Genomic DNA, 72089 nt, shown 5'->3' with positions numbered 1-72089 from the left:
TTCTTGTTGGATAGACCCTTTAAGAATGATATAGTGTCCTTCTGTGTCTCTAACTACAGTCTTTAGTTTAAAATCTAATTTGTCTGATATAAGAATTGCTACCCCAGCTTTCTTTTGAGGTCCGCTGGCATGGAGGATGGATCTCCATCCCTTCACCTTCAGTCTGGATGTATCTTTAGGTTCAAAATGAGTCTCTTGTAGACGGCATATGGATGGGTCCTGTCTTTTTATCCAATCTGCAACCCTGTGCCCTTTTATGGGAGCATTTAAGCCGTTCACGTTGAGAGTGATTATGGAAAGATATGAATTAATTGTCATCATGTTGCCTGTGAAGACCTTGTTTTTAGAGATTGTCCCTGTAAATTTCTTTTCTGTATCACTCTCGGGGTCTTTATCCTTTTATAGAACCCCCCTTAATATTTCTTACAGAGCTCACATATTCTTTCAGTTTCTGCCAGTCTTGGAAGCTCTGCATCTCTCCATCCATTCTAAATGACAGCCTTGCCTGATAAAGTATTCCTGGTTGCATGTTCTTCTCGTCTAGTACCCTGAATATGTCTTGCCAGGCCTTTCTGGCTTGCCAGGTCTCTGTAGATAGGTCTGACTTTATTCTGATGTTCCTCCCTCTGTAGGTAAGGAATCTCTTCCCCCTAACTGCCCTTAAGATAGTTTCCTTGCTTCTAAGATTTGCGAGTTTTACTATTACATGCTGGGGTATTGGCCTGTTTTCCTTGATCTTGAGAGGGGTCTTCTCTGTCTCTAAGACATGAATGTTTGTTTCATTCCCCAGATTAGTGAAGTTCTCAGCTATGATTTGCTCAAATATATCTTCTAGTCCTCTCTCTCTCCACCCCCTCAGGGATTCCTTTCTCAGGGTCCCTTAGTCCCTTACTCCTCCACCATCCTTTACCCCCTCCTGGAGAATATTTTCTTAATTACAATGCATTCTAGCTAGCCATCTCTGGTCTGAAATGGGTGGATTAAAATAAAAAATTTTTTTAAAACCTGAGGAATCTATAAAAATAAGGTCTTCAAGTTTGCTTTTACAAGGTAGAGAGAACCCCAAGAACTATGTCCCATTTTGCAGAATCACTGAAGCTACACAAACATAGACAGTAGCCCAATTTCATAATGGCCACACTTCCCAAGTAGCATTTCCACTTTGTCGGTGACAGAACACACCCACCTTTGCTGGGGAGCAAGATATTTGCTGTGATTTTTTTGAAATCCTCCCGTCTGCTTCTTTCCTTCCCACAACTATCTCCAGGATAATCCCTGCTTGATCTCCCTAGATCTCCCCACTGCTGACTGCCTTCTTCATTCATAGCATCCTCTCAAAACCCTGCACACACCCCGAGCAAAATTCAACCCCCAGATAATGTAGAGAAAGCTTCGTACATTATACCCATGCCTGCTTCCCTGCCAGTCTCCATTTGCTCCAGCAGAGCTGATCTCATCTCCATAAAGTGGGAATTGATTAAATAAGTGGGATAAACCCAGACCACAGAATATCTTGTAGCCATTACTAAAATAACTGAATTATGTTAATTTATAAAACAGGCATGTGGGTTTAAGCACCAAAAGTAGGCTGCAAGCAGTCTAATGCTGTTATGCTGCATACATATGTGTTTAGAAAACTAGGTAACTCTCACATACAGTTCAATCCACCCACTCCGTGGGTGGACTGAAAATGTATTCATTGATTATGTTTCATCTATCATTTATTATTATTTCTGTTTGAATTTTGTACAAGTGTATTCTCTATTCACAAACAGTAGAAAATGAATAAATTTATTTTATAAGAAAAATAACGTTCTGTAATTTGGTAATACAAAAAGGGAATATATCAAAAATAAAAATTAGATTATGAAATTATTTCCTCTAAAAATGGATTCTTTTTTCTGACAACTTAGTCATCAGAATTTATCTTTTAAATTGTGCTTTATGTTGATGCATCTTTATGTGGGCACAGATATAAACTTCTCACTTGAGATCCTAGAAAAAATAATAATAATAATAACAACAATAATGCAAAATCAAAATGTTAGAAGATGCTGTCAGTCCAAACTCTTACCATAGTTAATGTAAAATTTCTCCAAAGCTATTATCTGTCAGTGAACATACCCCACCTACAAAAAAAAAAAAACACTCAGGCCTAAGTCATATAAAATTGCATCTAGTGTTGCTTTTAATGGAAGATCCACCTGTATTTGTGCTTGTTAAGAGGCCCGCACCCCTCTAACCAAGACAGCTCCACTCTCTCTCTTTGGAGGCCAGCACACCCTTCAGCCTCTTCCAGACAAGTATACTTTCTTACACCACTAAGTATCTGCACAGAAGGGCAGGTGGGAGAGCTCTGGGCTTCTGTTCTCTTCAACATTGTTTCATTGTTAAATGATCTTTTTGCATCTTTTGAGTTTTTGGCCCCCTCTTCTGGACAATCTGTTTCACAACGCCAATTTGCTTCCTGAAAGTGGAGCACATACATGACTGAATGTTCTGGGCCAAATGAAATCAAAAACATAATTTCTAACAGTTAGAAGTAATTCTATTTCTAACGCTTGAGGTAAGTTGTTTGCTGAGTTCCTACAGGAATCAGAGAAGGGCTTGTGGGCTTTAACAACAAAAGCATCTGAAATTACAGCATGCTTTTTCAGCCCAGACCTGAGTACCATCAGCTTGAGGCTCTGTGTCTAAGCATTCTGCTCTAAGTAACACAGAGAGACCACAAAGGGGTTGCAAAGGCAGCGTATCAACATAGCTGCTCCTAAGGGACATGAGGCTGGTGAAATCCAAATACATCAGAGCACTATGGACTGTTTAGAGCCCTTACACATGTACTCTGTTATTTTACAATCACACAGGGGCTTCCCAGTAAGCCCAAGCAAAGAGAGGCATTGTGTCTGAAATGCCAGGGTAATGAGGCTTGGGGGAAATGGTTGGGGGTACGGGTGTACCCTGGGTATTGCTGTTAGATCTCTGGTCCCCAGGTCAGAGGGCTTGATTCCCTTTCAGGCTCTGCCACCAACAGGGTGCTAGACCCTGTTGGATCTATGCTTCTTCACGTGTAACCTAAGAGAACAGGGTCAAGAGTGGTACCTTCGGCTGTTGCTGACTCCTACTGTCTACAGGCTGCTCAAGCCGATGACTGAGATAAAACAAGTTCCTCTCTCTGAGAAGCTGGATTATATGAAATGTCTGTCCCATTTTCACATGGCTCCCAGTGACTGGGTTCATCTGTAGGAACAAGCTGAAGCAACGTAGGCAAACACAGGACAGACATCTCACTGCATGATGAAAAGTGTTCACCACCAAACTCTTAGTAAAAAAGATTGGCTTAAATATAGCGTGGGAAAAGCAAGTCTTGTTAACAGGGTAAGGAGGAGGCCAGTCCTATACTTTGGCTCTTCTGATTTTGGCAGATGTTCCCAGACGTCAGAAGTCCAGTGGGGATGTCGTAATGCCAACACCACATTTTCATTAACAGCTTCATTATAAGCAGGCTCAGTGTTCTTGTCAACGGATGATGGCCATTCCAATGGATGTGAAGTGAATCTCATTACGGTTTTCATTTGCATTTCCCTAATGACTAGGGATACCAAGCAACTTTTCATGTACCTGTTGGTGATTCATTGATATTCTTTGGGAAAAATGTCTATTCAGGTCCTTTGCCAATTTTTTAATTTGATTATTTGGGGTTTTTTACTATGTGTTATATGAGTTCTTTATATATTTTGGATATTAATCCCTTATCAGATATATAATCTGCACATTTTTTCCCATTCCATAGGTTGTCTTTTCATTTTGTTCTCTGTTTTGATACCAATGTCATATACTCTTTTGATTAATAAAGCTTTATAATATAGCTTCAAATCAGGAAGTGCAATGCCTCCCACTCTTCTTTCTCAGGATTGCTCTATTTATTCAGGGTCTACTCATGATTCCATATACATTTTAAGATTTTTTTTTTTTTTACTTCTGTAAGATATGCTATTGGAATCTTGATAGTGTTTGCACTGAATCCATAGATGGCTTTTGGTAGTATTGACATTTTAACAATATTAATTCTTCCAATCTATGAATGCAGGATACCTTCCCCTTCATTTGTATCTTCTTCTCTTTTTTTCATCAATATCATACAGTTTGCAGAATAGAGATCTTTTACCTCCTTAATTAAATTTATTCCTGAGTATTTCATTGATTTTGATGCTATTATAAAGGAGATCATTTTCTTTATTTCTTTTTCAGATAATTTGTTGTTAATGTATAGAAATGCTACTAATTTTTGTATGTTAGTTTTGTATCTTACAACTTTACTTAATTAGTTGATTAAATTTAACAGTTTTTTTGGTAGAGTCTTCAGGATTTTCTGTATATAAAATTATGTCATCTGCAAATAGAAAAAATTTTACTTCTTCCTTACCATAATTGGCATCTTTTATTTCTTTTTCTTTTCTGATTGCTCTGGCTAGGACTTTTAGTACTGTGTTTAATACAAGTGGTGAGAATGGGCACCCTTGGCTTGTTCTTAATCTTAGAGGAAAAGCTTTAAACTTTTCGGCACCAAGTATGCTCTTAACTATGTGCTTGTCAAATATGGCCTTCATTATGTCAAGGTATATGCCCTCTATACCCACTTTGTTGAGAGTTTTTATCATGAATGATTGTTGAATTTTGTCAAATAAATTTTTTGTGTATTGGAAATATCCTATGATTTTTTTCTTTCTATTCAGGTGATGTATCATATTGATTGATTTATGTGTGTTGAATCATCCTTGTATTCCAGGTTTAAATCCCACTTGATCATGGTAAATGATCCTTTTATGTGCTGCTGAATTTGGTTTGCTAGTATTTCATTGAAAATTTTTGCATTTATATTCATGAGGGATATTGGCCTATGGTTTATTTTCTGGTGATGTCCTTTTCTGGCTTTGTTATCAAAGTAATATTGGCATCAGAAAATGAATCTGAGAGTTTTCCCTACTCTTAATATTTTTTTTTGAGAATATGAGAAGGATTAACATTAAATCTTCTTTAAATGTTTGGTAAAATTCACCAGTGAGGCCATTTGGTTCTGAGTTTTTCTTTTTGGGGAGATTATTGATTACTGATTCAATCTCCTTACTAGCAATTGTTCCATTCAGATTTTCTATTGCTTCCTGATTCAGTCTTGGTAGGTTGTATGTTTCTAAGAATTTTTCTATTTCTAGATTTTCTATTTTGTAGTTGTACATAGTAGACTTTTATGATCCTTTGTATTTTTGTGATATCTGTTGTAATGTTAGTTTCTCATTTATAACTTTATTGATTTGGAATCCTCTCTTTTTTCCTAGGTTATCTTAGTTAAAGGTTTACCAATTTTGTTCATCTTTTCAAAGAACTAACTCTTGGTTCTCCGATTCATTGGTCATTCAATAGAGTGTTCAATTTCCATGTATTTGTGAATTTTCCAGTTTTACTCTTGTAATTGACATCTAGTGTAATGCCACTGTGGTCACAAAGGATAATAGCTAGATTTTAATTTTCTTGAATTTGTTAAAACTTGTTTCATGGCCTAACATAAGGTCTCTCCTAGGAACTGTTTCATGTGTACTTGAGAAGAATGTGTATTCTATTATTGTCAGAATATTTTGTATGTCTGTTGGGTCCCTTTACTCTATGGTGTTTTTCAAATCTGCTGTTTCCTTATTGATTCTCTATCTAGATGATGTATCCATTTTTGAGAGTGGGGTATTAAAGTCCCCAACTATTATTGTACTGCTGTTTATTTTTCCTTTTTAGTTCTGTTATGTTTTGCTTTATATATTTAGATGCTCCAATTTGGGGTACATAAATATTTGCAACTGTTATATCTTCTTGATGTATTGATCCTTTTATCATTATATAGTAACATTCTGTACCTCTTTATTATTTTATTTTAAAATCTATTTTGTCTTAAGTATAAGCTACCTATACTTTTTTTTTTTTTTTGGTTATTGCCATTTGCTAGAAATACCTTTTTTCATCCTTTCACTCTCAGTCTGTGTGTGTTTTCAAAGCTAAAGTGAGTCTCTTGTAGGCAGCATATATTACATCTTGTTTTTTAAACTTCAGCTGTTCTATGTATTTAAATGGAGAATAACCTGTTTATATTTAAAGTAATTATTAGTAAGGTAAGGACTTACTATTGCCATTTTATTAATTTGTTTTCTGTTTTTTTGTAGATCCATTGTTCTCTGTTCCTTAACCTACTGTCTTTTTGTGTTGTGTTTTGTGTTTTTTTGATATCTTTAGATATCACTATACTTGATATCTTTATCATGTTTTTTTGTGTAATTACTACAGGTTTTTCTTTTTGTAGTTACCCCAAGTCTTACATAAAATATGGTAAAATTATAACACCCTATTTTAAACTAATAACAACTTGTCATTCTGGGATGCATTATTTTCATGTCTTTTGTTCTCTTCAAAATGTTGCAGGTTAAGGAGTGAATCTTAAATATATTGATCACATCAAAATACTGGTTCTTGGAGTAGGGAAGCCAGAGAAGTAGTACTCATTCAAAAACCTGTTAGTTCCAACTTATTTCTGTCTAGGAGGGCAAGACATTACCCTTTCACATATATTAGTTCATTTTGTCCATCCAACCAGGTGATATTGCCCTTCTTTTATGAAAAGAGATATTTAAGCTTACACATAATAATAAAAATTTATTATTCAGCATTTCTCAGACTGAAATGTCACTGGAACATGGATCATCTACTCCTAATTCAGTGGATACAAACAGTGCCTGGAACAGTGTTGAAACAGTGTTGAAACACAGTGCCTGAACACTCTGAAAACATTTGTTAAATATATTAAAAATTAATAAAGTGGACAATTGCTCAACATTAAAAACTAAAATAAAATTTCAAAAAAATAAAAATAAAAGATGAACCAATAACAACTTAACTTCAATAAAATCCCTAAGCTTTACACTTCTACTTCTCCTTCCCCTCACATTTTAGGTTATTGAGTTACAATTTACCTATCTCTTTACTAATAACACTTTATTGCTGTTATAGCTTTTTTTTTTTTTGCTATGTTTGTTTTCTAAGTTTTAAACTGGAGTTACAAGTGAATTACACAACATCATTATCATGTTATAGATTCTAACTTTGCATGTTTACCATTACCAAGGAGTTTTACACTACCTTCTAATGTTTTTATGAAGTTAGTTAGCATCATTTTACTTCCACTCAAAGAACTCCCTTAAGATTTCTTGTAAGGCAGGTCTAGCAGTGTTTAATTCCCTCAGCTTTGGTTTGTTTGAGAAAGTTTTTATCCCTTCTTCATTTCTGAAGGACTGTTTCACTGAGTAGAATTCTTGATTGACAGGTTTTTTGTTTCTGCATTTTGAATATGTCGTCCCATTCTCTCCTGGCTTGAAAAGTTTCTGTTGAAAAATTCATCTACAGCTTCATGAGGATTTCCTTGTATATAACTTCTCTCTTTTCTCTTGTTGCTTTCAAAATTCTTTCTTTGTATTTGACTTTTGAAAATTTAGTTCTAATGTGTATCTGGGTAGCCATATTCAGGTTCAACCTATTTGGGTCTCATGGATTTTCATGTCTGTTTCTCTCCCCAGGTTTGGGAAGTTTAATTGCTTTAAATGCAGTTTCTATCCCTTTATCTTTCTCCTATCTTTCTGGGATTTCCTTAATGCAGATGTTGTTGGTTTAGTTTTATTTTTTGGGTTTTTTTTTTTCATTGTATCTTATAAATCCCATAGGCTTTCGTCACTCTTTTTCATTCTTTTTCTCTCTGTCTGGATACTTTTAAATGTCTTCTTTTCCAGGACATGGATTCAGTCTGCTTTTGAAGCTCTCTGTTGAATTCTTCAGCTTAATCATTGTATTTTTCAGCTCTAGAATTTCTGGGGGTTTTTAATGGTTTCTATTTCTTTGTTGAATTTTTGTTTGTTCATGCATTAATTTCTTCATTTCATTTAGTTGTCTCTCTGTGTTCTTATAGTTCACTAAACTTATTTAAGAGGATTATTCTGAATTCTTTGACAGATCATGGGTCTCCATTTCTGTAGGGTCAGTTATTAGAGCTTTATTAGTTTCATTTGGTAGTGTCATGTTTGTCTAATTTTTTTGTGATCCTTCATTCCTTATGTTGGTATCTGTGCATTTGAGAAAGTGGGCTCCTTTTCCAGAATTTACAGGTTTGCTTTTGCAGAGATAGTTCACCAGTCAGCTCAGTTTGGATATCTGGACATGTCCGCTGGTAATATTCTTGGACAGGTGGGGCCTACTATTAAGGTTTATTTTGGGGTAAGCTCAGTTTAGGGGTGATTGTGCCATTGGCTGACAACAGCTGGATTGGACTGCTGGCTCGGTTGCCGGCCCGCATGAGGCTATAGGATGGCCTTCAAAGTTATCTGGATATGTAGATCAGGACTGGGTACTATATTTAGCAATAAGTGGGGCTATGACTTAACTTCCCAGGTCTGGCAGGGTAGCAGGATAAAACCAGGGCCTACATGACTTGTTGTTTGGGGACCTGAATCAGGAAAGAGTGTGCCTCGAATTCCCTGGTCAGATGAAGCCATGAGTTTTGTTCTGCAGAAAGAGAAAGCCACAAGTTGTGCTCTCTGTTCAAGTGTCACTATAAGCAGGGCTGATGGATGGGCTACACATCTTCTCATATATACTCTGGTTAGGTTCCCTAGGCAGGCAAGCTGAAGGCTATATTCTAGTCAGCAATGGGTTAGTCTACAGATTAGTTTTTCTGCCCATGTGCAGTGAGAGAAGCAGCTTCAAGACTGGTAAGACTCTTTGCTTGTGGTCTTAATTCAAGCTCAACTGTGCCTTCAAGTTCCCTGGCTAAAAAGTGCCACTGACTTTGCTCTGAAGGTGATCAGCTCTGTCCATCCACCTCTTGGCTCAAGCTTTGCTGAGTTACACAGCTTCCAGGTATTTTCAACTGCTCTCCTATTTAGATGGGGACAGGAGCCATGCCCTACAGCAGGTGACTCTATGACACAGATCCCCTACCTGGACATGGGCAGACTCGGTTCCAGGCTAGCAAACTGCTCATTCAAGGACCTGAATCAGGCAGACCTGCACCCAAGGTCACACTGCACTATTGACTGGTTCTTCAGGGGAGCAAAGCCACTGATTGGAAATACTATTTAGGCTCTGCAGGTAGGAGCTCAGTCTGCCAATATCTGAGCGCAAGTTGCTGGAAGCCCCTCCCTCTTCTCTGTCACAGTCAGACTCCCAGTTGTTGACCTGAAGATTCCTCTGCAATTCCTGTGAGGCCAGACCAGAATAGAGGCCCCCACAAAGTGACCACAACACTGGAGGGGCTGGATACCACCCTTGGGCTCTCTTTTCCCACTGGAGGTGTAGGCTCAGAAGAAATCTCCATGGTTGATGCTGTGCCAGCCTTGGGGAGGGGCAATACAATCAGTATGTATCCTTTTCCCTTACCCCTCTAACACAGTCTCTCTTGTTCTCTGTGGTTCAGGGAGTGCTTCAGCCTCACTCCCGTGTTCTAGAATTCTCTCAGTGGCATCTTGTTCATGAATAGTTGTTAGTCATTCTTTTGAGAGGAAGTGAAGTCAGGAATGACTTATATCACCATCTTGGTAACATCACTCTTCTGGTTATGAATTCTCTTTTTTTTTAATGATTTATTTATTTATTTGAGACAGAGACAAAGATAGAGGAGGAAGGAGATAGCAGAGGAGTAGGGGGAGAGAGAAGTGTGGGGCAGAGGGGCAGAGGGAGAGAGAAACTTAAGCAGACTCCACACAGAGTGTGGAGCCCAATGTGGCTCTCAATCTCATGACCCTGAGATCATGACCTGAGCAGAAACCAAGAGTCAGATGCTTAACCAGCTGAGACACTCAGGCACCCCTGGTTATGAATTCTTAATGGAAATTGCTTTTCTTCTTATTTAGCACCAAATTGAGGATATACATGTTTCAATCTGTCTCCTTCTGTGCAGTAAATTTAATTATTGTTCACATTAAAGTTTCCTTTTTTATGTGGGGTTATCATTTTAGACTCCCCACATTTACTGTGCCCTAGATTTTATATTTTTGTATTTCCCATATAAAGAAGTCTTCAATAACTACCATGTTTGCATTGATTCAACAGAGCCTTTAGGAAGAAATCCATGTATACTACTTGCATATATCTCAGAGACCTCACCTTCACTCATCTTTGGTCTCTCTCTGCACTTCCACCACCTGAGCAGTATAATGTTTAAATATCACAATTTTTTAAAAGATTTATTTATTTATTTATTTATTTGAGAAAGAGAGAGCATGAACAGGGAGAGGAACAGAGGGAGAGGGAGAGACTCTCCAGCAGACTCTCCACTGAGTGAAGAGCCCAACTTGGGGCTCAATCCCATGACCCTGAAATCATGACCCAAGCCAAAACCAAGAGTCAGAACTCAACCAACTGAGCCACCCAGGCGCCCCTTAATGCTACAGTTTTTTCAGCAGTAGAACTATTTTTATTTTACTAAGAAGATTATTCAGAGGCCCTGGTCTGTTAACCCAGGTCAGTTAAACATCTGCCTTCGGTTCAGGTCATGATCCCAGGGTCCCGGGATCAAGTCCCGCATCGGGCTTCCTGGTCAGCAAGGAGTGTGCTTCTCCCTCTCCTTCTGCCTGCAGCTCCCCCTGCTTGTTCTTTCTCTCTCCCTCTCTCTCTCTCTGTCAAATAAATGAATAAAATCTTTAAAAAAAAAAAGATTATTCAGACTGTAAGTCTGACTTTAACATGTTTATTTAGGCATATTAAACACATTTTTTCTACATGATATTCCCATTATCTACAGTTCCAATAGTGGAATATCTGTTTTAATTCTACTATTATTTTCATCTTGTAATTTTCATCACAAAGGTTTGTTTCATGGTATGTTTTGTAGAATTTGACTGTTAAAACAGATTCCTTAGAATTTTATCTATGAAAATTCTTTCAGTATTGATTTTAAATTAAATTATTGTGCAAAGGAATTCCATTCATTTTTATCAAGCTCCTGGTGAACAGATTTGGGGTTTGTTGTTTGGCACCATGTATGTTGTGTGAATTATACTCATATGTACATATAATAGTGGGTTTGTGGTTTGGAAAGCTGTTTGAGACAAACTAGGCTGAAATATTCTATGTTTGTACTATGTGGGAGAAGATATTTTTCCATTTCTCAATTGCTAAAGCTATTTTCTTAAAGAGAGGTATTGAATTTATAAAGAATCTCATATTGAATGGCTCACCATTTTGGAGCACCACCAGGCTTCATCTCTGTCTTCCTCAAACATATGCCCCATAAACTTCAAACTCTAGTACACCAGACACGTGCAAATTCTGCAAATAGTGAGAGTGGCTTCAAAGCTTATGAACGTTCCTATACTCATTCTTTATAATGTCAGAATTTCAATTAATTTACTGCTAGTTTATACATAAACTTAGGAGTAAATTTTGTTTTATCTAAATTTTTTATGTGTTCTGCATTTGGAGAATGTTTCTGAACACATAAATTGTCATAATGTGGGGAATAGAATCCAAAGTCGTATTTTAGATTTTAAAACATGTTCATCAAAAAATTATCCATTTGTACATGCTTTTTAATTTCTTGGCATACCATTTTCTGCATTATTCTGTTATTCTACATTATTCTGTTTTTAGTTTTGAATCTGTAGTGATCATAAAATTTTATCACTGTATGTTATTAATATTGTTTGTTCTTTTTCTACTTTTCCTAGTCTTATAAAACACTGTCTTACTCAATTACATTTTATTGGCAAACACTCTGATTTTTTTTGTTTGTTTTATCCTTTATAATTGTTTATTCAAATTTCATCACAGCCTACCATTTATATTCTTTGGTTGACTCTGTTCTTTTTAACTCCTTATCTTCAAATGTTTATCTTATTTAACACATTTTGTTTTTAAATATGAAACATTATAGATATGAATTTTCCCCTAGATTCTATTTTAGTGTCAGTTTAAATATAAGTGTCAAATTTCTAGTTGCCCAATATATAGCACAGTACATTTACTGACTGAGTTTTTAGAATTAATTTATAATTTTATCACATTACATTCATGTAACATATTCTTATAGTACAGATTACTTGAATTTTGAGACTTTATTTGTATATTATTTTACAGATATTAAGTAAAAATGTAATTATTCATTGCAGGTATCTGCAATTATTTTGATTATCATATATTTTTCTTTAATATTTCACATATTATTTGCTTTATTTATTCATAAGACAGTTTTCTGGTGCAGCCACTAGAAATCAGTATGCAGGTTCCTCAAAAAGTTAAAAATAGAAAGGTTTATTAATATCACCATAAATATGTTTGGGAATTTTTTATTTCTTTACTATTTTTTAACATATTTTGAGTGCACAGTCTCAAGTCCATAGACATTTTGGGTAACTATTGCTTCTTTGAAAATTGAGAGCTTTACTGTGAATTGACCTCTGTGTTATTTCCAATTTGGGGCTATTATGAAAAATGCTGCTAAGAAAATTCTTGAGCATTTCTTAGGTAGACATATGTCTGCATTTATGTTGTGTATATGCTTTCACATCTGTGCTCTGAGCCCTTTGCCTGGGAAATTAGACTTCCAAGGCTTTCTGGTTAGGATTACTTATAACTAGCACACCTTCAACAATTTCAAGGCCTTTCCAGTTTTACTAACAATTATTGCTTGTGGGGAACTGAGAAATTAGATGGATTAGATGGTCTGAGACAGTATCTTCCTCTTCCTTGCTTTTCACATTCCAGAGTCTCCTCTCAGCATAACTCACCTTAGAAAGGCAATCACTTCTCACCTACCTACTCACCTCCCCTTATTGCTCCATATCCATTATGAGAGTGAAATCTTAGCGATTCACAGAGGAATTGATTTTCTCCAGAAAGAGGATGCACCAGGAGTTTTGATCCTTCAGAATCTTGCCAGATAATAAAGACAAGTGTCGTGTGGCACATTTGAGAGTGGATTCTATAGTAATCATGTTATTTAGTAATCATGTTATGTAGTAATCATATTATTTAATCTGATAGCAATGCTATTCATGGTTATGATTCCAGATGTGGTATCTTCAGACAAGTTGGCATTGTACCTGCAAGCTACTCCTTAGCAAGTGTTTATTCCTCTGTCTTTATCAATATAGAAAACCAGAAGCTCTTTTGCTTTTATAAAGGACAACTGAGCTTGATCACTGTCTTAAGCAGGTCTATAACCCACTCTCCTGCTTTATTGTAATACAATCTGGAGGGACCTTGATCCCCTTGATATTCCAGAGAATGTTACACTGTCTATAATAGATGACATTATGTTAATTAGAAAACTGGTGAACAGGAAATAGAAGCCCATTAGATTTCTAAGCAAAAAGCATTCATAACAGCCAGTGGAAAGTAGGATTTAAAAGTAAAAATGAGGGGGGCGGAGCAAGATGGCAGAGGAGTAGGAGACCTAGATTTCGTCTGGTCTCAGGAATTCAGCTGAATAGGGATCAAACCATTCTGAACACCTACGAACTCAACAGGAGATTGAAGAGGAGAGTAGCGACAACTCTCTGAACAGAAAAGCGACGACTCTCTGGAAGGTAGGACGTGCGGAGAAGTGAACCCAAGGCGATATTCGGGAGGATAGACGGCGGGGGAGGGGGCCTCCATCAGCCGCTTCTGGCAAGTGCTAGAGCCGCGGAGCACAAAATCGGAAATTTTAGAAGCCAGCTCCGCGGAGGGACGTCGCTGCAGTGGCTAAGCGGGGGGTGGAACCCTCACGGGACAGTGTGGTCTCAGGACCCTCGGGGTCACAGAAAGACCGGGGGAGCCTGAGTGCGCCAGAGCTCCCAGGGATCGGAGCGGGGAAGCCGGCTGCAGAGACGGAGCCGAGGCGCGGGTTCTCAGCTCGGGGTTCCCATAAACTGTGATCCGCGGCCCAGTCGGGCCACTGCTCCTCCAGCAGGGACCCAACAAGCGGCAGAGCCGGGGAGACTCCCCTCCCTCCCCCGGGAGGAGTGGCGCGGGAGCGCACCGCAGGGATCTGCTGGGTTTGGAGACGCCACACGGGGTCGGGTGCCAGAGATAGAAACGCTCGGTCACAGGCCAGGTGAGCACGGAGTGCGGCCGGAGACCGGGGACACGGGAGGGGCTGCTTTTCTCTGGGGGCGCACTGAGGAGCAGGGCCCCGAGTTCTTGCCACCTCTGGGGCTGAGATTGGGAGGCCGCCATTTTCACTGTCCTCCTCCAAAGCTGCACGGAAAGCTTGCAGGGAACAAAAGCTCCTGAGAGCAAACCCGGGCAGCTTGCTTAGCCGGGACCGACAAGGGCGGGGCAATTCCGCCTCCGGCAAAGACATTTGGGAACCACGGCAACAGGCCCCTCCCCCAGAAGATCAGCACGAACAGCCAGCAAGCCAAGACCAAGTTTACCGATCAAGGAGAACGGGAGAACTCCAGCCCTAGGGGAATATTGCACATAGAATTCATGGCCTTTTTTACCATGATTCATTAGTTTTTCAAAGTTAATTTTTTTAACTGTTTTTTTTTAATTTCTCTTTTTCCCTTATTCAACCAAAATTTTATCAATCCCTTTTTTTAAAAAATATTATTTATTTTTCATTTTTAGAGTCATATTTTATCCCTTCATACTAGTTACCCTTATTTTTGGCATATATATATATATATATATAAGTTGTTCTCTCTTTAAAATTTTGAGATACAGTTTCTTCTAACAGATCAAAATGTACCCTAAATCACAAGTGTATGGCTTTGTTCTAGTCTCCTGCCTGATCACATTCTCTCCCTTTTTTTTTTAAACTCTTCTTCTTTCTTTTTTCAAACAACTTCTTATCGTATCAATTCCTTTTATAAAATCTTTTATAATTTTCACCTTTACAGTCATCTTCCATCCCTTCATTGTATCAACCCTTATTTTATACATATATAAGTCTTTCTTCCTTTAAAATTTTAGGAGGAACTTTATTTCTAACAGACCAAAATACACCCAAATTCTAGGGTGTGGCACTGATCTATGCACTAGCCTGATCATATTTGATCATATTCGGGTTTTTTTGTATTGTTCTGTTTTTGTTTTTAATCTTTTTCTTTTTGTTTTTTTTTTCTTTCTTTCTTTTCTCTTTCTTTTTTCTTTCTTTCCCTTTCTTTTCCCCTGGTTTGAGGTCTTTTCTGATTTGTATAGACTATATTTGCTGGAGACATTGTTAACCTGTTGGCATTTTGTTCTCTCATTCATCTATTCTCCTCTGGACAAAATGACAAGATGAAAAAAATCACCTCAGCAAAAAGAACAAGAGATAGTACCGTTAGCCAGGGACCTACTCAATACGGACATTAGTACGATGTCGGACCTAGAGTTCAGAATCATGACTTTAAAGATACTAGCTGGGCTTGAAAAAAGCGTGGAAGTTATTAGAGAAACCCTTTCTGGAGAAATAAAAGAACTAAAATCTAACCCAGTCGAAATCAAAAAGGCTATTAATGAGGTGCAATTAAAAATGGGGGCACTAACTGCTAGGATAAATGAGGCGGAAGACAGAATCAGCAATATAGAAGACCAAATGATGGAAAATAAAGAGGCTGAGAAAAAGAGAGATAAACAACTACAGGATCATGAGGGCAGAATTCGAGAGATAAGCGATATGATAAGATGAAACAACATTAGAATAATTGGGATCCCAGAAGAAGAAGAAAGAGAGAGAGGGGCAGAAGGAATATTGGAGCAAATTATAGCAGAGAACTTCCCTAATGTGAGGAAGGAAACAGGCATCAAAACCCAGGAGGCACAGAGAACCCCTCTCAAAATCAATAAAAATAGGTCAACACCCCGACATCTAATAGTAAAACTTACGAGTCTCAGAGACAAAGAGAAAATCCTGAAAGCAGCTTGAGAGAAGAGATATGTAACCTACAATGGTAGAAACATTAGATTGGCAACAGGCCTATCCACAGAGACCTGGCAGGCCAGAAAGGACTGGAATGATATCTTCAGAGCACTAAACGAGAAAAATATGCAGCCAAGAATACTATATCCACCTAGGCTCTCATTGAACATTGAAGGAGAGATAAAAAGCTTCCATGACAAACAAAAACTAAAGGAATTTGCAAACACGAAACCAGCCCTCCAGGAAATATTGAAAGGGGCCCTCTAAGCAAAGAGAGAGCCTAAAAGCAGCACCGATCAGAAAGGAACAGAGAAAATATACAGTAACAGTCGCCTTACAGGCCATAAAATGGCACTAAATTCATACCTTTCAATAGTTACCCTGAATGTAAATGGGCTAAATGCCCCAATCAAAAGACACAGGCTATCAGATTGGATTAAAAAACAAGACCCATCGATATGCTGTCTGCAAGAGACTCATTTTAGACCCAAAGACACACCCACATTGAAAGTGAGGGGGTAGAAAATCATTTACCATGCTAATGGACACCAAAAGAAAGCTGGGGTGGCAATCCTTATATCAGACAAATTAGATTTTAAAACAAAGACTGTAATATGAGATGAGGAAGGACACTATATCCTAATTAAAGGTTCTGTCCAACAAGAAGATCTAACAATTGTAAATATCTATGCCCCTAACATGGGAGCAGCCAATTATATAAGGCAATTAATAACAAAAAGCAAAGAAACACATTGACAGCAATACCATAATAGTGGGGGACTTTAACAACCCCCTGACTGAAATGGACAGACATTCTAAGCGAAAGATCAACAAGGAAATAAAGACTTTAAATGACACACTGGACCAAATGGACTTCACAGACATATTCAGAACATTCCATCCCAGAGCAACGGAATACACATTCTTCTCTAGTGCCCATGGAACATTCTCCAGAACTGATCACATCCTAGGTCACAAATCAGGTCCCAACCGGTACCAAAAGATTGGGATTATTCCCTGCATATTTTCAGACCACATGCTTTGAAACTAGAACTCAATCACAAAAGGAAAGTTGGAAAGAACTCAAATGCATGGAGGCTAAAGAGCATCCTACTCAGGAATGAAGGGGTCAAGCAAGAAATTAAAGAAGACTTAAAAAAATTCATGGAAACCAATGAAATGAAAACACAACTGTTCAAAATCCTTGGGATACAGCAAAGGCAGTCCTAAGAGGAAAGTATATAGCAATACAAGCTTTTCTCAAGAAACAAGAAAGGTCTCAAATACACAACCTAACCCTACACCTAAAGGAGCTGGAGAAAGAACAGCAAAGAAAGCCAAAACCCAGCAAGAGAAGAGAAATCATAAAGATCAGAGCAGTTTTCAATGAAATAAAAACCAAAAGAACAGTAGAACAGATCAACGAAACTAGGAGCTAGCTCTTTGAAAGAATTCACAAGATTGATAAACCCCTGGCCAGTCTTATCAAAAAGAAAGAGAAATGACCCAAATCAACAAAATCATGAATGAAAGAGGAGAGATCACAACCAACACCAAAGAAATACAAACAATTATAAGAACATATTATGAGCAACTCTATGCCAGCAAATTAGATAACCTGGAAGAAATGGATGCATTCCTAGAGATGTATCGACTACCAAAATTGAACCAGGAAGAAATAGAAAACCTGAACAGACCTATAACCACTAAGGAAATTGAAGCAGTCATCAAAAATCTCCCAAAAAACAAAAGCCCAGGGCCAGATGGCTTCCCAGGGGAATTCTATCAGACATTTAAAGAAGAATTAATTCCTATTCTCTTGAAACTGTTCCAAAAAATAGAAATGGAAGGAAAACTTCCAAACTTAGTTTATGAGGCTAGAACTACCTTGATCCCCAAACCAGACAAAGACCCCATCAAAAAGGAGAATTACAGACCAATATCCTTGATGAACATGGATGCAAAAATTCTCACCAAAATACTAGCCAATAGGATCCAACAGTACATTAAAAGGATTATTCACCATGACCAAGTGGGATTTATCCCTGGGCTACAAGGCTGGTTCAACATCCACAAATCAATCAACGTGATACAATACATTAACAAAAAAAAGAACAAGAATCACATGATCCTCTCAATGGATGCAGAAAAAGCATTTGACAAAGTACAGCATCCTTTCTTGATCAAAACTCTTCAGAGTATAGGGATAGAGGGTACATACCTCAATATCATAAAAGCCATCTATGAAAAACCTACAGCCAATATCATTCTCAATGGGGAAAAGCTGAGAGCTTTTCCCCTAAGGTCAGGAACCTGGCAGGGATGTCCACTGTCACCACTGCTATTCAACATAGTATTAGAAGTCCTAGCCACAGCAATAAGACAACAGAAAGAAATCAAAGGCATCCAAATCAGCAAAGAGGAAGTCAAACTCTCACTCTTTGCAGATGATGTGATACTGTATGTGGAAAACCCAAAAGACTCCACCCCAAAACTGCTAGAACTCATACAGGAATTCAGTCAAGTGGCAGGATATAAAATCAATGCACAGAAATCAGTGGCATTGCTATACACAACCACCAAGACAGAAGAGAGACAAATCAAGGAGTCGATCCCATTTACAATTGCTCCCAAAACCATAAGATACCTAGGAATAAATTTAACCAAAGAGGCAAAGGATCTGTACTCAGAAAACTATAAAATACTCATGAAAGAAATTGAAGAAGACACAAAGAAACGGAAAAACGTTCCATGCTCATGGATTGGAAGAACCAACATTGTGAAGATGTCAATGCTACCTAGAGCAATCTACACTTTCAATGCAATCCCCATCAAAATACCATCCACTTTTTTCAAAGAAATGGAACAAATAATCCTAAAATTTGTATGGAACCAGAAGAGACCCCGAATAGCCAGAGGAATGTTGAAAAAGAAAAGCAGCTGGCGGCATCACAATTCCGGACTTCCAGCTCTATTACGAAGCTGTCATCATCAAGACAGTATGGTACTGGCACAAAAACAGACACATAGATCAATGGAACAGAATCGAGAGCCCAGAAATGGACCCTCAACTCTATGGTCAACTCATCCTTGACAAAGCAGGAAAGAATGTCCAATGGCAAAAAGACAGTCTCTTCAACAAATGGTGTTGGGAAAATTGGACAGCCACATGCAGAAGAATGAAACTGGACCATTTCCTTACACCACACACAAAATAGTCTCCAAATGGTTAAAAGACCTAAACGTGAGACAGGAGTCCATCAACATCCTAAAGGAGAACACAGGCAGCAACCTCTTCGACCTCAGCTGCAGCAACTTCTTCCTGGAAACATCGCCAAAGGCAAGGGAAGCAAGGGCAAAAATGAACTATCGGGATTTCATCAAGATCAAAAGCTTTTGCACAGCAAAAGAAACAGTCCACACAACCAAAAGACAACCGACAGAATGGGAGAAAATATTTGCAAATGACATATCAGATAAAGGGCTAGTATCCAAAATCTATAAAGAACTTAACAAACTCAACACCCAAAGAACAAATAATCCAATCAAGAAATGGGCAGAAGACACGAGCAGACATTTTTCCAAAGAAGACATCCAAATGGCCAACAGACACATGAAAAAGTGCTCAACCTCGCTCGGCATCAGGGAAATCCAAATCAAAGCCTCAATGAGATACCACCTCACACCAGTCAGAATGGCTGAAATTAACAAGTCAGGAAACGAAAGATGCTGGCGGGGATGTGGAGAAAGGGAAACCCTCCTACACTGTTGGTGGGAATGCAAGCTGGTGCAGCCACTCTGGAAAACAGTATGGAGGTTCCTCAAACAGTTGAAAATAGAGCTACCATATGATCCAACAATTGCACTACTGGGTATTTACCACAAAGATACAAATGTAGGGATCTGAAGGGGTACGTGCACCCCAATGTTCATAGCAGCAATGTCCACAATAGCCAAACTGTGGAAAGAGCCAGGATGTCCATTGACAGATGAATGGATAAAGAAGAGGTGGTATATATACACAATGGAATATTATGCAGCCATCAAAAGGAATGAGATCTTGCCATTTGCAACGACATGGATGGAACTGGAGGGTGTTATGCTGAGTGAACTAAGTCAATCAGAGAAAGACATGTATCATATGGCCTCACTGATATGAGGAATTCTTAATCTCAGGAAACAAACTGAGTGTTGCTGAGTGGTGGGGGGTGGGAGGGATGGGGTGGCTGGGTGATAGACATTGGGGAGGGTATGTGCTATGGTGAGTGCTGTGAATTGCGCAAGACTGTTGAATCACAGATCTGTACCTCTGAAACAAATAATGCAAGATATGTTAAGAAAAAAGAAAAAGAAGAGGAGAGCAGGAGGGGAAGAATGAAGGGGAGTAAATCGGAGGGGGAGACGAACCATGAGAGACGATGGACTCTGAAAAACAAACTGAGGGTTCTAGAGGGGAGGGGGGTGGGGGGATGGGTTAGCCTGGTGATGGGTATTAAAGAGGGCATGTTCTGCGTGGAGCACTGGGTGTTATGCACAAACAATGAATCATGGAACACTATATCAAGAACTAATGATGTAATGTATGGTGATTAACATAACAATAAAAAATTTTAAAAAAATAAATAAATAAAAGTAAAAATGAAGTCTCTAGAGGTTCAGTAGTCTAGAATACATTTGAATAGCTCCTCAAAAGTGAGAAACAATTTGTTGCATTTTTGCTATCCACCACGTAGATGATGCAAATGCTTGAAGGAGATTGTTAAATTCTGGAGGCAAGTTAAAACATTTTTAGACAAACTACTCTGACCTATTTGTTGGTTAACCCATAATGCTGTCATTTTTTAGTGGGGTTTGGAGCAACAGAAAATTCTGCAGGTAGTCTAGAACATGATGCAAACTGTGTTATCCTGTGAGCCTTATGACCCACTAGACCCAATGGCATTGTAAAGGTCTTTGTAGTCTGAGATCAACTGTAGAACCTCTAGTAATGCCCACAGAAGGAACACCGTCCAGACTCCTAGAGTTTTGAAGTAAGGCGTGCTTTCTGCTGCTAAGTATTCTCCATTGAAACAAGCAGCTTCTACTTTGATACTTTGATATACTTTGATAATTTGGTAAATTACTGATTATGAGATGGTGAAAGACTATGTGACAAAAATTGACCATCATTAACTGCTATAATCTCTGTGTGATGCTAGTACTCTGTTAAAACGAATGGTAAATACAAGACTGACCAAAACAGGAGCAGAAGATGTAAGTAAACTGCACAAGCGAATGGTGTACATTTGAGTGGTAACTACTTCTACTCCTCAACTCCTTGTCTGTCAACTCTCCTTATGGCTCTATGGGGAGTTCACTATACTGAGTTCACAAAGGAGGGAAAAACTGGCTTCTAGATGTGTCTGCAAGATATGGTGACATCAGCTATAAGTGAAGTCCTGCTACCTTACAGCCACACTTAGGGGTCACCCTGAAAGTGTATGGTGAAGGCAAATCCTCCCAGTGCACAGAGTTTGGTGAGGTATTTTGGCTGCCTATATTTGCTGAAGAAGGAATGTCTTAACTTTAGATTAATGCTGATTTATGGTCAATGGCTCGTTATTCAATGGCAATAGAGAACTAGGAAAGAAAAGACTGGAAATTTGATGATAAGGAGGTCTAGAGTAAAGGTGTGTTGATAGACATCTAGGAAGAGGCACAGAATGGAGAGAGAGAAATATGCATAAAGGAATAGATTAGGAGATGGATGAGGATCAGATTTGCTCCGGCCTCTCCCTGTGCTAAGCCCCCGGCTAGCCATGCAGAGCTCTACAATGTAAGATCATTGCTCTGGACGGGGTTGCTTTTACTGCCAGTTTCTGTTAATATTCCCTCCTTTCTTTCAGGGGGTGGTAATGTCTTCCTCTTGTCGCCATTTAGTGCTTCACTGTCCCCTCTTGGTTTCCCTTAACCCTTTCTATGCTTTGTCAAGAGTGACTTTGTTAGATTTTCTCAATTATCCTATATAAGGATAATATTTAATTGTTGCTCAGATCCTGATTAATAGATTCCCTTCACCAACTACAATAATAAATTCCATTGAAGTAGATCTTTATTTTATTCACCCCCCCCATTACTCTGGCATGTAGGATGATGTGTGTCATATAGCAGATTTCCAATAAATATGTTGAATGAATGTATGTATTGACCACTTTCCATTAGTGATCTGTATGTTAGCTCTATTATGACTAATTTACATAGTCCCACCAGCCTTTCTGTGCTTAACTATTTTTAATTCATTAAAGAATGACAAATAATCATAAATATTGGGGGGAAAGCATGCAAATTTTTCATTATGAGCATGAAATCCAAGATAACTAGTAGAGAGTCTGGTGAAACAATAGAGTTCTGCAAGAAATAATGTTAAAGAAAAATAAACAGCTTTCCTATATGTAAATAAGTATTCTTGTTAGAAACTATTTGAAAATTTCCATTTGTAATCATATCAAAAATCAGACAGAAAATATATGAACACCCATATTAACATTTATAAGAAAAGTTACTCATGTTAAGAGATTTAGGGAAGATAAAAAATTATATTAATCTCAGATTGGACGGTGTCATTGCAATTATGGAAATATCATATCCAACCAATTAAGTCATAAATGTAGTTTGTTGCTAATTAAAATCTCAACATAAGTTTTTTTAAAGGTTTGACCCTAAAAAATTTTGTTAAAGTTTAGATGAATAGCATGTGAGAACAGTTAGGAAAATTCTGAAAAGTACTAGTCATGAGAGGGGATTAGCTTTACTTAATATTAAAAGTCATAATAAAGCTACAATAATTCACACAGTGTGATATATGGTACAATGATAGACCAGGGAATAGAACATAAAATCCATAGACAGATCTGAGTAAGTAATGAGTTACAAGTAAAAAAATACAAAAATACAAATGTAAAAATTAATACATTTCACATTTATATGGAAACGTTGAATTATTAAATTATGTCACACTTTGGATCATAATCAATTCAGGGGATAAATCTGCATCTTTCTTTCAACTTTCATCTCAGAGATTTAGATACAAAAATATATGAAATACTTGAAAAGAAAATTAAGTTGGGACAACCTTTCAAAACTTGACACAAGTCCCAAAGGCCAAAAAATAAGGCTGATAAATCTGACTATGTAAAACTTAATATTACTTTATGGGCAAAAACAAGGGTTTGATGGGGCCTCTGGCTGCTGAGCATCAGGGTGTGGGTGGATGATGAGCATTTTCTGAGAAAGGCGCTGAGGTTACATATGTGTGTGTGTGTGTGTGTGTGTGTGTGTGTGTGTGTGTGTGTGTGTGTAAAACATTTCCATGAAGAACTTTGAAATTTTCTTTAAACGTTCATATTTTGAATTCCTATAAAAGTTTTTGGTGATGTCTGAGCTACAGATGTAGCTTTCCTTTTATGTCAGATGCCTAATGCCAAGTTCTAAGGAGGTTAATTGAATATTCCACTCTTCTCCATTGCTTTGCAACACCCTTTCTACCACAATAAAGTTCTTAAGTTCCCTTGTTTTATGCCTGTACATGTATCCTGCAAAGTCCTTTCTAAAAGATGCATGATTTGCATCTCCCTGAACATTTGCTTGATTATTTTATTTTGCTTTGTCATTTTTTTATGCATTAATTACTTTTGAAAAGTGTGCCTGCACTTCTCCTACTTTTTTCTTTCCTTTGGTTAAAAGATTTTTTACTTTTACTTTTACTGGATTTCTATTTTCTAGTAACATATAAATGACACAACCTTAATCCTAAGAGATATTTTTATGTCCCTTGACTTCTCTTAGCCACTTAGAGTTCAATAGGCACACAGGTGAAGAAGATCCCATTTAAAATTTTGTTTTCTACTTTGCACTACTTTCCACACAGAAAATTAGAATAAAGCAAAATAAGCATCCATTCTTCGATTTTAAGTTTTCCTTGCCATATATGTCTTTTCTTTTAAAAGGTAAAGCCAATTTACAAATGTATAATTTCAATCTTAAATACTTAACTATTTGTGCCGTTAAATAAATTACTATATTTCCTATGTGATTCCCATATTAGTTTCACACCAAACAAGAGTAATCGTGTGTTCCTTAATATTCCTAATTCCCAGCCCATATTTAAATTTCCCAAATTATCTCCATAGTCTGTGGTAGCTGCTGTCTTTTCAGTCGGGATCTGATCGAGGGGCAAGCATAGCATTGGATTGTAAAGGTCACATTAAAACTAGAACATCTGGGGGCACTAAAAGAACGTGGGCAGAAAGATGGTCACCGACAATATTTTACCAAATGTCTCAAAAAGCGGAAAATACCGCGAAGTCAAGAAGCGAGCGCAGAGGACAATGGGAAATGTAGTCGACTCCAGAGGGATCACCGCGCAGCACTCTGGAAACTGGTCCTCTGGCTTTCTTCTGCGCATGTGCTGTCCCAGCCCCGCCTCTTCCTCTCTGATCTCCGCCCGAGGAGGAGGTGCGCACGTGGAGCGAGAGCGCTGAGTGGCGGGGCCCAGCGCGTTTGGGGAGCCAGCGTGGAGGACTGGGCTTGTGCGGGGGCGCTGAGTAACACCTGGGAGCAGCTAGGGCGGTGGGGACTTCCCGAGCCCGGGACGCGCGCCAGGCCCGCGATCAGCGTGGGCAGGTGGAGCTGAGCCCAGTCGGAAGCAGGTGCTCGGTGCGGGCTAGGCTGTGCCGGGACCGTGAGCCCGACCCTGCGGGCAGCTCAACCGGGGAAAACCCTTCCCCGCAGCGGGAGGGGAAAGCGCGTTCCTGACGTTGACAGCTAACGTGCTGGAAAGCGAGGGAAGCTGGTCTGCGGTGGAGCCCGAGTGGGGGAGCCGCAAAGACCAGGTAAATTTCAAGTCCGCCACCTGTAACCGGGGAAAGAGTCACTCTTCTGGAAATGAGGATAATAATAAGGTCTGCTTCTTGGCGCTTCTCTGAGTTAGGTAAGGGGTCACCTGTGAAGCCTGTAGCTTGGTGCCGGGTCCACGTAGTAGCACACGCTTTGTCCCTGTGGGAAATCTAAGTCTCAGATTAGTGAGATATTAGAGTCTGAGGGCCAGCAGGGTGTCCGCTGTCCTGTCCCGTTTACTTTGCTCTCTGAGTTCTCTAACGCAAGGAGTAAAATGATATTCCTAGGACAGTGGATAAAGATGGAGCCTGAGTCTTTTTTCTATGTTAATTTTAATGAAAGAGCAGTGCTTTGTCCTTTCCTATACTCGAATCATTTGTTGTTGTTTTTTCTATTATTTTTTTTAAGTTGATTAAAAAAAAGTGTAGTAACCTGCAGGTTTATGTCCCCGTAATCACTTCAGGGACTCATGTGGACAGTTTTTGTTGGCTCTGCATGGTCATTCCATGTCTTTTCAAGGGCCCAAACGCCCTATCCCTGTAGGGAGCCTGCGCCCCATCTGGGATGCTAAGACTTTGTGGAACCGGATGTAGGAGCTGTGAGGCATGCCAGACCTCTTGACTCCCTCCTCTTTCTTTCCACCCAGCTGAGTCTTAAAATCTCCCAAGAGGTGCAGAAAATGAACACATCTCAGGTGAGCATTTTACTCATTCCTCACTTTGTATTAGGATGGATATAAGAAGTTTATAAAGAGTCCATACATTCAGAAAAGTAGAAATAGATTTAGATCAAGTTAAGCTTTACTTTTTTACACTGTTTTACACTGTTTACCATTAATCCTGATTTTTAATGTTAGGATGCGAGTAGGCACCCTTTATCAGTATAAGCAGAGTCCTTCCTATGACAGTTTGCTAAGATGTTGTTTTAGTCATAAACATGCAAAACTTATGTTCTAGTTGGCCCAAATGTGGAACTAGAATTTCAAGGTCTGAGGGTGGGCTCAGATTTTATGTTGACAGTGTCCCCGTGAGTTAAGGGAACATATGCCCAGTGTTTTGGTCCTTCTGCTTCTGCATATCCAGCTGTCAATTTTTTTTAAATTTTGGATAGTGTATTCATATGGCCCAGGATACATACTGAGAAGCCCTACTCCTGCTAGCATCCCTGTTCCTATCTATATGATGTCCTCTACTATTTTCGTTGGAACCAACAGTTATGCATACCATATATTCTTGCTTTATAGTTTTTTCGTAAATATAATTTGGACTTTTTTCCATATTGATAATTAAAAAACATCTTCATTTTTTATATAGCTGCATAGTATTCCATTATGTAAAATAGTGATTATTTAGCCAGCCTTCTATTGAAAGAGGCATTTGGGTGGTTGATAATTTTATATGTTTGTATGGGTGAAACTATAGGCTAAAATGGTCAGAGGTTAAATGCCGCTTCATTTTGTTAAGTACTGTAGAATTGTCTCCATAGTGGTGGTTATATTTGTTTTGCTGCATGTGAAGCGTTTATTCAGAATTGGTATATTGATAGCAACAATGTCCACAACAGCCAAAGTACAGAAAGAGCCCCGTTGCCCATCGACAGATGAATGGATAAAGACGTGGTATATAATATATACAATGGAATATTACTCAGCCATCAGAAAATTGAAATCTTGCCATTTGCAACGACATGGATGGAACTAGAGTATATTAGGCAAAGTGAAATAAGTCAATCAGAAAAAGACAATTATATGGTTTTACTCATATGTGGAATTTAAGAAACAAATCAAAGGATCATAGGGAAAGGAGGGAAAATAAAATAAGATGAAACCAGAGAGGGAGACAGACCATAAGAGACTCTTAACTCTAGGAAATAAACTGAGGGTTGCTGGAGGGGATGTGGCTGGGGAGATGGGGTAACTGGGGGATGGGCATTAAGGAGGGCATGTGATGGAATGAGCCCTGGGTGTTATATGCAACTGATGAGTCACCAAACTCTACATCTGAAACTAATAATATACTATATGTTAATTGAATTTAAATAAAATTTAATTTAATTTTTAAAAATTGGTATATTGAGCACCTACAGTGCCGCCTGCACTATGGTAGTTACTGTGTAAACAGCTGACAAAGATGTGTGCCCTCATGTAGCTTACATTCAGGTGATGGGAAGTCGTAAACAAAGACTTTGTGTTTTGATAATTGATATAGAAGAAATAAAATAAGGGACATGTTGTGAGGACCAGTTTTAATTTTAAATAAGTTGATCAGATAGATTTCTCTGAGAAAATACTTGAAAAAACATTTGACAGTTGTGAGGAAGGAAGACTTTTGGGTATCTACAGAAGAACACTGGAAGCCAAGCGAGCTGCCAGTGCAAGTGCTCTCGGACAGCGTGGACCAGAGGTCTACAACCAGCAAAAACAGCAGTAGGCCAGGGTGGCTGCGCCATGACTGAAGAGGTAAAAGAGTGCAGATCATGTGCGGAATTGAAGGCTATCGCGCTTTTCACCCACATAACACAGTGGAGACCCATCCATGCTGTTGCATCTTTCCATAGTGTGTCCTGTTTTCCAATGATTGGATCTATCACAATTTGTTAATCCATTTACCAGTTGATGGACATCTGTGTTGTTCCCACCTTTTGGCTTTGTGAATAAAGCCACAGTAAGTGTTCATTCTTCAGTCTTTTGTATGGACACGAATCTTCATTCCTCTTGAGAAAATGATTAAGGGAGCATGTGGGATACTGGGTTTTGTAATAAGTGCATGTTTAACATCATAAGATGCTGCCATACTGTTTTTCAGAGTGGCCGTGCCATTGAGATTTCTAGATGCTCTGAATCCTTGCCAGCATTTGGTATTGTCAGTTTGGGATGAGGAAGCAGTGTTGGGTTTTTTTGTTTTTGTTTTTTGGGTTTGTTTTTTTGTTTTTTGGTGTTTGTTGTTGTTGTTTTTCAATTTAAGCCACTCCGCTAGGTATGTACAGGTATTTCATTTTGTTTTTAGTTTAATCTGATGTCTGATGATGTTGAACATCATTTCGTTTGTGTATTTGCCATCTGTACCTCCTCCAAGGTGAAATACCAAATCTTTTGTCAGTTTTTTCTCATTGAGTTTTTCTTATTCCCAAATTTTGAGAGTTGTTTAGATATTCTGATACAGGTCCTTTAATGGGAATGTTTTATGGATGTGTTCTAATCCATGACTTATCTTTTCATTTGTTTAATGCTGTCTTCCAAGAACAGACATTTTTAATTGATCAATTTAAAATTTATCAAAATATCAGACTTTATGGGTTGTTTGTTTTTTCTTTTCTTTTTTTTTTTTTCTGGTCCCATCTAAGGTATCTTTGCCTAATCTGGGTCACAAATATATTCCTATGTTATCTGTTAAAAGTTTATAGTTACGGATTTTACATTTATGATCATTTTAAGTTTTTCTTTAATTTTTTATCTGATTTTTTATCTGATTTACAGTTTATCTGATTTTTTTATTTTTAATTTTGTTTATGATACAAGTTGTAGCTGTTCAAGGAAAGTTTTTGTTTTTTTTTTTTTCCCCGTCTTATGGAGCTTTATTACTTCCAGTACCATTTGTTAAGAAGAAGGTACTTTATCTGCATTGAATTGCTTCAGCATCTCTGTTGGAAGTCATTTGACTATGTGTCCCTCTATTTCTGGACTCTGTTCTGTTGTTTTGTGTATCATTTTGCCTTTATCACACTGTCTTGATTATTGTTTTAATTAATATGTAATTGATTAATTGATTAATTACATATCTTGAAATGTAATGTGAGTTCTTCAACTTTGTTCTCTTCAGAATTACTTTGGATAATTCTAGGTCATATCCTTTTCCTTTTAGAATCATTCTATCTCCTAAAAGTTTCCTGGGATTTTTGCCTGTCATCATATGAGATCTATAGATCAACTTGGAGAGAACTAACAGAACTGACATTGGAACATACTGAGCCTCTCAATCCCTGAACACACTATAGCTTTTCATTTAGTGATAAGGTGGGTTAGGAACTATGAAAGTACATGATCTGTTTTACATTTTAGAAGAATCAGTTGCTCCTGTTTAAGAATTGACTCTAGTGGGGCACTGGTTGAAGCAGTGACAATTTAGGAAGCTATTCAAGTGATTCAAGTAAGAATCCATGGTATTAAGTTAGCACTGAGGAGTAGCTTTGCAAATAGAGTGTGCTACCAAAGGTAGGATTTTTGACAATGGGATAAAAACCTGTTTTGTTTTACATCTCAGTTTAGTTTGATGAACATTTTTTTTTTATGATTTGGGTCCATTTCACTCCCTTTCTTTGAATTCTATATTCTTTATCCTGATTCTATTTTGCATTTTGATCTATTCCTTATATTTTGAGATTCACCTTTGCCTGTGGTGTGGATTGCAAATTTTTCTCTAATATGTTATATTTTGGCCCTGCTTATAATTTCTATCTTTGCCATAAAGAAATTTAATTATTATTGTCATCAACTTTAGCAGCCTTTTCTTTTATGAATTCTGAATTTTGAGTCCTATTTAGGTATTTTCCACTTTCCCCACCAGTCCTAAGATATGATTGATATGTGATATTGCGTTAGTTTAGGATATGCACCAAAAATGATTTCATATAGGTATATATTGCGAATTGATTGTCACAGTAAGTTTAGTTAACATCCATCACTTCACATAGTTAGAATTTCTTCCTTGTGATGAAAACTTTTAGAATTCATTCTCTTAGCAACTTTCAAATATACATGCAGTCCTGTTAACTATAGTCGCCATGCTGTATGTTACATGCCCGGAACTTACTTATCTTGTACCTGGAAGTTTGTACCTTTGACTGCCTTCACACAATTCCCCCAGTTACCACTACCCCCCACACCCCGCCTCTGGCAACACCAGTCTATTTTCTGTTTCTATGAGTTTGGCTTTTTTAGATTTTCACATGTAAGTGAGATCGTACAGTGTTTGTCTTTTTTTTTTTTTAAATGCTTTATTTATTTATTCATGAGAGTCTCAGAGAGAGAGAGAGGCAGAGGCAGAGGGAGAAGCAGGCTCCCCTGATGCAGGGCTCGATCCCAGGACCCCGGGATGATGACCTGAGCCGAAGGCAGATGCTTAACCATCTGAGCCACCCAGGCGCCCCAGTGTTTGTCTTTCTATATGTGACTTATGTTACTTAGTACAAGGCCCTCAGTGGCCATCTGTGTTGTTGTGAATGGCAGGATTTGTTTCTTTTTTATGGCTGAATAATTACATACATATATATTATACATATGATATAAATGAGATATATATATGATGTTTGTATTATGTATATTACATATATATATTATGTCCCCTTTTTTTTAAATCCACTCATCCATTGATGGATGCCTACATTATTTACATGTCCTGGCTATTGTAAATAATGCTGCAGTGAATAGGGGGTGCAGGTTCCTCCTTGAAATAGTTATTTCACTTCCTTTAGATATATATATATATATATCTCCAGCTACTGCTGGGTCATATGGTAGTTCTATTTTTAATTTTTTGAGTAACTTCCATATTGTTTTCCATAGTAGCTGCACCAATTTACTTTCCCACTCACAGTGGACAAGGGTTCTCCTTTCTCTATATCCTCACCAACACTTGTTGTCTCTTGTCTTTTATATGATAGCCGTTCTAACAGGTGTGAGATGGTATCTCATTGTGGTTTTGATACGCATTTCCCTGATGATTAGTGGTGTAGAGCATCTTTTCATATACCTGCAGCCCATTTAGATTTCTTCCTTGGAAAAATGTCTATTCAGTTCCTCTGTCCATTTTTTTTTTATCAGAATGGAGGTTTTTTGCTACTGAGTTGTATGAGTTCTTATATAAAGAGTTTTGGTTATTAACCCCATATGAGTTTTTCATTTGCAAATATTTTTTCCCATTTAAAAGGTTACCTTTTCATTCTGGTGATTTTTTTTTTTTTTTTTTTTTTTGCAATACAGAAGCTTTTTAGTTTGATGTAGGCCCCCTTGTTTATTTGTGCTTTGGTATAAATCCAGAAGTCATCACCAAGACCAATGTCAAAAGCTTAACTCTACATTTTATACTAGGAGTTTTATGGCTGCAGGTCTTACATTCAAGTGTTTAATCCACTTTGATTTGATTTTTGTGTATGGTGTAAGAAAGTGGTCCAGTTTAATTTTTTGCCTGTGGCTGTCCAGTTTTCCCAACACTTTAATTGAAGTGACTATCCTTTTACCACTGTATAGTCTTGTCTTTTTTGTCATAAATTAATTGGCCATATTTGTTCATTTATTTTTGGGCTCTCTGTTCTGTTCCATTGGTCAGTGTGCCTGTTTTTATGCCAGTACCATACTGTTTTGATTACTGTAGCTTTGTAATATCATTTGAAATCAGGGAGTGTGATGTCTCCAGCTTTGTTCTTTCACAAGATTGGCTTGCACTACTTGGGATCTTTTGTGGTTCCATACAAATTTTAGGATTCTTTTTAACAATATTAATTTTCCCAGTACATGAGCATGGAATATCTTTCCACTTATTCATGTCCTTTCACCAATGTCTTATAATTTTTATTGTATAGATCTTTTCCCTCCTTGGTTACATTTATTCCTAGATTTTTATTCTTTCTGATGGAATTATAAATGGGATTGTATTAATTTCCCTTTCTTATAGTTCACTGTGGTGTAGAGAAACTATTGATTTTTGAATATTGATTTTTACATACTGCAACTTTACTGAATTTATTAGTTCTGGCAGTTTTAGTGGACTCTTTAGAGTTTTCTATATCTAACATTATGTCACCTGTAAATAGAAACAGTTTTACTTTTTCCTTTACCATTTGGATTCCTTTTTTTTTTTCTTTTTCTTTTTCTTACCTAATTGCTCTGCTAGGACTTCCAGTACTATGTTGAATAAAAATGTCAAGAGGGGACATCCTTGCTTTGTTCCTGATCTCAGAGGCAAAGTTTTCAACTTTCCCTCATTGAGTATGATGTTAGCTATGGGTTTGTTATATATAACCTTTATTATGTTGAGGTATATTCTCTTTCTACCCACTTTGTTGAGAGTTTTTAGCATGAATGGATATTGGATTTTGTCAGGTGCTTTTTCTGCATCTATTGAAATGATCATATGATTTTTATTCATTTTGTTACCCTGGTGTATCACATGGATTGATTTGTGGGTGTTGAGCCATCTTTGCATACCTGAAATAAGTTCCACTTGATCATGGGATATGATCCTTTTAATGTATTACTGAGCTAGGTTTGCCAATTTTGTGGAGAATTTTGCATCTGTGTTCATCAGGGATATTGGCCTGTAATTTTCTTAGAGTGTCCTTGTCCAGTCTTGGTATCAGGAATACTGGCTTCATAAAATTAGTTTCAAAGTGTTTCCTCCTCGTGTTATTTTTTGGAAGAGTTTGAGATGGTTTGGTATTCTTCTTTAAATGATTAGTAGAATTCAGCAGTGAAGCCATCTGGTCCTGGGCTTTTGCTTATTGGGAGGTTTTGATTACTGATTCAGTCTTCTTGCTAGTAATCAGTCTGTTCAGGTTTTCTAGATTATCCAGTTTGTTGGTATATAATTGTTCATAGTAGTCTCTTGTGAACCTTTGCATTATTTCGTGTTATCAGTGGTAATGTCTCCTCTTTCATTTCTTTTTTTTTTTAGATTTATTGATTTATTTTAGAGAGAGAGTGTATAAGCAGGGGGGAGGGGCAGAGGGCAAGGAAGAGAGAGAATCCTCAAGCAGACTCCACACTAAGCACAGATTCTGATGTGGGGCTCCATCCTAGGACCCTGATATCATGACCTGAGCCAAAATCAAGAGTTGACACTTAACTGCCTGAGCCACCTAGGTACCCTTCTCCTCTTTCATTTCTAAATTTGTTTATTTATTTGCATCCTCTTTCTTAGTTTCCTGGTGAGTCTAGCTACAGGTTTGTCTATTTTGTTTGTCTTTGGAAAGACTAGCTCTTAGTTTCCTTGGTCTTTTCTATTGTCTTTTTAGTTTCTCTTTCATTTACTTCCACTCTGGTCTTTTTTATTACCTTAAAGTGTAAAGTAAGATTGCTTATTTGAAATCTTTGTTTATTAATGTAGGCATTTATCACCATGAATTCCCCTCTTAAAACAGCTTTTGCCATGTCTCATAAGTTTTAGTATGTTGTATTTCCATTTTCATTTGTCTCAAAAATATTTTGATTTCTCATTTTATTTCTTCGTTGACCCATTGGTTGGTTGGTAGCATGTCGTTTAATATCCACATATTTGTGCATTGTCTGTGGAGTAATTGCAGTTTTTTTCTAGTTTTATACCATTGTAGTCAGAGAAGATGCTTGATTAGATTTCAGTCTTCTTAAATTTATTAAGATTTGTTTTGTGGCCTAACATATGATGTATCCTGGAGAATGTTTCCAAGTGCACCCGAAAAGAATGTGTATTTTCCTGCTTTTAGATGGAATGTTTCTAAATGTCTGTTAAGTCCATTTGGTATAACATGTAGTTTGTCTTATCCTTCCTTATTGATTTTCTTCCTGGATGATCTATCCATTGTTGCAGGTAGTATATTGCAGTCCCAACCTATTACTGTATCCCTGTCTATTTCTACCTTCAGATCTATTAATTTCTGTATAATATTAGGTCTTCCTATGTTGGGCATAAATATTTACAAAGGTTACATCCTGTTGTTGGATTGATCCCTTATCATTATATAATTGCCTTCTTTGTTTCTTGTTATAGTCTTTGTCTTAAAGTATGTTTTCTTTGATGTGAATATAGCTATCCTTATTTGCTTTTTAATTCCATTGGCATGCAATATCTTTTTACATCTCTTCACTCTCATTCTGTGTGTCCTTAAAGCCGAAGTGAGTCTTTTGTAGGCGGCACGTAGTTGTAACCTTAAAAAAAAAAAAAAATCTATTTGGTCACTTTCTTTTGATTAGAGAACTTAGTCCATTTATATTAAAATAATTATTTATAGTTATGTCCTTTCTGTTGCCATTTGTTCATTGGTTTTCTGGTTTTTGGTAATTCCTTTGTTCCTTTCTTCTCTTTGTCCAATCCTTGTGATTTGGTGATTTGGTGTAGTGGTATGCTTTGATTTATCTTTTGGTTTTCTAAAGGTTTTTGCTTGTGGTTACCATGAGGGTTATGTGAAACATGTTACATTTATAACAGTCTGTTTCAAGCTGATAACCAATTAATTTTGAATGCATACCTCAGCTCTGCATTCTTATTCTGACCCCGACATTATGTTTTTGATGTCACCATTACATCTTTTTACTTTGTTTATCAGTAACAAATTAGCATGGTCATAGTTATTACTATTGTCTTTTAACCTTTGTTGTAGATTTATAAGTGATTCACCCACTACCATTACATTATTTCTTTGAATAAGCTTTCTGCTCCTTTCCACTTTTCTTCTCCTTCTGGGACCCCCCTATAATGCAAATATAGTCTACTTGAAGGTTTCCTGTAATTCCTTTAAGCTATTTTTGTTCCTTTTCATTCTTTTTCCTGTACTGCTTCTTAATTGTTGAATTCCACTGCCCTGTTACTGAGTTCACTGATCCTTCTGCTTGATCTAGGCTACTGTTAAACCCCTCTATTGAAGTTTTTAGTTCAGTTACTGTATTCTTCAGCTCTTTTTCTGTTAATTTCTCATATTTTCTATCTCTTGCTTGGAATTTTCACTTTATTTATGCATTGTTTTCCTGACCTTAGTGAGAATCCTAATGACCATTACTTTGAGCTCTATCAGGTACCTCACTAATCTTCTTTTTTTAATTATTACTATGTTCAGTTAGCCACTGTATAATACGTCATTAGTTTTTGATGTAGTGTTCAGTGATTCATTAGTTGTGTGTAACACCCAGTACTCATCACAACATGTACCCTCCTTAATGCCCATCACCCTTTTACCTCTCCCCGCCAGCTCCTCCCTTCTGAAACCCTCAGTTTGTTTCTCAGGGTCCATAGTCTCTCATGGTTCATCTCCCTCTCTGATTTCTCCCCCTTCAGATTTCCCTCCCTTCCTCTGTGGTCCTCCAAGCTATTGCTCATGTTCCACATAGGAGTGAAACCATATGATAATTGTCTTCCTCTGCTTGACTTACTTCACTTAGCATAATCCCCTCCAGTTCCATCCATGTTGATGCAAATGGTGGGTATTCATCCGTTCTGATGGCTGAATAATATTCCATTGTGTATATGTACCAAATCTTTATCCATTCGTCTGTTGAAGGGCATCTCGGCTCCTTCCATTGTTTGGCTATTGTGGATATGACTGCTATGAACACTGGGTGCATGTGCCCCTTCTTTTCACTACATCTGTATCTTTGGGGTAAATACCCAGTAGTGCAATTGCTGGGTCATAGGGTAGCTCTATTTTTAACATCTTGAGGAAGCTCCATACTGTTTTCCAGAGTGACTGTACCAGCTTGCATTCCCACCAACAGTGTAAGAGGGTTCCCCTTTCTCCACATCCTTGTGAACATCTGTTGTTTCCTGACTTGTTAATTTTAGCCATTCTGACTGGTTTGAGGTGGTATCTCATTGTGGTTCTGATTTGTATTTCCCTGATGGCTAGTGATGTTGAGCATTCTTTCATGCGTCTGTTAGCCATTTGCATGTCTTCTTTGGAGAAGTGTCTGTTCATGTCTTCTGCCCATTTTTTGACGGGGTTATTTGTTTTTTGGGTGTTGAGTTTGAGAAGTTCTTTATAGATCTTGAATATCAGCCCTTTATCTGTAATATCATTTGCAAATATCTTCTCCCATTCGGTGCAATTCAGCAGTGTGGCAAGATACAAAATCAATGCACAGAAATTAGTTGCTTTTTTATATACTAACAATGTAACTGTAGAAAGAGAAATTAAGGAATCGACTCCATTTGCAATAGCAACAAAAAACATAAGATACCTAGGAATAAACCTAACCAAAGAGGTAAAGGATCTATACTCTAGAAACTACAGAACACTTATGAAAGAAATTGAGGAAGACACAAAAAGATGGAAAAACATCCCATGCTCATGGATCAGAAAAATAAACATTGTTAAAATGTCTATCCTATGTGGAGAAAGTTTGTGGAAATGCAAGCTGGTGCAGCCAGTCTGGAAAACAGTATGGAGGTTCCTCAAAAAGTTGAAAATAGAGCTACCCTATGACCCAGCAATTGCACTACTAGGTATTTACCCCAAAGATACAAATGTAGTGAACCGAAGGGGCATGTGCACCACAACGTTTATAGCAGCACTGTCCACAATAGCCAAACTATGGAAACAGCCTAGATGTCCATCAACAGATGAATGGATAAAGAAGAAGTGGTGTATATATGTGATGGAATATTATGCAGCCATCAAAAAATGAAATCTTGCCATTTGCGACGATGTGGATGGAACTAGAGGGTATTACGCTAAGTGAAATAAGTCTATCAGAGAAAGACAGTTATCATATGATCTCACTGATATGAGGAATTTGAGAAACAAGATAGAGAATCATAGGGGAAAGGAGGGAAAAATGAAACAAGACGAAATCAGAGAGGGAGACAACCATAAGAGACCCTTAATCTCAGGAAACAAACTAAGGGTTGCTCGGGGGGAGAGGGGTGGGAGTAATGGGGTGGCTGGGTGATGGACATTGGAGAGGGTATGTGCTATGGTGAGCGCTGTGAATTGTGTAAGACTGATGAATCACAGACCTGTACCCCTAAAACACATAATACATTATATGTTAATAAAAAAAAAATGTCTATCCTGCCCAGAGCAATCTACACTTTCAATGCCATCCCAATTAAAATACCATTGGCATTTTTCAAAGAGCTGGAACAAACAATCCTAAAATTCGTATGGAACCAGAAAAGACTCTGAATCGCCAAAGGAATGTTGAAAAAGAAAAACAAAGCTGAGGGCATCACGTTGCCACCTGATTTCAAGCTCTATTACAAAGCTGTGATCACCAAGACAGCATTTTATTGGCACAAAAACAGATACATAGATCAATGGAACAGAATAGAGAGCTCAGGGGCACCTGGGTGGCTCAGTTGTTAAGCGTCTGCCTTAAGCTCAGGTCATGATCCCAGGGTCCTGGGAATGAGCCCTGCATCGGGCTCCCTGCTCGGCAGGAAGCCTGCTTCTCCCTCTGCCACTCCCCGTACTTGTGTCCCCTCTCTCACTGTGTCTCTCTCTATCAAATAAATAAATAGATAATCTTAAAAAAAAAAAAATAGAGCCCAGAAATGGACCCTCAACTCTATGGTCAACTAATCTTTGACAAAGCAGGAAAAAATATGCAATGGAAAAAGGACAGTCTCTTCAATAAATGGTGCTGGGAAAATTTTACAGCCACATGCAGAAGAATGAAACTGGACCATTCTCTTACACCACACACAAAGATAAGCTCAAATTGGATGAAAGGCCTCAATGTGAGACAGGAATCCATCAAAATCCTAGAGGAGAGCATAGGCAGTAACCTCTTAGACATCAGCCACAGCAACTCCTTTCAAGACAGGTCTCCAAAGCAAGGGAAACAAAAGCAAAAATAAACTTTTGGGACTTCATCAAGATAAAAAGCTTCTGCACAGCAAAGAAAACAGTCAACTAATCTTCTTTTCATTAAGGACATTTTTGAGGTTTTATCTTGTTCTTTCATTTGGACCATATTCCTGTTTCTTCATTTTCCTTCTCTTTCTGTGTTGGTTTGTGCGTATTAGAAAAAACAGCCACTTCTTCCAGTCTTGACAGTGGCCTAGTGTGGAAGATGGACCTTATCATTCAGCCCAGCCCACACCCTTGGTTGTCTCTCAAATCTTTGTGATGGTCCAACCTGTTTCCTTTGTTCTTAGTGGTTCCCAGTAGCTGAGGGTGTACCAAGATCCATTGTGATGTGGATATTTTCTTATTCACTCAATATATAGGAGTTGCTCAGCTGTTCTCTTGATTTCTTTCTGAGGAAACTGCTCCATGTGTAGCTGTAGATTTGGTGTGTCTGTGGGAGGAGGTGAGACAGGAACTTTCTATGTCACCAACTTGACCAGAACCCTTCATTTCCCAGTCTTACTGTAATAGAAACTTTCCATGTTGTGTTCTAGAACTTGATTAATTTTATTTTTTACATTTATATGTTTGGTCCATTCTAATTTTACCTTGTTCAGTGGTATGATGTATAGATCTAACTTTCTTACCCCTCACTCCTATTTAATTATCCCTATGACATTTTTGAAACTTTGTATTTTTTCCAAAAATAAAAGATGCCATCCTTTTTCACCTTCAAAAATCACCTATATTTTAGTCATTTTTAACTTTCTCTTCTGCTCCATGGTCATTCAAGCTCAACATCTATTAAAACTTGACAAAGTTTGAATATCAAGTACAACAAATACAACATCATTATTCTTAAACATTTTTGGCTATATATGCTTTTTTAGCTTTCCATATGAATATTCAAGCCAAGATAAGTAAGCTGTATGTGTGTATGGTTAGTAAATAATGAAGAAGATACATTTATTTGAAATTCTAGTTTGAATTAACAATTTGAAAAATCAACATAATTCATTAATTTTATGAGAAAGCATGATCATACTATTGGATGTAGGAAATAAATTTTAGAATATTAAAATTTCCAGAGCGACTGGGTGGCTCAGTCAGTTTAGCGTATGACTGTTGATTTGGGGTCAGCTCATGATCTCAGGGTCACGGGATCGAGTCCTGCATCAGGCTCCCTGCTCAGCATAGAGTCTGCTTATTCTTCTCCCTCTGCTCTTCCCCTTGCTCACACACTCACACACTCTCTCTCTCTTTCTCTCAAATAAATGAAATCTTTTTAAAAAGAATATTAAAATTTCTAGTATTCTAGGAATGAAAGAATCTTCCTTATTTTTATAAGCTATATCTATCAAAAACTTTTAAAAAAGATTTGTAATTCATAGTTCACTAGGAAAACTTTTCCTGGGAAGAAAAATGTTGGAAGTCTTAGCCAGTGAAATAAGGCAAAAAAAAAAAAAAAAAAAAAAATTCAAAGGTCGGAAAGCAAGAAATAATTTCCCCAGTGTTTATAGATGATATGATCGCTGATGTAGAAAATCTACATGTATCTATAGGTAAACTGTTAGAATTAATGATGCTAGATACAAGGTCAGTATGAAAAATTAGGAATTTGTGCAGATAAAAATTTATATCTGTGTCATCAAGAAACACTTAGAAAATGAAATTTCTAAATTTGATGTCTTTAAATATCAAATGCCAGAATAGCTCTCTTTTCCCTTTGACTGCCTTATCTACACTGATAGCTTCTGAATTATTTCTCCTGCCTGATGTAGATTTTCTTCATATAGTCTGCTCAAAACACAAATCGAGCATCTCCAATATTGTCTCATTCTTCTTCGATGAATTGCTCTGCCAGTTGTTCACCCCGGCATCCTGATGATTCTAAGTGTTGCCGAATTTGACACTGGTCATTTCTCTGAGTCTCCTTTGTCCATTTTCTCTTACCACCAATAATAAATTTTTCCCCTGCCTTCTTGGTTTATTCTTCTTCTGGTAAATATTGGTATTCTCTCAAATTCAGTTTTGTATCTTTTCCCCCCTCAATTTATATGTCCTGTCTGAGCCAGCAGATTCTGTATTATGATTTCAGTTATCACCTTAGTGACTAATGTCCATTACAATTCTTATCTTTATTGTAGATTTCATATGCTACAAAATCACGTAAGCAGCTCTGCAGTGGATAACTTTTCTGTGTGTCCTCACATATTTTGAGTACAACATAAACAAGAGGTGATCCTCTACCCAACCCTCTTTACCTCTTTTTCAAGTTTCAGTATATAGCATCAGCATCCGCCCCTTTGTTTATGCTGCTTCTCTGTGGAACTGACCAAGAAATCAGTGTTTCTTTCTCTTGGAGAATTAGTTTCCTATGTTTCTTTCCCATTGCTTTGCCTTAATATAGGTGGGTTGCTCTTAAATTGATCTCTTCTGTTTTGCTGCTTAAAACACTCCACTCTTCCCCTAGATCACTTCTAAAATAAATACGTAGTTATGTATGGATATATCCAAGGCTTACATTAGCCCCTTCATTGATTCCCCATTACCCTAGCAGAAGACTTTGAGTGGGAGTGTTGTATACCCTAGAGAGGCTTAGGACAAAACATTGGTATAGGATAAAATATTAGAAAGGTCTTTTTTTTAGTAACTTTATCTAAACAAAAAATCCCACTAAACATTATAAGTATCAAGTTAACAGATGGTGCATGTATATAATTTATAAGTAATTGCAAATGAATGAGGGCATGAGAATATTTGTATTCATTATGTATCCCCAAAATGGAAGACAGAGTTAAGGCTATGACAGGCATCCTTTGTAACATGTTGTTTTACACTCTACAGTAAACATGATAGAATTAGTTCCAAAGGTATTTTCCATGTCCCCTGTTCAGATTGAACAGAAATGTGCTATTACAGGCATCCGTGTCATTCAAGGATGTGACTGTGGAGTTCACCCAGGCAGAATGGCAGAAAATAGGCCCCACTCAGTGGACTCTGTACAGAGATGTGATGCTGGAGATCTACAGCCACCTCGTCTCCGTGGGTGTTTACCTTATGTGTCTGACTCTCAAATGCAACCTGATTCTTTTTTTTCATCACTTTATTGGAGTGTAATTAACCAAAAATTAGATGCAGCAGTTCTCTAGATATAATTTGATAAGTTTTGAGGAATGTATTCAGTTGATTTTCACCACCCACATTGTGATATAGACTACTTCCACCACCCTAAAATATTTTGTTTCCTGTTCCAGCCATTTCCCTCCTTCTGCTTTCACCACTTAAACTACTGATCTGCTCTCCGTCGTAATAGTTTTGCCTTTTCTAGAGATTTATACAAATGGAATCATACAGCACATACTCTTTTTCCTTTACTTCTTTCACCAAAAATAATTATTTTAAGATTCATGCATGTTTTGTGTATCAGTTTATTCTTTATACTAGTAGCATCCTTTTGAATAGATACTGTCATTTTCAGATTTGGTCCTATATGAGTAAGGCTTCTACAAACATTCCAATACAAGTTTTTGTGCAGACATATTTTCATTTCTCTTGTGCAAAGACATAGGAACGGTTTTCCTGGGTCTTGCAGTAAAGGTATTTGTAACTTTTTATAAGTAACTGCCAAATGTTTCCGAAGTGACTACGCTATTTTCATGCCCATCAGCATGAGCCACATTCTCACCTACACCTTAGGTATTATAATTTCATCCACTTCAGTTGGTGTCAGGTTATATCTTACTGGATTTTAATTTACAATTCCGTGGTGAAAAATGATGATGGGCATCTTTTCATGTGTATTTTGGCTATTTGCATATCTTTTGTGAAGTATCTCTTCAAATCTTTAACTCACATCTTTTTCTATCTTTTTGGGGGGGGTCTTAACTGGGTTGAAAGAATTCTTTATGTAATAGAGGTGACCATTATAAGATAAATGTTTTCTGAACTTTTATTTCCCCGTCTGTGGCTCACCTTTTTCTTAACAGTGTCTCTTGAAAGACAAAAGATTTTCATCTTGTCATATTATTTTGTGTTCTTCTACGTCTTATGCTGTTTTCCCTCCTTTTTAAGACACCTTTGCCTAACAAAAGGTCGGTGAGATTTTTTTCTGCTATGTTAAGTTTTATGTTTTCCACTTAGGTTTTCTATATGGTGTTAAGTACGATTGTGCTACTTTTGTGCATCTCATGGTCCACTCTAACAGCACTGTTTGCCGCAGAGATTACCCTTCCCCTGTTCAATTGCCTTGGTAGTTTTTCCAAATTAAATTGACCATATGTACACGTATTTATTTCTGGAATACATTCTATTTCATTGAACCTACTGTCTATCTTTATGGTAACACCACACGCTTTTTGTTAATATACCTGTGTGTTAACTATTGAAATAAGTTAAGGTGAGTCTAACTCTTAACTTTTTTTCAAAATTATATTAGTAGTTACCTGTTCTTTGCCTTTCCACATAAATTTTAGAAGCACTTAACATTTTTTTTTCTTAAAAATTGCTGAGATTATGATCAGGATTGCCCTGAATCTATAGATCTCTCCTTTCATTTGGCTTTTTAAGTTTTCCTTCCCATTATTTGTTTTCATCTTACACTTACACTTTATACTTCATGATTAGAAATATCAATAGCTTTCATGATTTTAATATTTTAAGTGATATCTTTAATTTCAATTACTAATTTTGGGGAAAATGTCAAAATACAAGTAATTTATTTGTATTAACGTCATATTTCTTAATATTATCAACCTCATTATTTGTAGTACATGTTTTGAAAATCCATGATATGTTTTATGTATATAACAATGTCATCTGTGAATAAAGATGTTTTCCAGTCTTTATGCTACTTATTTCTCTTTATGAAACTTGTTAAGACTTGCAATATAATGTATACTGAATATAAATGATGAGAGAGGACAACTTTGTCTTGTTCCTAATCTGAAGGGCAAAACATTCGATCATTTACAAAGTTTTCTTTTATTATGCTTTCTTTTCTTTTTTGTTCCCCAATCACTTTAGTTTTTTTTAATTTTTCAAATATTTAATACTCCCTTCACCCATTTTCCCCAACCCCCATCCACTACCACTGACAACCACCAATCTGTTCTTTGTATCTACGAACTTGGTTTTCTGTTTGCTGGGATTTTGTTTTGTTTTGTTTTTAAGATTCCACATATATGTGAGATTGTATGGTATTTGTCTTTTTCTGATTGCCTAATTTTACTTAGCATAATGCCCTCGAGATCCAGCCATTTGTTTCAAGTGGCAAGATTTCATTTGTTTTTCTGGCTGAATAATATTCTGGTGTGTATATACATCATGATTTCTTTAACCATTAATCCATCAATGGACACTCAGGTTATTTTCATATCTTAACTATTGTAAAATAATTCCTCGAAGAAAAATGGGGTGCACGTATGTTTTTCAGTTAGTGTTCTTGTTTTTTTCGTATAAATACCCAGGAGCAGAATTGCTAGATCATATGATAGTTGTATTTTCAATTTTTTGAGAAACTCCATACAATTTTCCCCAGTGGCTGCACTAATTTACATTCCAACCAACAGTGCACAAATGTTCCCTTTCTCAGTATCCTCACTAACATTTATTATTTCTTATCTTTTTGATACTAGCCCTTCTAACAGGTGTGAAGTGATATCTCATTGTGGTTTTGATTTACACTTCCCTGATGATTAATGATATTGAGCATCTTTTCATGTGTCTGTTAGTTATCTGTAAGTCTTCTTGGAAAAATAACTGTTCAGATCTTCTGCCCATTTTTAAATTGGATTGTTCAGTTTTTTGCTATTGAGTTGTATGAGTTCCTTATGTATTTTGGATATTAACCCTGTATCAGATATATGATTTGCAGATACCTTCTCCCATTCAGTACATGGCCTTTTCATTCTGCTGATGGTTTCCTTTGTTGTGCAGAAATTTTTTAGTTTGATATAATTCCACTCTATTTCTGTTTTTGTTGCCTTCGCTTTTGGTGTCGTATTAAAGAAAATCTTCACCAAGCTCTGTGTCAGGCAGCTTACTGAGTATGTTTTCTTCAAGGAGTTTTTTGATTTTGGGTCTTACATTAAATCTTTATTCCATTTAGTGTTAATTTCTGTGTATGGTGTTAAGATTGTGGTTTGGTTTCATTCTTTTGCATGTGACTGTCCCGTTTTCCCACAGGTGAGCCACAGATGGGGAAATAAAAGTTCAGACCCAATATAATATTGAAGAGACTGTTCTTTTCCTTTTGTATATACCTGGCTGCTTTATCTTAAATTAACTGACCAAATATGTGTGGGTTTATTTCTAGGATCTCTGTTCTGTTCCATTTCTCTGTGAGTCTGTTTTTATGCCAATATCATACTATTTTGACTACTACAGCTTTGGGATACAGTTTCAAGAAAAGGAGTGTTATGCCTTCAGTTTCGTTTTTCTTCCTCTAGATTGCTTAGGCTATTTGACATCTTCTGTGGTTTCATACAAATTTTAGGATTGTTTGTCATATCTCTTTGAAGAATGCCATGGGACGCATGTAAAACTCCCCACCGGGAGACACAAGCGCTCTGGAGAATGGCAGAGGGGCCATGAGATCGTGTCTGCCCCCCGAGCTTTCTGAAAGGGAGTAGAGTCAGCCTTCGATATGTGTTTCATGAAGAGCCGACTCTCATGTCACAGCCGTGATGATTAGCTAATAAGCCCCTTTCACAGAAGGATTGAGCTCTGGGTGTGTTGCCTCATGCTGTGCCCAGGGGTGGTGACTGTTTAAGAAATCTTTGGTGGTGACAGTCCTGTGGGACCCATGGGTTTAAGCCGCACCACACCTGGGCCCGGAGATGTGAGGTGACCCAGGCAGCAGCCACACAGTTTGGTGGGCCAGCAATGGTGTGAGCTCCCTTCTGGGTGGCACCAGTTCTTACATCCCCATGGGACCAGGAATGCAAGCTTCTCTGGTCTGCAGAGCCCTGTGATCAGGAGGGATCCCCTGTGTGGCAGCTGTAAAAATTAGGGCACCAGATGCATATAAAAGTTCCATCCTGGGAGATGCTGGTGCTCTGGAGCACCGTATAGGGAGAATGCAGAGGTGGTGTCTATCAGTCTCCATTCCCAGAGAGTTACAGCAGGCTCCTAGATGTGTGTGCTCAATTAGGTGCCTGTCCATCAGGACAGTGCCTTGCTATAAGTAGGTGAGCCTCCTTCACTTGAAGTCTGGGCGCCATCGACTGCCTCTGTGCTGGGCCCTGGGGTGGATGAATCCAAGCACAAGAGCCTTTTCTAAAGAGCCATTTCTCAGGTCACCAGATCTGTGGGTCTCAGGACACAATCCCCCATTGATTTTCAAAGTTCTGTGTATCAAGGGCTCATCTCTCTGGTGCACATCTTAAAAGTCAGAGTTCCTCATGTAGGATTTGAACTGTTTGCTTCACAGGAAGAAGCTCTAGGTTTTGAGTTCCCTCACACTTGAGGGTCACCAAAGTGGTGGTGGGGTTTATGACCAGATTGTGCCCCAGCCTCTCCTCCCTGCTTTGATGTGGTTTTCTTCTCTTTGCACCATTTGTATTCATCACTCAGCCAGCCCTTAGGTTTTTTTTTTTAAGAGGATAGTGTTCTATATGTAGCTGTAGACTCAGTGTGTCCTTAGGAGGAGGTGAGCAGGATCTTCCTACCGCACTGTCTTGGACTGGAACCCATAAAGTACTATGTTCCTCTAGGTTTTTCATATCTGTCCTTTATCGGATTAAGGAAGTTCCCCTCCCTCGTTTTTAATTTAATCAATAGGTGTTAAATTTTTCAAACTCTTTCTTTATAGTGACATCATCTTATGATTTTTCTTTTTCAGTTAATATTGTGAACTCTATTTCTTTTGGAATCTTAACCTTGCATTCCTAGGATGAATCCCACTTGGTCATCCTTTTTACCTATTGCTAGATTTACTTAATAACATTTTCTTAAAAATTACATATTTGTAAAATATTTTTTTAAAGAGATTTCTTTTCTCATAGTGTAGTAAAGCTTGCTTCATGAAATGTGTTCTTCTGTTTTCTAGAAGAGCTTGTGTGTGCTCACTATCACTTGGTACTTAGTTATGTAGTAGTTTTTATCATAGAAAACCTTGTTTCCTTTGCATTTCCACCAGCAGTATCTGAGAGTTCTTGTTGCTGCACATCTGTACCAGCATTTGGTGTTGCCAGTGTTTTGGATTTTGGCCATTCTGATAGGTGTGTGATGGTGATCTCATTGTTCTTTTAATTGCAACTTCCTAATGACATAGGATGTTGAACATCTTTTCATATGCTTATTTGCTATCTGTGTATCTTATTTGGTGAGGTCTATTAAGGTCTTTTGCCCATTTTTAAATAGGGTTGTTTATTCTCTTACTGTTGAGTTTTAAGAGTTCTTTGTATATTTTGGATAATAGCCACATATCAGGTGTATCTTTTGCAAGTATTTTTCTCTCAATCTATGGCTTATCTTACTCTGTTAATCTTGTCTTTTGCAGACCAGACATACTTAATTGTAATGAAGTCCAATTTATCTTTTTCTTCTTTTTCTTTTTTTCTTTCCTTTTCTTTCTTTTTTTTTTTTTTTTTTTTTTTGCAGATTGTTCCTTGATGTTGTATCTAAAAAGCCATCACCGCACCCAAGGTCAATTGGGGTCTCTTCTCTGTTACCTTCTAGTTTTATAGGTTTTCCTTTTACATTAGGGTCTAATCCATCTCGAATAAATTTTCTTTTCATTTTGAATAAACTTTTATGAAGGCTGTATGCATGTCTGTGTCTAGATTCACTTTTTTGCACGTGGGCATCCAGTTGTTCCAGCACCAGGTTTTGAAAAGACTGTCTTCACTATATTGCCTTTGCGCCTCTGTCAAAGATCAGTTGACTGTGTGTTTGTGGGTCTGTTTTGGGCTCTTAATATTGTTCTGCTGATCTCTTTGCCCCACTGCTCCCCGCATCACACTGTTGAGATTACTGTAAGGTTATACTAAGTCTTAAAGTTGGGTAGTGTCAGTCCGACCTTTTTCTTCTTCAGTTTTATGTTGGGTATCCTGTGTCTTTTGCGTCTCCATATAAGCAGGTTCACTTGGTAGATATCCATAACTTGCTGAGATTTTGACTGGAATTGCATTGAATCTATAGATCAAATTGTGAAGAACGGACATCTTGACAATATTAGTCTTCTGAACCATGAACATGGAATAGTTCTCCATTATTTAGTTCTTTATTACCTTTCATCAGAGTTTTACAGAATTTCTCTCTCATAGTTCTTGCGCATATTTTGTTAGACTTATACCTAATTATTTCATTTTGGGAATGCCAGGTAAATGACATTATGTTTTTAATTTTAAATTCCATTTGTTCGTTACTGGTATATAGGAAAGCAATTAATTTTTTTGTATATTATTCTCATATCCTACAATTCTGCTATAATTGCCTATTTGTTCCAGTCTTTTGGTCTGTCTCTTTGGATTTTCTGCATAAATGATCATGTCGTCTGTGAGCAAAAACAGTTTTTTTTCTTTCTTCCCAATCTGTATGCCCTTTATGTCCGTTGTCTTATTATATTAACTAAAACTTCCAGTATAATGTCGAAAAACAATGGTGAGAAAAGACATTTTGCCTTATTTCTGCTCTTAGCAGGAAAATTTCAAGTTTCTCACTGTTAAGTGTGATGTTGGCTATAAGTTATGATAGATATTTTTATCAAGTTGAGAAAGTTCCCTTTTTTCCTATTTTACTGAGAGTGTTTGTCATGAATTGTTGAATTTTATCAAATGCTTTTTCTGCATCTGTTGCTATGACTGTGTGAATTTTTTTCCTCTTTACCTTCTTGATGTGATAGATTACATTAATTGATTTTTGAATGTGAACCAACCTTGCATACCTAGGATAATACCACTTGGTCATGATGTGTAATTTTTTTATATACACTGTGAATTTTATATATTTTTTTAAAGATTTTATTTATTTATTTGACAGAGGGAGGGCGCACAAGCAGGCAGAGCAGCAGGCAGAGGGAGATGACTGAACCACCCAAGGGCCCCTGATTTGCTCATATTTTGCTAAGGATTTTTGCATGTATGTTAATGAGTGATACTATTGCTTTGTTACCTTTTCTTATACTGTCTTTTTCTGGTTTGGGTATTAGGGGATGCTGTTCTCATAGAGTGAGCTAGGGAGTATTACCTCTGCTTCTGTCTTCTGGAAGAGATTGTAGAGAATTGGTATAATTTCCTTCTTAAATGTTTGGTAGAATTCACTGGTGAACCCTTCTGGGCATGATGACTTCTGTTTTGAAAGGTGGTTATTTCTTGATTGAATTTCTTTCATACATATAGGCCTATTGGTACTATTTTCTTCTTGTGTGAGATTTGGCATATGCTGTCTTTCAAGGAATCATCTAGATTATAGAATTTGTGGGCATAGAGTTGTTGATAGTATTCTTTTTTTATATTTTAATATCCACAGGATCTGTTGTGATGTCCCCTCTTTCATTTCTGATGAAACAGGGAGATAATCTTCTCTGTCCTTTTTATTTGGCCTGGTTAGAGGCTTGTTGATTATATTGATCTTTTCAAAGATTCAACTTTTGGTTTCATCAATTTATACATTAATTTCTTGTTTTCAATTTCATTGATTTCTGCTCTAATTTTTAAATTTATTTTCTTCTCTTTACTTTGGATTTAATATCTTTTTTCTAGTTTCCTATAGTATAATCTGAGATTATTGATTTTAGATCTTTCTTCTTTTTAATTTAGGCATTCACTGCTATAAATTTCCCTCTAAGTAGTGCTTTCACTTATCCCACGATTTTGAATAATCTGTATTTTCATTTCAGTGAAAATATTTCCTAATTTGTCTTAAGATTTTCTTCTTTGGCCATGTGTTATTTAGAAGTGTGTGTTTAATTTCCAAGTACTTTGGTTTTTTTCCATCTGTCTTTTCATTGAATTCTAGTTGAATTCCATTATGGTCTGAGAGCATACATTGTATGATTTCTATTTTTGTAAATATTTGTTAAGGTGTGCTTTATTGCCCAGAGTGTGGTCTGTCTTAGAGAATGTTCCATATAAACTTGAGAAGAATGTGTAATTTGCTGTTGTTGGATCACGTAGTCTATAGGTGTCATTTATATCCAATTGATTGATGGTGCTCTTGGATTCAGCTGTGCCCCTGTTGACTTTCTACCTGGTGGGTCCATCCATTTTTGATAAAGGGGTGTTGAAATCCCCAACTAAAATAAATAATAGATCTATCTATTTTCTCATTACAGTTCTGTCAGTGTTTGTCTTATGTATTTTGACATTCAATTATTTGGCACATACACGTTAAAATTGTTGCATGTTTTTGGACAATTGACCCCTTTATCATTACATAATTCCTTTCTTTATCCGTGATAAATTTCCTTGTTCTGAAAGTTAATATAACTGCTCCCTTTTTTTTTTTTGATTTGTATTAGTGTAGTGTATCTTTATTCACCTCTGAACTTTTAATCTATATGTGTCTGTATATTTAAAGTGGATTTCTTGAAGGCAACATCTGTTTGGGTCTTGTTTTTTGATTCATCTTGACAATCTGTCTTTTAATTAATATATTTAGACCATTGACATTCAAAGTGATTTTTTATGTAGTTGGAGCAATACCTACCACGTTTGTTGCTGTTTTCTATTTTTTGCCCTTGTCCTTTGTTTCTGTTTTTGTTTTAAAAGTAATCCAAGTCTGCTTCAAATCACCTTCTACAGTTTCTCAGGTAGTATATGTAGGTACCCTAACAAAATATTCCTAATTTTTCTCTTCCACTCGTTTTAACATGACTGTCATTAATTTTACTTGTATGCATACAGGCATACATAATAGTATATATTATTTAGAGCATACTTTTTCTGTTACATTGATTCAGAGTAAGAAAAATAAAAGCTTTTATTTTACCCTCACTTATACATTCTCCAGCATTCTTCCTTTCTTTGTGTAGATCTGAGTTTGAGCTATACCATTTTCCTTTTTTATTTTAAAGATTGTATTCATTTGTTTATTTGAGAGAGAGAGAGTAATAAGCAAGTGAGCACAGAGGGGGAGGGAGAAGCAGACTCCCCATTGAACAGAGAGCCTGATGCAAGGCTCGAACCCAGGTTCCCAGGATCATGACCTGAGCTGAAGGCAGATGTTTAACCAACTGACCCACCTAGGCGCCCCTGTACCATTTTCCTTTTTTATGAGGAACTTCTTTTAACACTTCTTGCAAGACAGGTCTACTAATAACAAATTGCCTCAATTTCTATTTTTCTGAGAAGGTATTTCTTCTTCACTTTTGAAGGATAATTTTGCAAAGTACAGAATTCAAAATTGGTGGATTTTTTTTCTCCCAATACTCTAAATATTTTATTTCACTCTTCTCCTTACTACATGGTTTCTGAGAAAGAAAAACTGGATCTAATTCTTACCTTTGCTCCTCTCTGGGTAAGATTTTTTTTTTCCTTTGGCTTCTTTCAAGATTTTTTTCTTGGGGTTGCCTGAGTGGCTCAGTTGGTTAAGCATCCAGCTCTTGGATTTGGCTCAGGTCTGATCTAAGGGTCATGAGATCAAGCCCTATGTGAGGCTCCACACTGAGCATGGAGTCTGCTTGAGTTTCTGTCTCTCCCCCTCCCTCGATCCCTCCCCCCCAAATAAATCTTTGAAAAAAAGTTTTTTTCTTGACTTGATATTCTGAAGTTTGAATACAATATTCCTAAGTGTAGTTTTGTTTTTTGCATTTGTTGTACTTGGCGTTCTCTGTGCTTCCCAGATCTATGGTTTTGTGTCTGACATCAATTTGAAGGAAATTCTCAGCTTCAAATATTGCTTTGAATGTTCCCCTCTCTCTTTCTCCTCTTTCTAGTATTCCTATATGTATGTTACATTTTTGTAGTTGCCCCACCATTCTTGGATATTCTGGGTTTTTTTCAAAAGTCTTTTTTCTTTGTTTTTCAATTCTGAAAATTTCAATGTCAGATTCTCGAGTGCAGTGATTCCCTCAGCCGTGTGTAGTCTGCTGATGTGTTCATCAAAGGCATTCTTCATTTGTTCGTGTTTTTTTTATCTCTAGCATTTCTTTTTGCTTTTTTGTTATACTTTCTAACTCTTCTCTTACATTATCCACTTGTTCTTGTGTATTATGTACTGTTCTAAAAAGCCTATAGCATATTGACCATAGTTAAAAAAAAAATCCTAATCTGATAATTCCAGCATTCTTACCCCCTCTAACTCTGATTCTGGTGTTTGTTCCATCCTTTCAAACCGCGTTTCTTGCCTTTTGTCATGTCTTGTAATTTTTTGTTGTAAGGTGAATGTGATGTGCTGGGTAAAAAGATCTGCAGGGACAGGGCTTTAGTAATTTAACGGTTAGCTGTAAGGCAAGAGAAATGTTAACAGTCCTGTAATTAGGTCAGTCTTTTGGTGGGCCTGTGCCCCTAGACCCTGAACTTCACTAGTGCTTTTAAATTTTTTAAGATGTATAAAAAACAGGGCGCCTGGGTGGCTCAGTCGGTTAAGCGTCTGCCTTCAGCTCAGGTCACGATCCCAGGGTCCTGGGCTCGAGCCCCACGTTGGGCTCGCTGCTCAGCGGGGAGCCTGCTTCTCCCTCTGCCCTTCCCCCTGCTTGTGTGTGCACATGCACTCTCTCGCCCTCTCTGACAAATAAATAAAATCTTGAAAAAAGATGTGTAAAGAGCTAGCTAAGGTGGGACAGGATGGCTAGAGGGACATCTTTTAGGGTTTGTGGACCCATTTCCAATATGGGGAGTTCCCTGCCACACAATACCAAGCAATTTTCTGACATCCATAGGGTGTCTGGGAATTTAACTCAATTTTGATACTATCTACCTGGAGATAGCATTGGATTCCAGAGGTTAAGGGCTCAGTCCTACCACACTGCCGCCCTTCACTTCACACGCCAGTCACAAGGCCCAGGCTGTTGCTTGTGCTTCTGACCAACCGGCTACAGATTGGAGCTTCCAAAGGCGACCTCCTTAGGTTTGATGAACTCAGGGAAACCTGTAGGTTTACCCCTTTATTAAAGGATATGAATCCATAGTGAGATGAAGAGTGACATAGAGTGACGTCCCGAACAAAAGAGCTTCTGACCTTGTGGCACTTGGGGCCTGGCTCAGTGGCACATGGAAGCCCATTCCCCATGTGGAAGATGAGAGAGAACTGGAGTCAATATTCCCTTTCCCCCAGTTTGGCTAGGCTCTGATCAACCCTCAGCAGGTTAGGCTCTGGTTCAGTAATTCCTTTTGAGAGCACACTTTGTTAAGAATAGAAAACTCTGGCCTATTTCAAATCGTTTCTTTTCTTCAGCCAGAGACTCCAAGCGACCCTCCTGCAGATGCCAGTGGGTCTCTGTCAGTCATCTCTGTCTCCAGTATTTTACACCACAGATGGTAGTTACGCTTGATCGCCGAATTTCTGGTCTGTCTCCTCAACTTACTGAGACCTCCAGGTTCTGCTCTGGTTCTGCTATGTGGCCTGAAACTCCATTTTTCCTTTTTCCTGGGATCCTGGTCCTACAGTGCCTGCCATCTGCTGCTGCTTCATCATGGCATAAAGTGGAAAGCCCATGCAGTCCCTTTGTAAAGCCTAAAGCATGTAGATCCCTGTTGAGTTCAGTGTTGTGTGTGCTTGTGATTTAGCTCAAGGAGTTTAATACTTTTGAGCATCAGAAAATAAATGTTTTTGTTGTCAACTCTGCAAAGAAAGCTTTAAATGAGCATCTTTGTTGTGCCGTCCCTGAAAATGTGTCTTCTTTCACGTTCAGAATCCTAGAAGCCCATGCAGCAGGCCCAAGTCTTAAATTATTTCCCATTTACAGGGTATTGCTATACAAAACCAGAAGTGATCTTCAGGTTGGAGCAAGCAAAAGATCCATGCTTGTTAGAGAAAGAATTTCTAATCAGGAGATTCTCAGGTGAGTTATTAAGTACTGGTAGAAAGTATTCAGGGTAAATTAGATCCAGAGTGGTCAGTTAGAGATGTCTACGGTGAAATAATTTCAACACTCTCTTATAGAGCCCCTATCCATGTGGATGTTGAGAAAGACTATATCGTATCCAGTAGTATATGGAAGGGGAAGGTCTAACACAAGGGATGGATGCAATCTTGATCATTTTCTCATCTTTAACAGCTGGGAGCCTAAGTGTATATCATTTAAAATTGACAAATCAAGTAATAGAGTTATACTGAACAGTAAAAAAAAAAAAAAGATAAAAACTAAGAAATGAAAGCATATAAGACTGGAGGTTAATGAATGGGAAGAGAGAGAAGAAACTAATGTTATTATTGATTATGTGTTAGGGAATTACTAGATACTATCTTACTAGATAGATGATTAAGGAACTATGTAAGATTATAAAGATAACCATGAGGGGCAAAATACACCCTTCATAATTATTAGAAGGAAAATTCCCTTAATAAAACAAACATGCCTATTACTGAATGTGTTTTTTTTATAAAGGCTTTGTTAAGCACACTGTACAACATGAAGTAAGAGAAACCTACCTGCCATAGCAAGTAATGAAAATGGGTTAAAGCCAACTGTTGTGAGAATGTATTATCAGATTTTATCAGAGATAGACCTGAAGGATAATTTGGAAAGTTTGATATTAACAAATGGTAAAATGCTTTGCCAAAACAAAAAGCATATGCTGGGATCATTTATCTTAATTTTGGTCAAGATTGAATTCAGGTTAAAAACCATGAAATGAGGAAAAAGGTACTTTTATCATGTTAAAGAAGACAATAAAGAAGGAGCTATGAGAGTTTTAATATCTGTGTTCTAAAGAGATTATCAAGATTCACTCAAAACAAAACAAAACTAAGAACTATAAAGTGATACTGAAACACATTAGACAGGTGCCTGGGTGGCTAGTCAGTTAGCATCTGACTCTTGATTTCAGCTCAGGGCATGATCTCTGAGTCATGGGATCGAGCCCTGCGTTGGGCTCTGCTCTTAGCGAAGAGTCTGAGTGAGATTCTCTGATTCTCCCTCTCTCTTTGCCCTTCCCCCACTCATGCTCAGACAGGTGTACTGCACCTCTCTCTCTATTATAATAGTAATAATAATGAAACACATTAGACATGGTAGCCACAGTGTATCCTCTGATTTGTTACAGATCCACTGCAAAACAGCTGGGGCTGTGGAACATAGAAATAATACATTTTACAAGAAACAAAGATACAATTATAAACGTTTTTCAGACTCTGAAAACAAAGAATAAACCCTTTAATTGCCAGTGGAAGAGTCACAAAATATGAAAAAACATTAGGTAAAAAGGAAACATCATTAAATTTCAAAACAACAGAAAAACCAAAGTTCAACAAAACTAGAAATTGCAAACAATATAGGGAAATTGAAACCTCCTTCTGGAACTTAAGAACCTGTTGGCATGAGATCTGCAATTTCAGTATATCCAGAAAACTGTAACAATGAAAAGCATGGTATCAGAACCTCTGGGCTTTGGGTAAAGCACTGCTTACAGGAAAATTTGTATTCTGACATACTTATTTTAAAAAACAAAAAAGACTAAGCAGGGTGCCTGGGTGGCTCAGTTGGTTAAGCGTCTGCCTTCGGCTCAGGTCATGATCTCAGGGTCCTGGGATGAGTCCCGTATGGGTCTCCCTGGTCAGTGGGAAGTCTGCTTCTCCCTCTGCCTACCGCTATCCCCACTTGTGCTCGCTCACTCTCAAATAAATATTAAAAAAAAAAAAAGACTAAGCAAAGCAGAAGAAATAATTTAATGAAGATAAAAGTAGAAACCAGTGAGTTGGAAAAGTACAGAGGTGTAAATAATAACTAGCCAAAAGGTGTTTCTCAGTCCTTTCTAAGAAGTAACTATGCCTACATACCTAGCAATAGAGTAGGGTGGACATTTAGAAATATGTGTAAGACAGGTAGACAGAAACTTGAAAAACTATGAGCGATATTGAATAGACTTTAATTAGAGAGAGAATTCCGTGTTCACAGATTGGGTAAACAATTTTAAAACTCTCAATAATACTCTTAGTATATGTAAAGATGGAGTATAATACCAAGTGATCTCATTTCGTTTCTGTTTGTTTTTCTAAAACTTGGCAAGCTGATTCTAAAATGTATATGGAAATAAAATAAATACATACATACATAAGTAAAAATAAAATTTATATAGGAATAACAAAGGCCCAGTAATAATTTAAAACATCTTTGAGAAACAATGTTATGGAACTTTCTCTGCCTGGTATTGAATGAAACTCTTGTCAATACAATTAATTGTACTCATGTAACTATAATTAAGTCATTGAAATATAATAGCCCAGGAATACACACATTTTAAACACTTGACTTCTTGTACCCCTACTTTATACATTCAGCAGAAATCAATTTGGGGTGGAATTGTATAAGGTGAAACAAAATATTTGAGAAAATCATATAGGAGAGAATCTTTCTCACTGTGGGTCGAGAAAAACATAAGACCAAAATCACTTAGCCATGCAGGAAAAATTTGATAAATTTGACTGCGTTAAAGTCCTGAGAGGAAAGTATATAGCAATACAAGCCTTTCTCAAGAAACAAGAAAGGTCTCAAATACACAACCTAACCCTACACCTAGAGAAGCTGGAGAAAGAACAGCAAATAAAGCCTAAACCCAACAGGAGAAGAGAAATAATCAAGATCAGAGCAGAAATCAATGAACTAGAAACCAAAAGAACAGTAGAACAGATCAACGAAACTAGGAGCTGGTTCTTTGAAAGAATTCACAAGATTGATAAACCCCTGGCCAGTCTTATCAAAAAGAAAAGAGAAGTGACCCAAATCAACAAAATCATGAATGAAAGAGGAGAGATCACAACCAACACCAAAGAAATACAAACAATTATAAGAACATATTATGAGCAACTCTATGCCATCAAATTAGATAACCTGGAAGAAATGGATGCATTCCTAGAGATGTATCAACTACCAAAAGTGACCCAGGAAGAAATAGAAAACCTGAACAGACCTATAACCACTAAGGAAAATGAAGCAGTCATCAAAAATCTCCCAACAAACAAAAGCACAGGGCCAGATGGCTTCCCAGGGGAATTCTATCAGACATTTAAAGAAGAATCAATACCTATTTTCCTGAAACTGTTCCAAAAAATAGAAATGGAAGGAAAACTTCCAAACTCATTTTATGAGGCCAGCATTACCTTGATCCCAAAACCAGACAAAGACCCCATCAAAAAGGAGAATTACAGACCAATATCCTTGATGAACATGGATGCAAAAATTCTCACCAAAATACTAGCCAATAGGATCCAACAGTACATTAAAAGGATTATTCACCACGACAAAATGGGATTTAGCCCTGGGCTGCAAGGCTGGTTCAACATCCACAAATCAATCAATGTGATACAATACATTAACAAAAGAAAGAACAAGAATCCTATGATCCTCTCAATAGATGCAGAAAAAGCATTTGACAAAGTACAGCATCCTTTCTTGATAAAACTCTTCAGAGTATAGGGACAGAGGGTACATACCTCAATATCATAAAAGCCATCTATGAAAAACCTCCAGCCAATATCATTCTCAATGGGGAAAAGCTGAGAGCTTTTCCCCTAAGGTCAGGAACGCGGCAGAGATGTTCACTCTCACCACTGCTATTCAACATAGTATTAGAAGTCCTAGCCACAGCAATCAGACAACAAAAAGAAATGAAAGGCATCCAAATCGGCAAAGAGGAAGTCAAACTCTCACTCTTTGCAGATGATGTGATACTGTATGTGGAAAACCCAAAAGACTCCACCCCAAAACTGCTAGAACTCATACAGGAATTCAGTCAAGTGGCAGGATATAAAATCAATGCACAGAAATCAGTGGCATTCCTATACACCAACAGCAAGACAGAAGAGAGACAAATCAAGGAGTCAATCCCGTTTACAATTGCACCCAAAACCATAAGATACCTAGGAATAAATTTAACCAAAGAGACAAAGGATCTGTACTCAGAAAACTATGAAATACTCATGAAAGAAATTGCAGAAGACACAAAGAAATGGAAAAACGTTCCATGCTCATGGATTCGAAGAACTAACATTGTGAAGATGTCAATGCTACCTAGAGCAATCTACACATTCACTGCAATCCCCACCAAAATACCATCCACTTTTTTCAAAGAAATGGAAGAAATAATCCTAAAATTTGTATGGAATCAGAAGAGACCCTGAATAGCCAGAGGAATATTGAAAAAGAAAAGCAAAGCTGGCGGCATCACAATTCCGGACTTCCAGCTCTATTACAAAGCTGTCATCATCAAGACAGTATGGTACTGGCACAAAAACAGACACATAGATCAATGGAACAGAATAGAGAGCCCAGAAATGGACGCTCAACCCTATGGTCAACTCATCTTTGACAAAGCAGGAAAGAATGTCTAATGGCAAAAAGACAGTCTCTTCAACAAATGGTGTTGGGAAAATTGGACAGCCACATGCAGAAGAATGAAACTAGACCATTTCCTTACACTCGACACAAAAATAGACTCCAGATGGTTGAAAGACCTAAATGTGAGACAGGAGTCCATCAAAATCCTAAAGGAGAACACAGGCAGCAACCTCTTCGACCTCAGCCGCAGCAACTTCTTTCTAGAAACATCGCCAAAGGCAAGGGAAGCAAGGGCAAAAATGAACTATTGGGATTTCATCAAGATCAAAAGCTTTTGCATAGCAAAAGAAACAGTCCACAAAACCAAAAGACAACCGACAGAATGGGAGAAAGTATTTGCAAATGACATATCAGATAAAGGGCTAGTATCCAAAATCTATAAAGAACTTATCAAACTCAACACCCAAAGAACAAATAATCCCATCAAGAAATGGCCAGAAAACATGAACAGACGTTTTTCCAAAGAAGACATCCAAATGGCCAACAGACACATGAAAAAGTGCTCAACATCGCTCGGCATCAGGGAAATCCAAATCAAAACCTCAATGAGATACCACCTCACACCAGTCAGAATGGCTGAAATTAACAAGTCAGGAAACGACAGATGTTGGCGGGGATGTGGAGAAAGGGGAACCCTCCTACACTGTTGGTGGGAATGCAAGCTGGTGCAACCCCTCTGGAAAACAGTATGGAGGTTCCTCAAACAGTTGAAAATAGAGCTACCACACGATCCAGCAATTGCACTACTGGGTATTTACCCCAAAGATACAAATGTAGGGATCCGAAGGGGTACGTGCACCCCGATGTTTATAGCAGCAATGTCCCCAATAGCCAAACTGTGGAAAGAGCCAAGATGTCCATCGACAGATGAATGGATAAAGAAGAGGTGGTATATATACACAATGGACTATTATGCAGCCATCAAAAGGAATGAGATCTTGCCATTTGCAACGACGTGGATGGAACTGGAGGGTGTTATGCTGAGTGAACTAAGTCAATCAGAGAAAGACATGTATCATATGACCTCACTGATATGAGGAATTCTTAATCTCAGGAAACAAACTGAGTGTTCCTGGAGTGGTGGGGGGTGGGAGGGATGGGGTGGCTGGGTGATAGACATTGGGGAGGGTATGTGCTATGGCGAGTGCTGTGAATTGTGCAAGACTGTTGAAGCACAGATCTGTACTTCTGAAACAAATAATGCAACATATGTTAAGAGAAAAGAAAAAGAAGAAGATAGCAGGAGGGCAAGAATGAAGGGGAGTAAGTCAGAGGAGGAGATGAACCATGAGAAACGATGGACTCTGAAAAACAAACTGAGGGTTCTAGAGGGGAGGGGGTGGGGGGATGGGTTATCCCGGTGATGGGTATTAAGGAGGACATGCACTGTATGGAACACTGGGTGTTATACGCAAACAATGAATCATGGAACACTACATCAAAAACTAATGATGTAATGTAAGGTGATTAACATAACATAAAAATAAAAAAAAAAGAAAGAAAATGGTGGGCTTCATATGGTAAGTGTAAACAAGCCAAACGCCCATCAACAGATGAGTGCAAAAGTAAATTACATTTATTTGATGGAGTGTTACACATCAGAGATAATGTACTAACTTATAAACTATAGCAAAATCATGGGGGAATCTTGGACACAATATTGAACAAAAGAGCAAAACAAAAATGATTATAGCAAGCTATAGGATTCCATTTTTATAAAGCAGCTGGTAAAGTTAAATTGTATATTTTTAGGGACATATGCAGAGTCTGCAAACTCTAAAGAAAAGTCAGGAAGGTACTGATGTGAATTTTACAAGTGATATGATGTGTAAGCATGAAGAAAGTCTTGCTCCAGAAACAGTATGTGGGTCTTCCCTGATGTGGTCCTGCTCTGTTCTTGGATGTGGATGGTGACTCCAAAGGTGTTCATTCTATGTCATATTTTAAACTGCACAGAAGAATTTTGTGGTTTCAGAGTTTGACGGTTACAAGATAAACAATGGGAGATAATACTTGCTACTAATATCTGTCACAGAGGGTTTGCCTCAATAAATAAAGAATCCAGATCTTACATGTCTCGTCAGTATGGCTGCCCATGACAGTGAACTCAGGCAGTCCATTTCTCCCCCTTTTTTTCCTTCAAAGCACTCATTTCCTAATACACCGTATATCAAGTATGTATTATGTTTTGTTTACTGTCTGCCTGTTTCTACTGGAGCAATTGCTTTCCAAGAAGGGTTTTTTTTTTTTACTGTTTTGCTCACTGGCTCATCTCCTGGTATGTAATTTGGCATTCAAATAGACTTACGTTATTTAATTTCTAAGAATTGCGAATATAAAGTCAGACAATTCATTAGAAAGAAAGGACAAACAGGGTGTAAAAATGGCTAATAAACATGAAAAATACGTAACATTAATGGCAGTCTCAGGAATGCAAATTCAGACCACAGTACAATGATTTTGGACTCATTCCATTAGTACCAGGAATAATTAAGAGATAATGCAAGAGAAATGTCCACAAGGCAGGCAGTGGTGTAAATTGGCACAATTACTGGGAAAAGTTTTAGCGTATTCATAAAGTTGGGCATGCACATTCCCTGTGACAGCTATCCATTCCAGGTTTATTCTCTGGAAAGACTTGAGTATGTTCAGCAGAAGACATGAGTCAGACTTTCCATGGCATCAAGTCTTTTAAAAAAGTACAAACCTAGAAATAACTTCCATATTTATTTATGAAAAAACTTAAAGGTATCTTCAGACAGTGGACAATTATATAGCTGTAATGTGGTTGGATCGAAGAAACCTGGCGTGAAGAAGCACATTCCAAAAATCTACATAAAGGAAGATATTGTATTAATAATACTTGGACACAGTAAAAACTAAATGTGTGTGTATGTGTGGGTGTGTGTTCTACCAAGAAGAATATTCTTTCTTACTTTTCCTAGTCTGGAATGTAATATATGATATTTTGTAATTACATTGAGATTGACACTAATGCTTTTTAGGGGAAAGGTATTCCATATTGAATGCAAATGCCCTAGTCAGATTTCTGTGACTTGTGAGTTAACCGGTATACATTGGCAGTATGTCTGAGCTGATGTGTCACAGAGAGGCCTAGGTAGCTCCAGGCACACTGTATTTCAAGGACCCTTCTCTGTATCCTGGAGGGGTGCAAGGAAAATTAGAGAATCTGTGTTCTATTTTAGATAAAGGAAAGCAAAACTGCACAAAATATATTTCATAGCATTTAAAATACCATCAGTTAAAAGATAAAATAGATCTGGCTAGGAAAGAGAAAATGGATGTGATGTCATCAATTTTAAAATGCACTGTGATTGCAGTGATAGTAATTTACTTGAAAAAATTGTGTCCCCATATATGTAACTGCTCTTCATGTATCCATTGTTCATATGAATGGAATAGGCTTAATTGCTTTCAGATTTAAAGTAAATGGTGCTTAAATTCATGGAGAGATATAAGAAGGCATATTTTTTTTAACTTGAGGAAATAGTCTTGCCCTGAAGATTATGTAGAATTTGAGCTAAAAAAAGAAATAATATAGGGCAAGATTTTTTTGGAATGACTCATTTAAGGGGTGTCAAATAGTCTAGCCAGACTACACCCCAAAAATATGGTGGACTTCTGTAATGCTAGCTTGAACAGCTAATGTTCCTGAATTGGTGTAAAACATTGTTTTCCAGATGACTCTTATCTGATGGAACCTGGGGCAGTGGTTTTAGGGACCATGTTAAATTTCCAGCATAGGCCTGAAATTGTTGCTGGAATGTGGGTAGCCACTGCATAATAGCAGTTAAGCATACCAAAGATAAAAGCAAAGGCTTTTATGTTAAATGAATATAAAAAATATCTAAAGTTTCTAGAAGCAGGATGAAACATAGTCCTTAAGGTTCTAGAAGCCAGTAGAAACTATGTACATTGACCCGTAGATGGAATGCTGACTTATGGATTACTTGGGGATGGATTTGTTGCGAGAGAGTAAGCATGATAGAAAACTTATAATGTGATGGTCAGGAGAGTATCGTTATTGAACAACCCTGATACAATATACCAAGGCCCCAGAGCTAACATAGAGCAGGGAACTCAGCCAAGACTGAGAGATGGCTCTTCTCGTTAGTGCATTTCATTTCCTGTGAATAACAACCAGGAGAGTTTGAGTTTGAGGTATAGGCCTGTTTTTTCAATTGGAAGGAAATTGTGCTATTATAAATGCATTTGGTGTTGATGTATAAACTAGGGGGGGAAAGGAAAGAAAGAAAGCTTCAAATAGAAACATGGAGACTAATGAGTTTCCTGCGCTGTAGTCTGTATTTGGCGGTGTAAGAACATAGACCTGGATATTCATCCCTGATCCTACCCTCTCATGTATACCTTGAAAGCCTTACTCACTGACAGTCCTGTCCATACGTCCCGTAATCTTTGTTGAATTTATCTTATTCTTAGATGTTTCCAGTTCCCGAACTCACTGTACCTTTCCTGTACTTCCTTTCTATGTAATTTTGAAAAATCACATTTTTTAAATGTCATATGTACATATGTATTCATTGCCGGTTTGTTTGTTTTTTTTTTTTTCCACTCCAGCAATTTCTTTTCAAATGAAAGCAATATAGGGGATATATCCTTCAAATTAATCAATCTTGTGTGATAGGACTAGAACCAAAGAGTCAAAATACATAACAGACTATACATATATGGGCTCCTTCCCATAAGAAATGGATCTTAAGATTCATAAGATATTTTTAATTTTCTCATTTTTAGAAGATTGCCAACATGATAACCTTGTAGAGAAGAACCAAGAAATCAGACAGACATTTATGGCAAGTTTCATTTGCTCATTTTCAGAGAACTGACACAGGAGGGCAAAGTTTCAACCAGGAGTCACACTTAAGAGTAAACCAGGGAAATCATGCAGACGTGACCCCCTTTGAATGTGGACAAAACTTCAGCCATAAATCAACTCACACAGCAGAGAAATTCTGTGATCATAATATATGCAGGGGAACCCTCAGCCACCAGTCAGCCTGCAGTGTATGTCAGAGGACTCACACAAGGTTGAAACCCTATGACTATAGTGAATGTGGAATATCCTTTCGTAAAAAATTGTACCTCCTTATTTACCAGAGAATTCACACAGGGGCGAAACCTTACAAATGTAACGAATGTGGGAAGGATTTCAGCCACAAGTCAGGCCTACAGAAACATGAGATAACTCACACAAGGGAGAGACCTTATGAGTGTGTTGAATGTGGGAAAACTTTCAGCTGCAGGTTAGGCCTGAGAGTACATCAGAGAACTCATACAGGGGAGAAACCCTATGAATGTAGTGAATGTGGAAAAACATTTGTCCAGCAGTCAGCTCTCAAAACACATCAGACCATTCACAAAGGGGAAAAGCCTGATGAATGTAATGAATATGGGAAAACCTTTGCCCAGAATTCAACCCTCAAAAAACACCAGACAATTTACACAAGGGAGAAGTCCTATGACTGTAAGGAATGTGGAAAAGCCTTCAACCAGAAGTCAAGCCTAGGAATGCACCAGAGAACTCACACAGGGGAGAAACCATACAAATGTAATGAATGTGGAAAGGCTTTCACTGCAAAGTCAGGCCTAAGAATACATCAAAGGATTCACACAGGAGAGAAACCCTAGGAGTGTAATGAATGTGCGAAAGCTTTTAGCAAGAAATCTAGCTTAAGGTTACACCAGAGAACTCACACAGTGGGGGAAAAACCCTATGAATGTAATGAGTGTGGCAGAGACTTCACCTATAAATCAATCCTCAGAGGACATCAGGAAACTCATAAAAGGGAAAAACTCTCTAAATATGACAAATGTGAGAAAGCTTTTAGTGAGAAATCTGTCTTAAGGTTACTACAGAGAACTCATACAGGAGTTCTGTGAATGTAATGAGCATGGCAGAGCCTTCACCTATGGATGAGTCCTCAGAGGACATCAGGAAACTCATAAAGGGGAAGATCTGTATTAATGGGATAAATGTGGGAAAGCTCTAAGTCATAAATCAGGCTTAAGAAACCCTCAGGAGATTCACACAGTGAAAGGAACCCTATGAGTGTAAAGAATGTGGAAAAACTTAGATCTTGAAGTCAAACCTCAGAGATCACACACAGGAAAGCCTTATGTGAACATACTGAGCAAAGGAAATCATTGATTGCAAATCCAATACACAAGAGAACTATAGCTGTTCTGTGTTACAGACTTCAGACTGTTTTCCTGTAAGTTTTCCAGGGCCGGCCATTTGCATGAATATTTGCCCAGTTTGGCCTGCCCCTGCCCACGCCTGGCCCCACAAAATCTCTGCCATGTGTTTGCTAATACAAGAATGCTTTTTGAGACCTTCCAGAGAGTATGTGTAAACAACAGCCCTCCCTGGATCCTAGAACCCCGATAGAGAACCAGGAGTTCAGCGGGTCCATGCAAACCTGTAGTCCCAGGTTGGAATCCTGACTTAGCTACCTCCTGGGCCAGTGATCTCCTCTCCCTGAGTCTCCGTTCCCTCATTTGTGAAGTGTAACAGCAGCTCCCACCTTGCGTGGTTGTGGTAAGGATTAAGGTGCATGGTGGAAACAAAGCAATGTCAGTTCCCTTCTGTGTTCAGATAATGCACACCTCCCAAGAGATGCTTACGGATAAAATTAGGGGAAAGAAGAGGCAGGAGTGTGGAGATGACAGGAACTCGAAGGGAAAGGGAGAGATCTGAAGGAGGGATGGCATCCAAGCGAGAGGAATCCTTGCAGTGCTCTGAGCTTGTGGCTCCACTCCTTGGCCCTTTTCCAGGACAGTCCAGATATCGCCCCCTGGTGTTCACAGATACAGGCTCCGGGCCACAGCAACCGTCTTGAGATGTGTGTGGACTGGAAATGGGAGCAAATGGGAGTTCTGTTGCCAGAGCACATTTGGGGACACTAAGGATTTGGGTGAAGTCTGGGTTTCTCAACCAAGCCTTCCTTGCAGTTTTTTTTATAATCTTTAACATATGTAAAGGCTAACTACATTATTTGATTTTTTACTTAAAGCAACTCATAGTTGGATTTACAAATGCATTTCTTTTTTAAAAAAAAGTTTATGTTAGTAACACTAAATGAAACCAGTTTATAACTTGCCATCTATAGAAACTAATTGAAAAAAAAGTACAAAAACAGAACAGCAATTTAAAACTTGTAAATGTGTGATCTAATCCGTTTTTTTTTTGTTATGTTAGTCACCATACAGTACTTCATTGGTTTTTGATGTAGTGTCCTGTGATTAATTATTTATGTATAACACCCAGTGCTCATTTAAAATCATCTCTGACATGAGAAAAATGACATGAAGGAACCTCCTAGGTGTAGGAAAGACTATCAGCTCTTGGGGTCTTTCAGTCACTAAAATATCTCACTGTCTCAAGGTTCAAAGGGCTGACGTGGCCTAAGCTAATTTCCATAAGGTGGAAGGAAGGATGCAGCTCAAACCAGTTGTGGTGGAGGCACAAAAAATTGAAGTGTACAGTTTCTAGATTACAGGGATGATCACAAGCAAAGAACTATTGCAGATCAGCACTCATTCACCTATCAAAGCGAGTGATTTTCCCATGTTTAGAAGTGGAGTTTGGGATACCTAGTTTGTTTGGAATGGCCTCAGCACCATTTCAGAAAGTTCCCAGTCTGAGGAAAACATGCTCATGGTTGGTTTTAGGGCCCCAAATATGGCACCTGGCCCTGGGGCCCCCTGCCATGTTATGGACAAATCAAGTTCTGAGGAAGAAGAAAAGGTGTAATTCTTTCACAGTCTCATCCTTTCCATTCCCAGCACCAGAGTTGCAGTTCAGACTCTTTTTTCTAAGACACTGAAATGTTGTACATGAAGAGATAATGTGGGAAACATGCCACGTTGTGGAGTATAATGGAATGTGTATCTATGAACCCACCACCTAACAGGAGTAACAGTATGGGTCATGACGGTGTATCCACTGGTATACTTTCCCTACTGACTATTCCAAATGGTGTGCACTCGTGTGTGTGTGTGTGTGTGTGTGCATGTGCATGTATGTGTGTCAGTGATTTGCCTTTTAAAAAATAGCATGAATTATGAATCTGTAAACAGTAATTGGTTCTGCTGATTTCAAGATTAATTAGAATGGCCATATATCCTGCTTTTTTTGATTCAATGTTACGTACCTAACATTCATACATATCGATTTATATGGTTGTACTTCATTCAGTTTCATTTATGTATAGTTTGATAAAAGAATGTATTATTCATGGTTTTGCCCAGGTATTTTGGAATAGAGAAACATGTTTCTACATTCTAACTTCTTGAAGGAACAGAAAAAAGAAATGGAAAGGTTGGGTTGCAGGCTTATGCCAGGATGTTGATAGGAAACTTTCTGACTCAGTTTACCTGGGTTGCAGGATCTCAGCTGAAACTGTCCCATAGTCTAAAAGATGGTGTACAGGGCGCCTGGGTGGCTCAGATGGTTAAGCGTCTGCCTTCGGCTCAGGTCATGATCCCAGGGTCCTGGGATCGGGTCCCGCATCGGGCTCCCTGCTCCTTGGGAGCCTGCTTCTCCCTCTGCCTCTCTCTCTCTCTGTCTCTGTCTCTCGTGAATAAATAAATAAAATCTTAAAAAAAAAAAATAAAAGATCGTGTACAGTTACCAAGCAAGACTTGCAAAGAAGTGTCCAAAAGCTACTCTGACTGATAAGTTCAGAAAACATGATTGGGTAGTTATGAAGTGTTTTCTTCTTGACATTTGTTGGTAACTTTTTAAAATTTTTACTAAGGTAAAAGTATGCATAACATAAAATTTACCATTTTAATTATTTTTGAAGTATCTTTTCAGTGGCATTCAATACATTCACAGTGTTGTGCAACCATTTACCACCATTCATCTCCAGAACTTTCTTCATCTTCCCAAATTGAAATTCCATATCCATTAAACACTAACTCCCCAATCTATCCTACTTCCAGCACCTGGCAAACACCAATTTGCTTTCTGTCTTTACCAATTTGACTACGGTATGTACATCATATACATGGAATCATGCAGTATTTGTCCCCTTGTGACTGACTTATTTTACTTAGCAGAATGTCTTCAGGGTTCATCACTGTAAGAATTTCCTTCATTTTTTAAGCTGAATAATATCCCATTGTGTGTATATACCAGATTTTGTTTATCCATTTTTCTGTCCGTGGGGACTTGGATTGCATCTACCATTTGAATATTGTGGATATTGCTGCTGTTAACATGGATGTACGAATAATTCTTCAAGATCTGCTTTCAGTTCTTTTGAGTACATACCCGGAGGTAGAATTTCTGCATCATACGGTAATTCAATTTTTAGTGTATTGAGGAACCATTACACCATTTTCCATAGCATCTGCATAGCATTTTACATTCCCACTAGCAGTACACAAGGGTTTTGATTTTTTTCAGTCTCCCTGATGTTATTTTCTGTTACTCTGATAATAGCTATACTAATCCTAATGATCAGTGATATTGAACATCTTTTCTTGTCCTTATTGACATTTGACTATCTTCTTTGGAGGACTGTGTATTGAAGTTTTTTACCCATTTTTAAATCAGGTGGTTTGTTTTATTGTTGTTAAATTGTAGAAGTTCTTTATATATTCAGGACATTACTCTCCTGATGGATATATGGTTTCCAGATATTTCCCCAGTTTTGTGGCTTGCCTGTCTATTCATTCTGTCGATAGAATCTTTCACATATTTCAGTTTATTTTTTTTCTTTTGTTATCTGTGCTTTTGGCGTATTCAGTAAATCATTGCCAAATCTAATGTCATGAAGCCTTTGCCCTATGTTTTCTTCAAAGAGTTTTAAAGTTTTAGCTCTTATGTATAGATCTTTGATCAATTAATTTTTTAAATATGGTGTAAAGTTAGGGTCCAACTTCATTCTTCTGCATGTGGATATCCAGTTTTCTCAACAGTATTTGTTGAAAAGACTGTCCTCTCCCCACTGAATGCTCTTGGCACCCTTGTCAACAATCATTTCACCTTACACGTTGAGGCTTTATTTCTGGTTTACTCCATTGATCTATATATCTGTCATTTTGCCATTACCACACTATTTTGAATACTGTGGCTTTGAGTAACAAATACGAAATCTGTAGATTGCTTTAGGTAGTTTAGATCTTAGCAGTATTAATTCTTGTAATCCATGAACATAGAAACTTTTCTCATTTATTTGTGTCTTCAGTTCCTTTCATCAAAGTCTAATAGTTTTCATCGTACAGATGTTTTATCATCGAGGTTAAATTTTGTCCTCTTTTCTTGGTTTTGATGCTATTGTAAATAGCACTGTGTTCTTAATTCTCTTTCTGGTAGTTAATTGATATCTGTAGAAATACAGGTGCTACTTCCATGTTGATTTTGTGTTCTGCAACTGTACTAAATCCATTTATTCATTTTAACAGGTTTTTGGTGAATTTTTTGTAGGGTTTTATATTTAAGATCACATAATCTGCAGACAGTTTACTTCTTCCTTTTGGATTTGGACGGCTTTTATTTCTTTTACCTGCCTTAATGCTTTGGGTAAGACTTCCAGTACTATGTTGAATAGAATACTATGTTGAATAGACAAGCACCCTTGTCTTGTACCTCATCGTAGAGGAAAATCATTCAGCTTTTCACCATCAAGTATGATGTTAGTTGTGGGCTTGCCAAATATGGCCTTTATTAAGTTGAGTTACTTTCCTTCTGTATCTGCTTTATTGAGCCATTTGTCATGAAAGGATGTTGAATTTTGCCAAATGCTTTTTCTGCCTCTATTGAGATGATTGTATGCTTTATCTTTCATTCTATTAATGTACTATATTGCATCTATTGATTTGCATGTGTTGAACCACCCTTACATCCCAGGGATAAATTCCCCCTTGATCATGGTGTATGTTGTTTTACTATGCCTTGGAATTCAGTTTGCTAGTATTTTGTTGAGGGTTTTTACATCTGTGTTTATCATGGATATTGGCCTGTAATTTTCTTTTCTGGTACCGTCCTTTATTATTTCTTCTTTGACCCATGGTTTGTTCATGAGTGTGTTCAATTTCCATATATATGTGACTTTCCATTTGTAACTTTTGGTTTTGGTATGAAGGTAATGCTCACCTCATAAATTGAGTTTGGGAGTCTTCCCTTATCTTCAGATTTTGGAAGAGTTTGTGAACAGCTAGCATTCTTTTTTCTTTAAATGTTTGTTAGAATGCACTGGTGAAGCCGTCTAGTCTTATATTTTTCTTTGTTGGGAGGATTTTGATTATTGCTTCAATCTCACTCATATTGGCCTACTAAGATTTTCTTTCTCATAACTCAGTCTTGTCGGATTGTATGATTCTAGGACTTTACCCATTTCTTCTACGTTATCGAATTTGTTGGTTATTAATTGCTAATAGTTGTCTCCTATGATTCTTTTTGTTGCTGTGGTATTGTAATGTGCCCTCTTTCTTTTATAATTTTGTTTATATGAGTCCTTGTTTTTTCTTGGTTAGTCTAGCTAAATAATTGTCAGTTTTATCTTTTTAAAATAAGCTCAGTTTTATTGACCTTTTTATTTTATTTTTTTAAATTTTTTTTATTGTTACATTAATCACCATACATTACATCATTAGTTTTGAATGTAGTGTTCTATGATTCATTCTTTGTGCATAACACCCGGTGCTTCACGCAGAATGTGCCCTCTTTAATACCCATCACCAGGCTAACCCATCACCCCACCCCCCTCCCCTCTAGAAACCTCAGTTTGTTTTTGAGAGTCTATCATCTCTCATGCTTGGTGTCCCCCTCCGATTTCCCACCTTCGTTCCTCCCCTCCTGCTATCTACTTTTTTCTTTTTTTTCTTAACATATATTGCATTATTTGTTTCAGAAGGACAGATCTGTGATTCAACAGTCTTGCACAATTCACAGCACTCGCCATAGCACATACCCTCCCCAATGTCTATCACCCAGCCACCCCATCCCTCCCACCCCCCACCACTCCAGCAACCCTCAGTTTGTTTCCTGAGATTAAGAATTTCTCATATCAGTGAGGTCATATGATACATGTCTTTCTCTGATTGACTTATTTCACTCAGCATAACACCCTCCAGTTCCATCCACGTCGTTGCAAATGGCAAGATCTCATTCCTTTTGATGACTGCATAATAGTCCATTGTGTATATATACCACCTCTTCTTTAACCATTCATCTGTCGATGGACATCTTGGCTCTTTCCACAGTTTGGCTATTGTGGACATTGCTGCTATAAACTTCGGGGTGCACATACCACTTCGGATCCCGACATTTGTATCTTTGGGGTAAATACCCAGTAGTGCAATTGCTGGATTGTATGGTAGCTCTATTTTCAACTGTTGGAGGAACCTCCATACTGTTTTCCAGAGTGGTTGCACCAGCTTGCATTCCCACCAACAGTGTAGGAGGGTTCCCCTTTCTCCACATCCCCACCAACATCTGTCGTTTCCTGACTTGTTAATTTCAGCCATTCTGACTGGTGTGAGGTGGTGTCTCATGGAGGTTTTGATTTGGATTTCCCTGATGCAGAGCGATGTTGAGCACTTTTTCATGTGTCTGTTGGCCATTTGGATGTCTTCTTTGGAAAAATGTCTGTTCATGTTTTCTGGCCATTTCTTGATGGGATTATTTGTTCTTTGGGTGTTGAGTTTGATAAGTTCTTTATAAATTTTGGATCCTAGCCCTTTATCTGATAGGTCATTTGCAAATATTTTCTCCCATTCTGTCGGTTGTCTTTTGGTTTTGTGGACTGTTTCTTTTGCTATGCAAAAGCTTTTGATCTTGATGAAATCCCAAAAATTCACATTTTTGCCCTTGCTTCTCTTGCCTTTGGTGAAGTTTCTAGAAAGAAGTTCCTGCGGCTGAGGTCAAAGAGGTTGCTGCCTGTGTTCTCCTTTAGGATTTTGATGGACTCCTGTCTCACATTTAGGTCTTTCAACCATTTGGAGTCTAGTTTTGTGTGTGGTGTAAGGAAATGGTCCAGTTTCATTCTTCTGCATGTGGCTGTCCAATTTTCCCAACACCATTTGTTGAAGAGACCATTCTTTCCTGCTTTGTCAAAGATAACTTGACCATAGAGTTGAGGGTCCATTTCTGGGCTCTCTATTCTGTTCCAATGATCTATGAGTCTGTTTTTGTGCCAGTACCATACTGTCTTGATGATGACAGCTTTGTAATAGAGCTGGAAGTCGATGCCGCCAGCTTTGCTTTTCTTTTTCAACGTTCCTCTGGCTATTCGGGGTCTCTTCTGGTTCCATACAAATTTTAGGATTATTTCTTCCATATTTTTGAAAAAAGTGGATGGTATTTTGATGGGGATTGCATTGAATGTGTAGATTGCTCTAGGTAGCATTGACATCTTCACAATGTTTGTTCTTCCAATCCATGAGCATGGAACGTTTTTCCATTTCTTTGTGTCTTCTTCAATTTCTTTCATGAGTATTTTATAGTTTTCTGAGTACAGATCCTTTGCCTCTTTGGTTAAATTTATTCCTAGGTATCTTATGGTTTTGGATGCAATTGTAAATGGGATCGACTCCTTGATTTGTCTCTCTTCTGTCTTGTTGGTGTATACGAATGCCACTGATTTCTGTGCATTGATTTTATATCCTGCCACTTGACTGAATTCCTGTATGAGTTCTAGCAGTTTTGGGGTGGAGTCTTTTGGGTTTTCACATACAATATCACATCATCTGCAAAGAGTGAGAGTTTGACTCCCTCTTTGCCGATTTGTATGCCTTTGATTTCTTTTTGTTGTCTGATTGCTGTGGCTAGGACTTCTAATACTATGTTGAAGAGCAGTAGTGAGAGTAGACATCCCTGCCGGGTTCCTGACCTTAGGGGAAAAGCTCTCAGCTTTTCCCCATTGAGAATGATACTCGCTGTAGGTTTTTCATAGATGGCTTTTATGATACTGAGGTAGGTACCCTCTATCCCTATACTCTGAAGAGTTTTGATCAAGAAAGGATGCTGTACTTTGTCAAATGCTTTTTCTGCATCTATTGAGAGGATCATAGGATTCTTGTTCTTTCTTTTGTTAATATATTGTGTCACGTTGATTGATTTGAGGATGTTGAACCAGCCTTGCAGCCCAGGGATAAATCCCACTTGGTCATGGTGAATAATCCTTTTAATGTACTGTTGGATCCTATTGGCTAGTATTTTGGTGAGAATTTTTGCATCCATGTTCATCAAGGATATTGGTCTGTAATTCTCCTTTTTGATGGGGTCTTTGTCTGGTTTTGGGATCAAGGTAATGCTGGCCTCATAAAATGAGTTTGGAAGTTCTCCTTCCATTTCTATATTTTGGAACAGTTTCAGGAGAATAGGAATTAATTCTTCTTTAAATGTCTGATAGAATTCCCCTGGGAAGCCATCTGGCCCTGGGCTTTTGTTTGTTGGGAGATTTTTGATGACTGCTTCAATTTCCTTCGTGTTATAGGTCTGTTCAGGTTTTCTATTTCTTCCTGGTTCAGTTTTGGTAGTTGATACATGTCTAGGAATGCACCCATCTCTTCCAGGTTATCTAATTTGCTGGCATAGAGTTGCTCATAATATGTTCTTATAATTGTTTGTATTTCTTTGGTGTTGGTTGTGATCTCTCCTCTTTCATTCATGATTTTGTGGATTTGGGTCATTTCTCTTTTCTTTTTGATAAGTCTGGCCAGGGGTTTCTCAATCTTGTGAATTCTTTCAAAGAACCAGCTCCTAGTTTCGTTGATCTGTTCTACTGCTCTTTTGGTTTCTAGTTCATTGATTTCTGCTCTGATCTTTATTATTTGTCGTCTCCTGCTAGGTTTAGGCTTTATTTGCTGTTCTTTCTCCAGCTCCTTTAGGTGTAGGGCTAGGTTGTGTATTTGAGACCTTTCTTGTTTCTTGAGAAAGGCTTGTATTGGTCTATACTTTCCTCTCAGGACTGCCTTTGCTGTATCCCAAAGGTTTTGAACAGTTGTGTTTTCATTTTCATTGGTTTCCATGAATTTTTTTAATTCTTCTTTAATTTCCTGCTTGACCCATTCATTCTTTAGTAGGATGCTCTTTAGCCTCCATGTATTTGAGTTCTTTCCGACTTTCCTCTTGTGATTGAGTTCTAGTTTCAAAGCATTGTGGTCTGAAAATATGCAGCGAATGATCCCAACCTTTGGGACTGGTTGAGACCTGATTTGTGACCTAGGATGTGATCATTTCTGGAGAATGTTCCATGGGCACTAGAGAAGAATGTGTATTCCGTTGCTCTGGGATGGAATGTTCTGAATATGTCTGTGAAGTCCATTTGGTCCAGTGTG

At 37.7% G+C, this 72089-nt stretch overlaps 1 protein-coding gene and 1 long non-coding RNA gene across 2 annotated transcripts; both read left to right on the top strand.

The window, feature by feature from the left end:
- The first annotated feature begins 24412 nt into the window (after positions 1–24412).
- LOC113934400 lies at positions 24413–51948 on the top strand. The gene is made up of 3 exons (XR_003523665.1): positions 24413–24780; positions 25431–25478; positions 51656–51948. It is a non-coding gene; the product is annotated as an uncharacterized LOC113934400 (long non-coding RNA).
- Positions 51949–60501: 8553 nt separating this feature from the next.
- LOC113934830 (gastrula zinc finger protein XlCGF7.1-like) lies at positions 60502–62426 on the top strand. The gene is made up of 2 exons (XM_035723483.1): positions 60502–60546; positions 61617–62426. Exons 1-2 carry the CDS (start codon positions 60502–60504, stop codon positions 62424–62426), a joined length of 855 nt encoding a protein of 284 aa, XP_035579376.1.
- The last annotated feature ends 9663 nt before the right edge of the window (positions 62427–72089 follow it).

Source organism: Zalophus californianus, chromosome 13, assembly GCF_009762305.2.
Source record: "Zalophus californianus isolate mZalCal1 chromosome 13, mZalCal1.pri.v2, whole genome shotgun sequence".
Taxonomy (NCBI): domain Eukaryota; kingdom Metazoa; phylum Chordata; class Mammalia; order Carnivora; family Otariidae; genus Zalophus; species Zalophus californianus.
This window is presented reverse-complemented; position numbering and strand designations above follow the sequence as displayed.

Excerpts from the sequence above, each read along its gene's own strand:
- LOC113934830 (XM_035723483.1), top strand. The coding sequence starts at position 60,502 with ATGTTAAATTTCCAGCATAGGCCTGAAATTGTTGCTGGAATGTGG. Across the intron at positions 60,547-61,616 it reads AAATTGTTGCTGGAATGTGG|AGAACTGACACAGGAGGGCA; the intron begins GTAGCCACTGCA and ends GCTCATTTTCAG.